The sequence below is a fragment of the Scophthalmus maximus genome, chromosome 2 (genome assembly GCF_022379125.1).
Source record: "Scophthalmus maximus strain ysfricsl-2021 chromosome 2, ASM2237912v1, whole genome shotgun sequence".
Lineage (NCBI taxonomy): Eukaryota > Metazoa > Chordata > Actinopteri > Pleuronectiformes > Scophthalmidae > Scophthalmus > Scophthalmus maximus.
Genome location: NC_061516.1, coordinates 18,358,025 through 18,430,113, shown reverse-complemented (window position 1 = coordinate 18,430,113; position 72,089 = coordinate 18,358,025). Strand labels below are relative to the sequence as shown.

Below are 72,089 nucleotides of genomic sequence, written 5' to 3'. Positions count from 1 at the left end.
GAAGGGAGAAAAGGGAGAAAATGAAAGGAGGGGAAAAAGGGAATTTGAGGACATTTGAGTGAAAGAGATTTGCGCTGTCTTTGATTTACAAGAAATCATTTAAAAGAAATTCTGTAGGACGTAACATCCATGCTTTCCAGTGGTGAAAATTAGATAAGAAACTCTGATAAGCTTTGCCTCATGCAAAATACTGTACCCCTATTATCTAAGTCTTGACAGTGATATTTGCTAACATAGGCTAGATAGTACAGGATAGTATAGCTCACAGAAATAAACCGTCCAAACCTGCAATAGCTCATTTTGGTTTTGCCACCGGGGGGAGCAGAGAGAAACTGTGAACACAACACTGTGAATGTAGAAGTGAGGGAAATGGTGAAAGGGTGAAATGAGGAACCAACGGTGGCGACAAGGGGGTAAAAGAGAAGACGAGCAGAAAGAGATTGAGTTAAACAGAAAGAAGGGGAAGGAAAAGAGAAGGGACATTACAAAAAAGGAAAAAAGAGAGAACGTGTGTAAAATCACTCATGACCAGCAATGCAGGGGAGGGAACAGTGTGGCGTGGTAAATGAATTGTTCTGCAGGAAGCATTTTCATTTGTGTGCACACACAGCACAAAGCAACAAGAGAGAGAGTGTGTGTGTGTGTGTGTGTGTGGGTTGCAAATATATTGGGATGTAGGGGTGACCTCATATTTCATAAGCCACCACTCCTCACTAATCATGCACAAAATAATATGCATTGTTTTCTTAGAGAAGCTGCATGAGCAGGAGTTCTATATCATTGAATTTTTTTATTTTTTTTAAATTAACAACAAACATTAAAAAAAACCTATATATATTGCTGGTGAAGGGAGCAATTATATTTCCCTTAAAAAATGTATTAATCCTAATTCACACGTCATCGGCAGTGAGGCAGGTGGACGCACCATGACTTTTTACAGCCATTATTTTGTACTGAATTATAACTAAAACATTCATGTGGCATTCATGGTCCCCAGAGGATGAAACCTGCCTAAAGTAGGCCACCACCCCGAGGTTGACATTTGGCCTTTTTGTGAAATGTCTGGAAAATACTCCACAAAATATTTCGGCGTAAGATTTAACATAGAAAAACTAAAAAGAAATACCTTTTTCCCCGCAGTGCCACCAGCAGGTGCAAGTTTTCACCTATTTTTGTGAAATATGTCATTATCTTTATGTTGTATTGCCATTCAGTTTTGCACACATGCCTGGTTCCCACATCCTGAGCCAAATAACTTTGTGATGACCTGACACGATGATTACTGACATTTGCGGTTTTACATCAAATTTCTCAGAAGCATTGCGATGAATTGCCAATTATTTGATACAAAATATTAAAACAAACGCCTCAAAGTTTATCTTGTGACAACTGTCTTGTACACACAAACACACACTTGGCAGCTCTGCCAGGAGGCTTCGAGTCGCTCCATCCTCCAGTATTGCTTTATTTGTTTTGTCATGAAAGCAAATTTTAGAAAATTGACACTTGCCGTAACGAGCATCTGTTTTCGCCATCTGTGGGCTATGCAAATTGCGCCAATGAATATTCAGACAGGACTCAGTTTGGAGATTAGAGATTTAGAGGCACTTGCTTACAGTTGGTGGAGAGAATCATGTGGACCAGCGGGACGATGGGGGGGAGGAAGTACATCTTTGTACCCCTGCTCTCCCATCTCCCCATCCTTTCTTTTCAGTTTAAGCGGGCATATGCTAAATGAAAGCTCTACTAATTTGGAACAATTTATAAGCTGACAGACAGACATCTGCTGTATTCATCCATTCACAGGGACATCTGATCTACCTGTCCTGCGTGCTGAAAACTGTTATCCTGTTTCCTCCCGCGCTGGTCGTCTGCCGCTCCTCTTCCTCTCCCCACCATCTCTTATTCATCTCTTACCTCTCTGACTGTCCTCTCCTTGTCTCCTTCACTGACTTTCCTCTTTGATATTGCTCTCGGTTGCCTCCCGTCCGCATTTCCTCCTTTACCTCTGCACTGTTTCACTTGTTTGTTTTAAAATAAATTCTTTCGTTTCCACTGTTTTTATCTCCTCTAATTCTCTCTCTGTCTCTCTTCCTCTGACCGTCCCACTTCATTTAGATTTCTGCACCTCTCTTCTTCTCTTCATTTTCTCCCTAAAGCCGGGACATTCCATGAATAATTCAAAGGTATTGGAGGATGATAATGGGAAATTAGAGGTGTGTTTGTTTGTGTGTGTGTGTGCGTGTGTGCGTGTGTGTGTGTGTGTGCCAACTGTAAGAGGCTCTCTATCCGTATAAATTATGTCAATAAAGTGACACTTCTGTTTAAAGTTGCGGAATGAAGACGAGTGACAGCCGATTTAGTCATCTCAGGATGATGGCCTAATGATTGCCGTTCTGTTGTTATGTCAACATTATCGCAGACTGCCATTAGGGCTATCACTCAGAGTCGGTTTCTGGGGGATTTCAGGAAGACAAAAGCCTTTACGGTGTTCTGGTGGCAGTACGGATACGGCTATACCGCGAAGGACAGTTCATTCTGTTGAAATTGTGGATAAAGCATAACCTTGATATACATATATTTCATACATATATATAAAGTTACAAACACATTCAATGTTCTTTCATAATTAAAATGCCAGATCCGGTTTTGACTACATTTTGGTTCTTTTTGACACTCTAAAATCTAAACGCTCCAATCATTTGAGTTAAACTCCTCCTGTGGTTGACAGTGCTTACTTACGGCAGATGCTGTTTGCACCCAGGTGTCCGTAGTCATCTATGCTATTTGCACCTTCAGCCGTTATGCTTTATTTACACCCTGGTTTTAGGCTTCAATGAGTCACATGGGAGAAGTCCGGGCAGTGAGGCTTTCTAGCATGTGGTCAGAAAGTACTGGATGGGGGCAGACATTTAGAACCTGTAGGGCACGTAGTGAACGGGCATTGCAACAGGTTGGACCAGCCTGTACTGCAGGTTTTTTTTTTTAAATGAAAACACGCCCGGTGAAAGCAAGAAAACAACGCGCCCAGGGAACTGTTGGGCCTTCCATACAGCTGCCGTTGGACTATATTCACCAGCGTGTGACTAGATACTCCATCTTTTTAACAGTGTACATCAACCTTACTTGACCTCTGGTAAGTTCCGAGGCTTCTTCTCTTCTTTTCTTTTTTTTTACCCTGCAGCATTTAATCTTTTAAAAGGAAAATCAAGATCGCTGTCAAACTTTACAACTTCTAGAACTTGATTAATGAATCTCTGTATCTGGGTTGGACATTGACTGTATATACCGTATATGCGCATCTTCTTGGCTCCATTGTCGTTGAAGCTCACATGTTGTCCGTCTTCCCTCTTATTCGCGTAAATGGAGACTTTGTCTTTCTCCGCTGCTCCTTTTGTGCTGTTGTTTGGTTGCGCTCAGTACCTGGAATATGCAGCGATCTGAAACAGAGGGAGTGAAACGTTTTGTGTAATCGTGTGCACAAGTCCCATCACCCGGCAACCCTGTCCCAAAACTGACAAGGGGAATCTTTTTCTGTCAGATTCTCAATTAAAGACAAGACTCTTTTAATGACTGCTCTCAAGTGCTGCTGTTCAAAATGTTACTTTTAATTGTGCATCCAGGTCGCGTCTCGCTGCTGCTCCGGTGTTATCCCTGTCCCCAGAGGTGACAGGAGACAGTACCTCTATCTGTTTCTACTCTCTAAACGGAAGATAAGTTTCCTCCGTTGGCTGCTTTTGAGTGCTGCTGCTGCTGCAGGCGAGCTCCTTCGTGCTCCTTCAGGGCTTCATTTAACAAATCAGCAAATCCATCCAGCTGGAGGTGAATGGCAGCGCCATCAGCTGTCAGCTGCAAACTGGCCTCGGTCCTACTGAATCCCTCTCTCCTTGTGTGGCTTACGATGCAGGGGAGGTGAGGATGAACAGTGAAGAGGAAGAGGAGAGGACCAGTATTTTTTGCCAGACAGAAATGAGGACTGTTATAAAAAAAAAGGGACACTTTTCAGAGGTTGGACCCTTAAATCACCTTGAACACCTGCTAATCACTTCCTGTCCATATGTTTATAGTTGTACAGTTCATTTTACATCACTTCACACTATCTAACAGATACTCACACACATGTACATGACACATATACTAGAGAGCCTCTGATACATTTCTAAAATGAAAGAAATAAAAAACGACATGACACAAATAATGTGCTACATGGCACACGAAGGTCCAAAGGTACTTCATTAATTACATGAGATCCCACCATAACACCATCAAGTGCCAAAAAGCAGCTCATGACACCATGTACCTGTGATGTCCTCTGCCTTGAACCCTTGATACATGTGCCACCTTTCTCACACACTTTAAAGCAAAGAAACTTTTCAACAGGTTACCAAACACTGCACAGAAAATCACATCAGGGTGTACAAAAGACATAAAAATGTGACGTTTTCTGCAGCATTGCATCATGTCAAGGTGTTAAAATGTAACTGGAGCAGAGCTAAAGGAAACACTGTCCCATGCTCATCAGTATGCACCGCTATATTTATAGGCTATATTTTCCGGGGGTTTGCTCAGATGCAAAGAGAAGCTGAACTGAGACACAGAAACAACATAGACACATGCAGACTGATGTTTTCTCATTATTCTCGGAGAACAGCCCAATGCATGACTCTGCTAACATCACTGCAGGCGAGGACCACTGACATGTTGAACACTCTGGACCACTGACAGTGGAGATGCAGTTCATGATTGCGTCTAACTATGATGCGAGGAATCTCGACTCACACGTCGGATTACACAACTAATAAGCCTCTCTGATCTGGAATTGGGGGTGAGTCTAACTGAGAGCTTGTCCACTGCGCGCCCACCTAAAGCTATATTCACGCCCAAATGCATAATGTGTTTAATCGTCTATTTTAGTCTAAATGAGACCACAGTTTATAAAATGAACATCATGCTGTATTGGAGAATACTTGAAACTTGCATTTAGGACCATAAACTCCTTAACTGACTTTATAAATCATGTGAGAAGTCATTTTCTCATAGACTTCTATAGACACGGACTTCTTTTTACAACCAGTGGAGTCGCCCTCTGCTGGTGATTCCAGAGAATACAGGCTTCAGGCACTTCCATATTGGCTTCATTTTTCCAGACCTGGTGACTACGTCCATTGTATATACAATCTTTGATTCAGAGATGTTACACTCAGCTGAAATAACGTTACTTTTCTGTGTGAAGAGATACTTCTTATGTACTTTTTGCATACTCAACGCTGTACCCCCCCAAAAATGGACATCTGCACCTGCACTAGAGAAATGTCATGACGTAACGATTTCTGACAAGCTGTCGTCTTAAACGACTTGATCCTCCTGCTAACCCCTAAAAGGTCAAACAAAGACTCAAAGGCAGTCGCAAGATGACGACATCACACTGAAGTAGGTGACACAGACACACCTGTCAGGATAAAAGGCTCTGGCTTCGGGATAGACACACACACACACACACACACACACACACGCACACACACAGCCTCATAGGCTGAGCCCTCAGGTGATGGAAAGAGAGCATTTTCATTCCTAAGCCATTCTGGCGTACAAACACATGCTCACTCACACACATTGTCTCGTTCCCTGTTTCACACTCCTCTCCTCTCAGCTCCACTCGGTGTCCTCCGGGGAAAAGGAGTTCATATACAGCGCACATAAAGACCCCCTGGATGAGCCTCTCAGGCCTCCATATCTACCTCTGCTGTGGACAGGGCTGACAGAGCGCCGGCAGTCACCGCAGGCCTGCGAGCTGCACTCATAAAGAAACCTGGCAGCGCTGCCTCATCACCGCCAAAGTCACAAAGCTGCACATGTAGCTGGCATTTAAAGTCCCTTCTCTTTTACCATGTAACACTGCGCCGATGTCATCGACACCCAAGATGAACTACAGAAACAGATTTAAGTGCAAATACTATTCTTATCATTTAATGTCAAAAACAAAACAAACATTAGGTTAATTGTGATGAGCAAATATATGAAACTATGTGAGCAATCACTTCATTTTAAAGGTGTCAATGGTTATTTCCAATTCCCCCCTTTTATTTTGTATTGTAACAGTGACCCAGTTTATCCACCAAAAGTTCATTTATCAATAATCAATGGAAAAGAAATTGAAAAGTCTACCGTGAGGTTGTTGTTTTTCATGCTGGTGCAGAAATTATATCTCACCCTTTTTTCCCAGTATAGGGAGAAGCACAGCCGGCTGCATGTGTCCCGTCCCTTATTGAATACTACTAAAGTACAATGAAAAAATGAAGTAATATGAGGAGCTCTCATAGTGTCATTCAGGCAAGAGAAAGAGAACAGAGCTGGGGGGGGGGGGGGGGTGAACACACACCAACATAACATTCCTTCTCTGGTTCTACAATCATTGAAATTCAGATTTACAGCCATCACCCTTCAGCGTTCATGTACCGAAGCTTTCAAAGTGCATCACTACTGACCCCCGAGCTCACCGAGGGGACGGGCGACGAGAGACCGCCAAGAAGTGAATCCAGTCGTATTTTCTTCTCTATTCAACAGTCATGATTTAAACATAAAATCACCACATGAGGATATTTCTGTACCAAAGAAGAAATGAATATTCATGCATCCTTGATCCGACTGTCAGAGCGGAGCTCCTCAAAATGTGTCAGTAATTAATCTATTAAGCTAAAACATGATTTTACTGAACAGTACAATGCGTCTCTCCTCGTCTCTTTTTTCCCCAAACTGAAGCAGCAGCAAGGGGTCCTTCCTTCTATTATTCAGAAGAATATTATTCATCATTTTAAATCTTTAACGCCTCCAGATGAATATAGATGAGGGGACCCCTATTAAACTGCAGTCAAATGCTGCCGGTCCTGATAGGGACGCAGTACACTGCAAACATGTTAACAATTCATTGAAAGCAGTGTAAAATGCCTGCTGAGACTGGCCTATTTGTTGAGGTTACCTCTACAAATTAAAAGTGATGAAAAGTCATGAAGCATCATTGTGTCACTTTGTATTTGCAGTTATGCTATTTTACATTAATACAAGTTTCCCTTTGGTGTCTAATGATGATCCTCGAAGCAAAACAAACCCCGAAGAAGACTCTTGCAATTGAAAAATTCCGTTAAATTTCTCTGTAAAATGTTTTTCGACACATACTGCATGTGTCATAGGTCCCACTTCATATTTTTGTATTATGTAAACACCATTAGCACAGGGCGTCCACACCTTAAACATCCTATTCCAGGACGTTTCGGGCCAAATTCCCTCAAAGGAAAACAAACAGCGTCGGGAAGTCTGAAAGTTGAACTAGCTCAAAACATGTTACAGTGTTGTGTATCTTTCCCCCCTCTTGCTCTCTCCTCCCCCACACCTTCATATTTATATTTACCGTGAGACTCCGGCAGCTCCATTACTACAGGTCAAGGCACGATGCAGGGAAACAGAGATTAACTCTGGGCAATTAGAGATGAGAAATTCCCCGGCGATGTTTATTATCCTGCCCCCAGTCTTGTTCTGGGGCTTAGCTAGTGAAATATGGATGTACATTCAATATTTAACATAAGGACATCAAAGGGAGCCATAGCTTTGGTGTCGGGGAAAGGGAAGAAATATGAGGCAACTTTATCTAGTGGTATGAGTAGACATTTCTCATGGGGTCGCTAAAAATCAGCAATTTCCGAGACACTTACTATCGCTATGCTAGTTTTTCTTAGGGCTTCGAGTTCAGTAAAATTGTAAATATTCCCAAAAGATTACACCCATGTTACCTCCCGGGCGCCGTAGTCAACGCCATGTCAGGTCCATTTTGCAGAAGATTGGTGCGACATCCTGAAATGGGATAAAACACTCCGTCACTGTTCACTGTCTCTGCTCTGTCTTTGTCCTTCTCTTGTCCTCAGCAGTTTCGTCTGTCTCATATAAAAAAGTTCTGATGAAAAGTTCAAGTCGTCGTGACAATTTAACAGTGAGCGCTCAGGGGCACACCAGGCTCTCTCTTGTACAAAGGCCCGTTTTTTTTTTACTGTCTATATGTGCACTTTTATGTCCGTCTTTGCGAGGTTTTATGCCTCCGCTTTTTTTTAAAAAAAGACATCATGTTATGGCTAATTATTTCCTTCTTGTTTGAAGAAATTGAAAGGTACTTATTTGTTTCATTTATTTAAAGCTCACCTCGGTTTAAATGTGCTTTACTGTCTCCCTGAAACTGAAATAGTGCAGCCGACGTGTGAGCAGCCGCGTTCACGGCAGACCGTGGTACTTTGACACGTCCTAGCTGAGGAAGCGCAGGCGTGACTGATGGCATTAAGGACGATTAGTTCAATTAAGCTTTGTCACTGAACCAGAATGGCACCGCTAACATTATTAGCAGCACCTGTATTTGCAGTATGTCCTCTGTAGGGAAACGAGGAAGCCAGTGCCCACACTGTCCCCTGTCTAACTCTCTGAACATGCGTTTGCATCCAATGGTGCTGAAGAATAAACTTGAACTTGGCATTAAGTCCTTTTGAATCTTTGTTTTGTGAAAAAGAAAGTATAAAATAGTTAATATCTCGTAAGGATTTTCAAAAAATTGCAGCACAGCTATTGTATGCATTTTCTGGTTGACTCGAGCTGATAAGGCCCCCCCCCTCGTCTTTTTGTTCATGGCTGATTCTGTTCTATTTGCAACAATTTGACATCGAAGTATTATTGGAATAATTCATGAATGTTTCAGAACACCCCACAGAGAACTTGCATACTTTACATACTGTTTAAGATACATAAATCTCAGCTGAGCTGCGCCTGTTTGTAGCGTGTTTCTTCCCCGCCACTCTAATCCCTTTTTAGCCCTGTGAACTTCTTACCAACTGACACGGACGATGTTGTGGCCCCAACATGTCGGCAACATGCAGCGGCACACTATCCGCCCACGGCCACGGGAGCTCACGCCGTCGTCTGTGGCAGGTACCCCGCGCTGGTCGCCCCCAGTAGATGGAATTACCCAGACAGCCATGGAATCCTCCGAACAGGAGAAGAGGCGAGTTGTATTGCTGTTTGCATCAACACCCGATGCCGCCGCCGCCGCCGCCGCCGCCGCCGCCGCATTACCACGCCACAGATCAACTTAATCTCATGTCACAGCAGCAGTGGAGTTGTTGCTTCCTGGAAGCTTATTCTGACAGAGGATTTTCTTTTTTGTTTTAAAAGAGGGAAAAAAGGAAAAGTATCTTTTTCAAGTAGACCTTATCCAAGGGTAGAGTGAATTTCCTCCCAAAACAAAAAAGCACGTTGCTCCACGGCATGCTGGGTAAATCTGCATGGCGTGTCTTTGTGGGCACCTGTCTCCGTCCCTTTCTCTTTCATTCAGTGAAGATATAGACTTTTTCCCCTGAATTTGCATTTAGATTCCTACATCCCAGGAGCCCAAATCTGAGTCAGGGCCGTTGCCTTTGTGGGGGCACCGCCTGCCTGGACAGTGAATAATATAATCGCTGCTGGGTAACGGTGCTGCATTTGTTCACTGCCCTGTCCTTCTTTGCTGGATAGTGCTTTTCCATAAAGTCCTCATTTATTTTCATCCAGTATCTCACTGCATTGTTCCATCAGCTCCAAAACTCCTTCGCTTCATTTTTTCCTATACCGTTGTTTTCATTTCCGCTTCAACATCCAATCATTACACGTCAACCCCCTCATATTATTCCCTCTCCTCTGCCCCCTCTTTCCTTCCTCGACCAGATTCTCTCAGTCTTTTCAAACCACCCTTGGGTTTGTTCTCTTTACTTTCCACCCCAGTTTCTTTTCTTAAATTCATTTTCAATTCGACAATAGCTCCTCTACCCTCTCATCATCATCCCCATTAGCAAAGATTCCACCTCCTTCCGTACTTGCTCTCCACCTTTGCTTTCACCTTGCTGTTCAGCTTTCCCACAGAACACTTTCGCCCAAGTGTCCTTTCCCTCCCGTGATTTCCGCTCGCTTTTCACCAAACCCCGGGACATTGAAAGGCAGCAATTTATCACGGCTGCGGAGCTAAACCACGTGGCCCACAAAGGATCGAGGCAGCCATAAATCTGAAATGCGTGGGGGGGCATGTTTCAGTCTGTGCAGGAAAGGGTAAGGAAACATGCAGCACCGTGTATTTCATGACAGGACTGCAGATGGCAAACAGAGTCTGGCACAAACCCAGAGCTAATTAGGGAAGTGATTTTCACAAAAGCATGAGCAGAAAATGTGATCTTCATCTGCTGCTCAGCATTAATGGTAAATAAACATGAAGCCTAAAACATAAATATATTGTATCGTATGCCATATTTTACGAGTAGGGGTGCTATGGAGCAAACCGGGCACTAAGTTTGTTTGTATTGCACAGACAAGCACTGATATGCCTTTGTGTGTCAGTTTTGTGCTATTCTGCTGATCAATGGTTGGTGGTGGTATCTATGTGCCAGCAAAGATAGAGAAGAAAAAGACTGTTAGCGGGTAAACAAGGATGTTAACAATGCAGAATTTAGAATATTCAAAAAATTGCCGTGGCAAATGTTTTTGGGGGAAATGAACTGAGGTCTTTTAAACTTTACTCAGGCTGCAGAGAGATCATATTCAGAATTGACTCATGGAGGGATATTAGTCGCTGGCATGTGCCCTCCGTACCACGGTTGACCACAGTGCACAGACTGTGGTCAGTTGTGTAAGGACAACTTTGAACATCAGGGCAATGGGGATCATCCTTCATCCCATGACCCGGTGTCACACACAGACATTTTGCCGATGTGTCCTTGAGGGTAACTTCTGAGTCCCTGCTAGTCCCAGAGTCGCTGACTGTGACCTCTGGCCTCCGCTGAAGACATGAATCAGAGAGAGGCGAGGCGGCTCTGAGCGGCTCTGAGAACACAGACCCAGAACTTTTGTTCAACGGGGGCTCTACTGCTGCTAAAGGCTTCTGAAGCCCATATTCATCTACACAAGCCAATTTTTTTTTTGTCATGCTGAACCTGATTTAACTAACAGGATCTTCATCTTTTAACAGAACCGATTGTTTCTAATCTTTTTATTTCAATCAGCATGTTATAAATAGCACTTATGCAAATGAAACCAAACGATTGGACATTTAGTCTTCAGTGAAAGGATTCAGCAGCAGCTGACAGAAAAGTTGTACTAAGCATAAATGGAGGAAAGGCTACAAGTGAATTCAGGCTTTTTTTTGCAATCTTATGCGGCTGAACCTCTTATTAGGGACGGGGACCGGTATTGAACAGGGCTCAATGATTAAAGACTGTAGTATCGATAAGCTCGGACGTTATCAGCTCTGCTCTCTGGACTGAAGAAATTAAGAAAACAGATTTCCAATTCATCAGTGTACGTTATCTTGCACATTGGATCTCCTCACCTCTGTTCCTATGAGGTATTTTTCTCTGTTCCCAGTCCCGATCTTTCTCTCTGAGCCTGTGTGCAAAGGGCGGGGGCAGGCCTCACTACACACACACACACACACACACACACACACACACACACACACACACACCACAGAAGCACACACACACTGCTCTTAGTGACAATGCATGGACAGAAATAAATGTTCAAATGTGGTTCCACTTCACTGGAGCTGATGCTGACCATAAGTGGGACAAGTCTTTTCCATGTCAGGCCATCACACACAGGCAGAACATTATCTGAGTTCTTGCTCAGACATTCACAGTTTCAGTGTGAGATCACCTAGAGCAGGGGTGTATTTGTGGATCAGGGGACAGCGCTTCTACTACTACTAATACTATCAGTGCTTAGATACTTAACAGTGGGATTTTATGAGATCTAGTATGTGCAAACTAATAAATAATTAACCTGATTAGGGAGTCGTTAAAGAAACAGATCAGTAAGTATTGTGTCAGTAGTAGGAGTATTACCATTACAGATTTAACGATACCCATCCAGACTTTTCATTTGCAAACACTAAATAAGTGACACATCACTGAACAGCATGCAATCAGTTTGTCCATTTCTTTAAAATTATTTTGCACCACATCTCAAACTGCACTTGTGAACACGGCGTCTGCTCCATTACTGTACTTTTTATGGACCTGTTTCCATCACGATAGCAAAATGACGTGAAGGGCGGGGCACGACAGAAGACTCCAAACTTTGACGTGGCTAATGTGGTCAGACATTTTCTCGCCGTGTTAGTACTTAAACACAAGTGAAAGCTCTCACATTTCGCAGAGAGAACAGAAATGAGAGTCAGCAGCTGAAAGCCAACCACTGAATTAAAAATGATAATCGTGTTAGAGCGGAGACAGGCGTGTGAGGGGAGTGCTGATGATCATGAAACCTTGTGGTTGGTGAGGATACCGCCTCGCACAGCCATCTGTGTCCCTGTCAGTCCTTCAGAAAAGTCACACCCAGTATGTTCTTATTCAGTCGAGGAAGTGCCAACAATATGGGTGCCATGATTGTTGTGTGTTGGCCTCCTCTACCTTTTATCTAACTAGCCAGTTTGTTGCTGTACTGTTGTGCTTTCTTTTGTACATTATTCACACACTGCTCCCTCTTACAAACACCTGCACGTGTGCGTATAATCATATCTGAGGTACAGTGTGTGTTTTGTGCAAATCTGCCACTATCACTACTTCATCCCACTAAACTATTAAACTATTAGTTCTGTTTTAGTGAGCTCACACCTGAACGCTATGGTGCCGAGAGCTTACAGTGCACACAATTTAGCAGTGAGGGGCCTTCCTAATGAGTTTGCAGAGGAAACGAGCCAATCGCCTGCCAGACACTGCTCGGTGTTCCTCGATATAAAGATGGTGACCTGTTCTTATGCACATAAATCGTTCCTATTGTTGACATCAATAATAAAATAAAGCCACCCACATTGTTGGTATCATTCTTTGTAAGGATTAAGGATTTTTTTGAGCAGAAGGGGGTCTACCAATCAAATACAAACATTAACAATGATTGATAGTGAATCAATAAAAAAAAAATTAAAAGTGTATTTATTTGACAATGACCTGACCTGTGGTTTTGTGAGTGTAGGCCCACCTACTACAAATCATAGAGGCAAATTTACATCACAACTCACCCTTTTCCAAACTGTGCTACTATGCTGCAGGAATTTAGATTAATTTTGTATGCATTTCCAGGGATCTATTACGTTACATATCTAAACCTCCATCAGTAACAAAGCAGAATTGCAATTTACTTGGAGTCATGTTTCTGGTCAACTGTCAAATGAAGGTCCGTTATTCACTCTCGTTCAATCTCACTCTTTTGCTGCTTTTGGTCTCCACCGACTCCCGGGTGAAATATCTCGCTCTTTAGCTGCTAAATGCTCTACACCAACTATAATTGCTAATTTGACCGGCTGTTTTGTACTCGGCATTGGGATTTAGACATTTTTTCTTTGGAAACAGCTGCATGCCACAGCTGGAAGTGAATGTGAGAGTGAACGAGAGAAAAACCAAATCAGAAAGGTTGCAGGCCAGAAAAACCAAATCAATGAGCTGAAAAAGCTCCAACTATATGCACCTCCCCGAGGGGAGGGATGCAGAGTTGCTTGATAATTCTCTGTGGGCTTATTGCTGCGAGCAAACCCCTTTCACAGAAAAGTAATGATGTGATCCAATGTTTATATATAGTTCTGTGCTGATTAGAGTCACATTTAGACGATTAAAGCAACTCACGTTTGGTAGAATTTGCCGTCATGGTTTCCGGAAAACCAGGGCTGTGGCTCAGGAGGTAGAGTGCGTCATGTTTCATTGTTTTGATCCCCTTTGTCCATAGGCCAAGACATTACACCCCAAGTTGCTCCCAATGGGCAGGCCGGTGCCTTGAATGGCAGCTCCAGTGCCTTGCTAGTTAAACATTTCCAGAATTCTTAGGTTCCTTTGTTGATTGAGTTTCCCAGCCAAATTTAAAAAAGTGCAACTGACACAAGAAACACACGTACAGACTTAATCATAAGCATCAGGCTGCTGTCATAACAGCCGTCCAGCGCTGAATAATGGATGGGAACAAGTTGAGACAATTACTTAACAGCTTGTCAATTCAATTAGCCCACTGTTCTAATGGCTTAATCACAGTTGTATCTCCATCTCTACCCCTCTTCATTCACTCCCCCCACCCTCCGCGTGTGCACCTCTCCCCCTACCATTCTTTTCTATCTGCAGACGATGACAGGGTGAGACGGAAGGAGGAAGAAAATGAGCAGCGCCCGAGAGAAGCAGTAAAGGAAAGAGAGGGAAGGCAGAAAAAAAAAGGAACCCAGGAAGCAGTACAGAAGGACTATAGGAGGAAGAAGGAGAGAAATCCACAGAGAGAAAGGAGGGAAGTAATTGGGTTGAGGAGAAAGGAAGAGTGGGAGATGAGGGATTATTAGGCGGCAGAGATGAGGATGGAAAGAATGCGTAAAAGACAAATGAACACAGGAGAAGAGAGGAGAAGAGACGGAGGGAGGCAAGAGGGAGATGGATGACGAGGTAAAGGAGGGAGAATATGGATCAGGAAAAAGAAATAATGGAAGTGGTATAAGATGATGTTTTAAAAGAAACTAACGCAGAAAGTTTTAGGGACTGAAAGAATGGAGGAGATAGTGAAAGAAGGACTCGAAGTCATTAACAAAAGAAAAGAGATTTATTTTTTTTTAAAGAGTGAGAACAGAGAGAATGGACAAGTTTGATGGATGAGAATCGACTGGGAATTATCAAAAGAAGCAAAGTAATTTATTGGTGGCATTAGGATAGATAGAAATAATGAAGGTAGAGCCGTTTGAGGAATGATGGGAGGGAGAGAGGAAAGAAAAGTGTGTGAAATGGAGGAAGGCAGACAGACAGACAGCGATGGGAGGACGACTGTAACACCTGGCAAGTCAGATCTGCCTGGATGAGCCACTAAAGGGACACGACTCCCTCTCTTCCTTTCTCTACCCCGAAACACACTGGTATCCTCACAGCACACACACCTCGAGGCACGTGGACACATTCAGACGTGTCATGAACACATGCGTGTTCTACCAATGTTCGCCCAAAGTTCATTTGCAACTGGGGCATTGTGGTCCGTGTTTTACCAAAGTAAGTACTTAACGGTGCTTGCAGGAATGTTCTGGTTGAAAATGAATGTGAATATTTCATTCTGCCAACTAATAAGATTAATACCATTTGGTTCTGCTACACAAGGGCCACAGAAAATGAATTCTTCCGGTTTACAATTCTTCCAATTAAGAGCTGAGATCGAGACCGACCTTTTCAAAAGGCTTGCTGCAGATATGATTGCGGACACTTTTGCTTTTGTTTTTCATCGCAATTTATGCCCCAGTGTCACGTCCAATACCTGGAAATCAGCTGCGGTTCCCCCTTTGTTAAAGCATGGAGACCGTTCTGACCTGGATAAGACGTGTCATGCAAGGCCAAACTATCAGGCCACGGCGCCATGACAGCGGTTTGTAAATGATGTCGTCAACTCCTCAGATAGTATACACCACCGTTCAGCTAAAGCATTAGACGCAGGCTCACGCACTCACCATCGCATGTTAGTCATTAGGAGTGTCCTTCCCTATCTCAGAGGAGAACACTACACATGTTGATATTTATTTATATATTCATCTACAGACTTGGTTAGGTACCCTCCCTTCCTATATATCTCCAGCCATTTTTATTTTATTCTCATACTAGAAACTTTGGAGATCAGACAATCAAATTCTTTTAAATGTCCCCAGGGTTCCCTCAGGGCTTGGGAAACTGCGTCTTCCTTTTATACACCTCGGGCATGGAATGGATTGCAAAATAAACGCACTTTAGAAGCACTCCTCTTGTTAAATATGTTTAAAAGACTCCTACCATCTGCCCTGAAGGAAACATTTTGCTGTTTCATGTGACTAACCAGTTGTCCCTACATGAATATCTTCATATGAGATGGACTGGATTACAGTGGTCAATGATGGGTATGCACATTTCTCATGTTTTACTCTTAGTTCATACGTCACTTTTGTGTTTTATCGTTCTTGTGCTGATGTTTTTTTAGCTCAGTGTGGAGCCTGCCTGTAAGAAGACATTTAGTTTTCTCAATGCGACCTTCCCAAGTAAATAGAAATACATCTAGTCATTATCCTGATAAGAAGTACGACTCACGCAGCATTGCAATCTCTTTCAACGTGTATTTTGTTGTGTAAAACGAACAGAATATACGTGTACATTAAACATGGATGTTAAATATTTTAGGGGTTTCCAGTACAGTATATACAAGCATAGACATGGATAGAAACATGGATTCATCCACAATGCTCCCACACACACGCACACAGGCACCCACACACACGCACACACGCACACACACACACACACACACACACACGCTACACTACACTAGTATAGTCACAGCTACAGCTGCTATCCCAAGCTCCTCTCCACCAGCAGCCCCAGCAGGGTTTGACAACAGCAGACTGGAACACGGAAACATGCAGTTGCCTGGTGATTCAAATACCACCGAGAGCTCACACACACACACACACACACACACACACACACACACACATACACACACACACACACACACACACTTCATCTTCATCTCATACTGTCTTTGCTTCAAGTATTTTTTTCTTTTTTCTCCAGCTCCAGCCGTTTCTCCTTCTCATTTTTCTCCACGGTTACATCTTTAGTCCTTCCTGACAGTCAGTCCCATCCTCTCCTTTCTCCTTTTCCACTATTGTTTCTTCCGTCCTGTTCGTCTTGCCTCAACTACCTCATCCACACTCACCTCTACAATGCCTTTGTTTTACCCCACATCTACCTATGTTGAGGTGCTGGCAGTTGATCAGAAGACTGAACGTCATGCTTGACAGCATTTTCTATGTGAGGATTGATTCTCAGATTTATCAATACTCAATACTAATAATACTTAATGTTTCCATTCGTCGTTGCTTCTTCAAGTCCCAAAAACCTGATTAGAGGTTTTCAATAATAATGTTTGTCCCAAAGTTCCTGTAGGTCAATTTACTGCACAACCACAAACAAGATGCAATTGAGCTGACTAATGTCCCGCCATAATCATCATTAAATATAACTAGTTATCCTAATGAGGTCATTAATCAAGGTAAAACATGCATTCATTAGCAACTGGCTATGGCAGTATGTGTGCGTTCACTTTGCATAAATCCTGTTCGTATGATCTTCACACACTAAAGCACCATTATAGTGAAAAATAATACATTTTTTGATTCTTTAAATGAGCAAATTTAGGGGCTAAATAGTCCAATCAGTTTAAAACACCTGAAAACAAACAAGATGCATCTAATCACAATTTGGAGTTTCACAGAAAAGGGTCCTGGTGCAATTAACATTTATTAAATAACCTGGTATGTATAGAGACTGTTTTTTAAAATATATATAATTTTTGGAATGTGTTTGTTGCAGTCGGTTCAGCTGTGTGTAATTATGATGCCAAAACTTTGGGTGATCATTTATTTTCTTGTTTATATGCTGCCCAGCGAGCACACTAATCAGCACAAAAATTATATTTCATTAGACTTTTTTATATGGGGCTTGATGCTCCGTAAATAAAGAACAGTATATTCTATATTTATTTATATTATAGGCAGCATTGCTACAGAATCACATCTTCATTCAGCTTGAGCTTCATTCAGATGAATCCCACTATTGATCCGAAGCCACTGAGGTCACCTTCACATGCAGTCTGCCTTCATAGATCAGCTCCTGATCACGTGCACAATCGTGTTTGAATTAAATGAAAGGCGCAGGTTTGCTCTGCTGTGCTTTCATAGACGCAAAATCTGCCCCTTAATGCTTCACACACACACACACACACACACACACAAAAGCTACAACTACGACTCCAGTGTAGGTGGTCAAGATGTTGCACCACCACGTTAGGTTACTTTAAAGTTTTCTTTTAAATGGTCTCACATTAGCTTTTTTTTGCAATTCAGGTATCCAGCTTGTTCCTAAGATTTAGATTTGGTGTCTCTTCACAGGCTGCGTTGAGTCTCTTGCATCACCCGCTCCACAAAGTCTGACCAAATCATCCTGACGTACAAACTACTTCACCATACACGCACAAAACTACGATGTACAACTCTCGAAGTGTCGTCAAGGTGAAGATGTGTTTATTTCCTCTCAAGGTCAACAATAAACTTTCACGCTCAAATCTAAAAATAGAATCAAGATGCACCACATATGAGGTTAATATACTAAGATTACTGCCAACTCGCTCGAAAATAGATAAAGCACGAATATTGTTATTTGAAAAGCACAGTGCTGAACTCCCTGAGTAACTCTGGATATGATTCCCTCGACCACCGAGGATCAAGTTCCTCCCTGGCGTCAATAAATATCTGAAAATCACACGCGTCCTATGAGCCCCAGTCTCTGATGCAGGACCACATGGTTGCTCTAATAAGCAATAACACATTAATGCCTCGCTGTTGAGCCACTGTCTGGATGCTTTCTACAGGCTGCCATTTAGCTGGCTGCCTCTAATATACCTGTCCACATGAAGCTAATGCCTGGCTGCGTTCCTGCCTCTGACCTGCCTCAGGTGACTCAGAGCGCATCCAGCGCTCCCTCCCTCCGGTGATTTTCCTTATTAGCATCTGTTGGTCGCCACGCAGTCAAAAGCGATGCTGGCACTGCACACGTGATGCCTCCGCAACAGCTGCACCATTAAAGTGGAAAGCAGAAGTCGTCGGACCCTCGTGGGGATCGGCGTGCCCTCTGTGTGACACCTACTTCTCTGGAGTGGATCTTTACAGATCTCCCGTGCAGCCACAGCTGGCACCGTGATGGAGGTCATCTGGAGAACTGGAGATGGCTAACGGTTGAATAGGGGGGCTGGTTTTATTTAAACCCCTTACAGTTAATTGCAATTCATTTAAACGAACTCGATATAATACAAGCTGATGTGAGTATTATCTGCAACAGGCTCACTGAGGGATCATTTTAAATAATTCTCTTGTCCAATGAAGTGGTTTATTTCTTTAATTTTATACTTTGGTTTGATCAGTTCATCACAAGAGCATCTCTTCGCCATGAAATAGTCAAACCGATATGTAAATTTCATCATCGAGCCACATGAACATCCCCCCTTTATGTAAGTGGATAATCTGCATTATCCCACATTATGATCTGCAGCAGATTTACCGCCCCTGAACTTTCCTCCCCCTCCACCTCATCCTCTCCTCTTTAGTTTTCGCTTTTCCTCTTTATCCATCTCAGGAGCACTCACTTAACATATTACAGCATCTGCAGCCAACGCTAGAGGGATAGAAGGCGAGAGACGAGCTTCACAACGCAGCCGATGCTTAAGCTGCTCCACGCAGACCACTCGTAAAGTCAACTGCACTCAGATCAGCCAGATTAGTGGAAAGGAAAAGCCCTCGGCGTCCGTTCTTCAGTGTCAGTATCTCGGCATTAGCATCACCTTTGGTAGGGTGTCTCAGCCCTCTGCTTGGCTTTGCACTGCAATAAAGTCAGTGGGAGAAAGGATGGCCGTGCGCTGCAGGCAAAATCTCGACACGTTCGTCACTATATACAATATACAATAGTTATTTTACCATGCCTGCTTTTGATAACAGAGGCTAATAAAAGAGGACTGTTTGTCATGTGTGTTGTGCAGCTCCGGCTCATCATTACCTGAAAAAATTCAACTTTTGACATATGAGGAGTCATTGCTCAATGGCGATTTTCACCTAAGTGTTAAGAATTTATTAGCGGCAGCAATATTATAAAAATTACATGGTGAAGTACAATTAACAGTTTCCATACAAATAGCATTTGAGGTCCAACTGAGCAAGTTAACAACTATTACAGTCGCAGAATGCTTGCTCAGTGTGAGATTAGTTGGGTTTTCCCTGTAATATGGTAATATTGACCTCACTTTGTAAAGTGCCTTGAGACAATGTATGTTGTGATTTGGCGCTCACAAACATTGGTTTTCTTTAAAAAAAAAAAGGTGCCATTTATCTTCTTGCCAAACAAAATCGGTGGGACTTTAACCTTTGCTGAGCTCCCTCTTCTTTTGCTTTTGATTTGCAGTTGTTTAAAAGAGATGTCGCTGCCTGAGAGGCTCGATTCAGGGCAGGATAGTAAAAGCAGTTTTTGAACAAAAAAGGATATAAATAATACATTTGGCTTGCTCACCGGGCTGATTCTGGATTGCTATTGTTAGGCGGTGCGATCAGGAGAATTGTCACTGGCTGTGCAATTTTGTGTGGAACTGCTGCGCAGATTGGACTAAATTCCAAGCACCTATTTGTGTTTGTTAAATTTCCCTTGAGTCTCCTGCCACACGTATCAGTCCTCTCTGCTCATCTTGAAGTTCAGTGGCGTTACATGATGTCACAACATCTTTGCACTGACAGGAATGAGAAGTGTAAGTTGGACCCAGGGATGGAAAAGAGTCGCGGAAAAGTGTCCTCAAGTGAAAGAGCTGGTGCTTAAAAGAAATTTTATTCAAGTAGACAGAAGATTGAGTGGAAAGTGTACTCGGCTAAAAGTAGTGTGTTGAAATATATTCCGAGTGAACCTGGCTGCCTTCAATTTTTTATGGGGGCAAGTTGAGGGGTAAAAAATGTTATATGATGATGATAATGTTGTATGATAGAACCATTAAAGAACATCAAGGGTCTGCAAGATGAAGTGCAGGGAAATACCAACGCATATAAACCTTTACCCAGTTACAACGGCACCAAAACCAGCCAATAAATTCCAGTCAGGGCACTTTGCAGCCTGTCGGCGGATCTGACAATTACAAATATGCAACCAGCTTCAGAAAAAATAAGAAGTAGCCCTAAATTGGGACAAAACTCTAAACTAACCACACAAAAACACAAATAAGACAAAAAACTAAAACAGAATCAGGATTTCTGCAGGTTTCAACAAAATGTAATGTAATTTAAAACATTAATTTCACATCTGAAAAGGCAGGTTATGGTTAGTATTAGGTTCAGGTTAAGAAATAGGTGTCAGTATCGGCTGCAGACAAATATACAAAAGCATGCAGGCATCAGGCGCCACCGATGTGCTCGTCTCTGCTTTATCTACATAAATCTTGTTTGGTCTGTCAGCTGTTTAACACCTCGTAATGATTCGGGAAAAATACACACTTCAACCGGTGATAGTCACAACTTCACACACACAGACACTGACGAATTCAAAGAAAGGCTCAAGAACCAAGAATTGCCTTTTATAGCAAAAACGCATGAGACAGACAGACAGACGGATTTGTGTGAGGAGGAAATATTGTAGATATATTTGAACCGGATCTATTGTATTGCATATAGGGATAAACTTAGATTGGCATGGGATAATATTGAGGTAGGATTAAATGGACATAAGGATGGAAGAGTCAGGGATAGATGGGTTTTTGGAATAGACACGGAAGTGGTGCAGGAGATTGAAGGCTTCCTGAGGCATATTGCCTTTCCTACACACTGTACATCCAAGAGCTGCTTTATTAGAAAGAGAAGATAACACCGTTAAGGGCAAGTGGTAGGCCTGGTTATGGAAAACTGGACATCACTCATGTAGATTTACTCATATGTCGGGGCGGCAGAAGGGCTTTTATACTGCAGGGGGGAGCAGGCAGAACATCCCCATGAAGCGTTAAGCTCTGGTGTTCGAGGCCCTTACTCTGACGGATCAGACCTGTGCTCACGTTGAAGTTGGGAGAGCCCGGGAGTTGCACGGTTTCACCTTGAGTCTTCACAGCAACAAGGAGGCACTGCGATATTTTTCAGCATTTCAACAGGACGCACGGTGTGCAGGACTGACGCAATGAGACTTCCTTTCGCAGGGGGTTTCGTTAACATGGACCTCTATTAGTGGTCAAAGCAACGCTTTTCAGATCAGATCTCCTGCAGAGGAATGAACAGCAGAAGTGACGATATATCGTAAGAGAAGATGTATGAGTATGGACATTCAAAACATGCAAATCATTTTTTTTTTTTATCAAATATTGACTTACTACCGACTTTACTTAGCGGAAACGTGTCGAAGCTGGAGCCTCATCTGGATGAATGGAGGTTAAAAACATCGAGTCATTGTGTCCTTTGGTGGAATTAGTCTTTCATCCCTATCCCTCCGTGAAACAAAGGCCAGATATAAAAAACAAAGCAGCAGACAGAGGTTCATTACGGCACAGAGAACCAATTGGCCACACTATCGTTTTTCCAATAGAGCCAGCTAACCACTGCTTTGGGTGATTATGGATTTATCTATCTTTGCTTCCTCTTCACCTCTTCACACATCACCGACTCTTGCTAAATGTTTCCCTCCGGGGATGTGGCGAGGGAAGGTGATAAATCGTGCTCGTGTACGCGAGGCTTTTAACTGATCCCTGTGAATATCAGGCCAATGAGAGTCGCTGGAGCATTTCCATTGGATTCCCCTCATTATGTCTATGTCAATATTATTGCTTATTATATAATATTAGATTTCTTTTATGTAGCGTCTTCTAAACTAAGTAGTTCCATGGATATTAAATAACCTGTTTTCAACTGAGATGTGGCAAAAAGGGAAAATGCAAATGCAAAAATCAATTACAGAAATAAAAGCTGGTGCCAAAACCTAGACAACTACAATGGTGCTCACTAGAGCGCATACCTCCGCCGAGGCCAGACAATCCTACACGTGATTGTCTAGTTCCTATTATTGGAATATTAAAGAGGAAAATTAAGTGGTCGGGTAACCTTGTCATGAAACACAGTCCTAAACAGTGAACGTGAAAACGAATATACATTTAACTCTTAACTACGTATCCGCTCGAGAGAAATGAACTGAACACAGTGTTATATGGCCACACAAAATGTGTCAACTGGAAAGGCTGCGGTGTTTCCGCATCTTTTAGCCCTTCGCCTTGGTTTTCTCATCAGACTAATTTGCAGCTGTAACAGACCAAAAAAAATCGCTGATAAACGGACCGTATGCTCCCTGCAGATATTCTTCTCAGTAGTAGTTGGAAAGCAAAACAGAGCAGCGCGCAGAGTGACTATTGGAATAAGATTTGTAAGGTAGCCAGAAAAATACCACTCCAACAGAATTCTCTGCTAAACACGTAGTTCTTGTCAAGTGGCAAAAACAAATACAATCAATGCAGGTTAAAAAAGCATTTTCTTTTATCCATTATTGAATTTGAATATATTCTAAGTGTTAGGATTAGACAATCCACGATTATACTTGTTTTTTATTTTCTATAAAGGTTTTTATTTTCAAAAAGAATTAAATGTGAGTCATGAAACAGTTCAAGAAGAGAGGAGAGAAGAAAGTGTCTTCTTCGTCTCGGATGACTTTTTAATATTTTAAAAAGTACAATAACCTCTTATGTTACCATTTTGAAACCAAAGGTAATTAAGGGGAATAACTTTCACTCCAGCTCAAAAGAAAAACTCATTTAGTGAAGGCTGCTCTCGAGCTTATGTAATAATAAAAACCTTATTTTGGAATTCAAACTCTTTAATTTTCTCTTTGCATTTCACCTGCAGCAAAGAAAGACAAAAAACGACCTCCTTCTCCTCGTGTATTGCCGTTGCCTCCATTATGAAAATGATACCACCTCCTCCACCCCCTTCTCTCCCCGTCCCCACCACTTTTTTCCCCCCTTGCTCCTGGCTGCCACGACGGCCCGCTCATAATTCTTCCTGCTATATGGCTGCCGTCAGGTGATGAAATGGATTCCTTGACCAGAGCAGGGCCTGGCAGTTGTTTTAGTGTTTGGGTTTTAGCAGAGCGATAAAGCCTCGCTGGCTAACCCCGGCTGACAGAGAGCTATATCTAATAGGCTTGTCCCTCTTGTGCCAAATCGCCTGCTGCATTTCAATTAAGGGGTTTTCAGGAGTGAAAGAGGCAATGTCAGACCGAGTGCTCGCGGGTTACGGGTAACACCGAATGTTCAACGGATAGCCACAAATTTAGCGACAGACATTAATGTTCCCGAGAAAAGGAATATTAACTCAATATGAACTTAATTCAGTTACGTGATGTCTGGACAGTTATTTTTATGTGAGGACAGTGTCCTCCAACTGATGCCATGGTGCATTTTGACGTATGTGGACGTTTTAGAGAGCGCACCTGACAAGTCTGTCGAGTTTGTGTGTTTACATGGATTTCCAGATATTCTGTAAAGTAATTGTGCTGATTCACCACCCTCACCTTTACAAGCTCATTAACCAATGCGTTTAAAGCCCACCATGGTCTGAGGGGGAAAGGTTTTTGTGGCGTACCGCCTGTCACCACTAGAGGTGCTATTTCAGGAAACGGTTGACATTGGTTGTTTGTCACACCCTTCACCAGAAAAATCTTTTTTCACTTTCTGTGCACCACTTTCAGATGTCTTCTTCGTGACATTGAGCAGTACTGACTAACAGTGGTCATCGAGCTCGCAGTTTTGTTTCCAGTTGTTTAAGGGAGAAAAAATATTTTAAATTTGCACTGTGATTTTTGCATATTTGCATCAACAGCTCTCTCTCTCTCTCTCTCTCTCTCTCTCTCTCCCTCCGTCTCTATCCGTCTCTTTCCTCTTCTTTCTGCCTCACTTAACCTTCTTTTTCTCTCTTCTTCTGATCCAGAAAAGCTTTATCCTCTGTACCTTCTGTTCTATTGTGCAGTGACGGCGCCCTCATCAAAGTGAAGCAAAGGGCGAGGAAAGGGTTCAGCATCCAGCACAAAGAACAGACGCTGCAACAATATGTGTGTGCGTGTGTGTGTGTGTGTGTGTGTGTGTGCGTGTGTGTGTGTGCGTGTGTGTGTGTCTGTGTGTGCGTGCATGTGTATATGTGTGTGTGTGTGTGTGTATGTGTGTGTGTGTGTGTGTGTCTGTGTGTGTGTGTATGCGCACGCGCGTGTATGTGTGTGTGTGTATGTGTGTGTGTGTGTGTGTGTGTGTATCTGTGTGTGTGTGTGTGTGTGTGTGTGAGCGTGTGTATGTGTGTGCGTGCGTGCATGTTTCAGTCACACCAACTAAAAACTGAGACTCACTTTAGTTTTCTTCACGCAGCCAGTCTCATTTAAAACTGTAATAAGCTGTAGGTGTTGATTCAAAGTTATCAAGCACCTTACATGGATGAAAAACATGCAACGCAGTCAATGAAATGCAATTATTATTTCGGTATATAGTAATTGCGGTGGCTTTTGCAAAGACACAAGCTTGGGAGATGACTGGACGCCACAATGAATTTCAAGGAGCATCGTGTATTTGAGCAGTTTGTTGTAGATGTCAAATAGACGTCAAAACAATGTCAACTACAAAGGCTCTTTACAAAAAAAAGCTCTAATTAAAACATTCATCTGACAGAGAAATGGGTGTAAGCTAATGTGCACACATTACTGAGTACAACAGAGCTACTCCGCTCATTATCTAAGAGCAACGTGTCAGATCTCCTGCAGAACCATCTTAGAGATACTTTCATCGTCCTCAGCGAGGACTCAGCCACCGGCTCCTCTGTCTGTCGGAAGACTTGAATCAGTGCGATAAAAGCCTCCGGGCGGAAATCTCTTATAGACGAGGGATAAAAGGCAGGAGAATGTCCACAGCTGAAAAGTACAGTGGAGAGTAAGTCGAATACAGGAGGGACAATTAATGCAGAAAGTAGTTAAAAATACACACACATACTGAACTAACATGGGACAACGAATCGTTTCCTAAGACGATACAATGACCTTGTTGGTATGACAGTGGTTTAAACCATGCTGTTGTTTGAACTACAAAGTTACCGTATTTCAGTTTCCATATAAATATACACGGTATATTTGGAACTTACATCCTTGATGATGAATTGTATTCATCAAGCACCGAGCTTCTAACCACAGTTCAACAGTTGTCGGTTCGAAATTACAGAAGTGAACCTGTGTTGCTGAATAATGGTCTGAACTATGTGAGTTTCTATCATAGTTACCAGGATAACTATAGTTTTGGGGCACACTTGCATCACAACTGCAAGTTGCTGATGTATAGTTGGCAACTATGCTTTTGGGAAACGGACCCCCGCTCGCTTATCAGAAGCTGCGAGCGGGAGATCAAAGTAGCAACAGCAAAGCGTAGAGAGGAAGCTTTGAGAGCGAGACAGAGCAGCAGAGTGCAATGTGACGGACGGGGGGTAATGGAGGAGAGGCAAAAGAGCAAGTGGGAAGATTGAGAGAGAAAAGACAGAAAGAGAAAGAGTCAGGGGCAAAACGAGACAGAAATGAAATGTTCGAATCCAAAACTGAGAGGAAGGCATACAGTCAAAGATTTAAGAGCGAGAGTCTGTGGATCTCGGTTTGATGGATAGAATAATTCCCTCGAGTAGAGAAAAAGACACAGATAAAAAAATACAAATGACAAGGGCTGACAAAATGTTCAGAGTGCAGAGGGAGGAAAATAGCACAAAAAGCATGGAGATGTAGACTGTGACAAGAACTTTGAAGACGGCTTGAAACAGTCGGCATAATGAAGGATCTAATGTGCAGGAAAAACCTTGAGACTTCAGTGCTTTCAACTGCAGGCCCGAGCTGCATACTGCTGCAAGGGACAGGTGCACTTAAAACGTCTGTTTTGAAGACCAAGATATTCAAAATATTCTTTTTTTCTCGCAACATATAACTCTCTGATTTTATTGTCTCGGCGAATTAACCAAAGTCCAGCCTTTTTAAAGCCACTAGCCTGCTGGCGATCCATGAGCCCGGTGTGTGAAAAACACTGGCTGGATTTAACCACATGGGGGCCAGGAGCATTAATATATTTATAATATAATAATAAGGTCTTTAGGCACCCACAGACCTGACACCCCAACTATTCCACACATTTAAAGTAGAGTAGACACGGCAGACTGAGCTGCAGATTACGGTCCCATCCGGGGGCGAACAGACGATAAAGCAGGGCATGCATTTGGGGGCAATATTCAACTGGAGGCTTCACAAAGTGGCGTTTCACAAGCCAACGGGAGATGTCATGGTGGGACGCCACTGCACCTCGACAAAAAAAAATAAAAAATTGGCATGTGATGTAATTACTACAATCCAAGTGATGTGCAATGAACTGTCCACTATTGGTAAAAGTAAATGTGTGTTGTGTCAATCGCTGTTTATGGATTAACATCCAGCCTCTTCCGACTAAGAGACCACAGTTTATAATTAAAATGTTGAGTTTGTGCATAGTCGCCAGCAGGAACCCAGATTGGTCGGTTTACCATGTTGATTTCACTCTCTCGTCAATCAGATCTACTGAGAAAAAGAGGGAACCATTTACAGTACTGGACGTACTGGATGTTTAGATAATTAAGGCCTTCAAACAAAACCAGAACATACAACAGCTTTGTCCAGTCGCCACTTGAGGCCACCAAAGTGCATGATTTCCCAGCCCAGCATCAGTCCATCACAGATTAATGGAAAGACTTATCATGAAGGACAGTCATTCCTACAGTATTATACCGTATATACACATCATACATGACATTATCATTCTCTTCTCACAGTATTTGCTACCTCTGTTGGATCAAAACTTTAGCCTCCCTCCGTCCCCTCCGGTCACTGAGCGTATAGAGGAAAAGAAAGAGCCTCCTCTCTTGATGCCAGCCAAGCAGAAGATAAAGAAGCAGGGCAGTTAAGCTTTTGTCGACACAGAGACACAAAACTCTAAGAGATAAAATAGAATGGAGCAAACATAAAGCCTAGACTGTGGCTATAATGTGGCGTTCCTGAGAGACCCTGGGCCATGAAACCCACAGACGGAAATTAAATATGAAGGAAGCTGGAAAGAGGAACCTGGGCACTCCAGAGGTTCACAGAGGTAATGAGGAAGAAAGCTACACTTCCTGTGCTTGTATTTCCATTCTATGAACATCAGCTCACAGTGCCGCCTGAAATTCAACACCAGAGAGCGTGAATGAATCGCTGTCCGTCCACGAGACAGGAACTCCACAAAGCTCACTTCCTTCAGAAGTTACTATGGCCTCCCGAGGGGATCGGGCAGTGGAGCTCACCGCCACTCTTCAGTCACCTGTTGGACCTAAACTCAGGTAACACGTTGCACTTGGATCTATTACACAGGGTACTGTCGAATATGAACTCCCACAGGACTAGTACTGAGAGAAACTTAATTATGAAACACAGTTTAAAACTGCGGGGCTGTAAGGCGTATGGCTTTCATCACTTCTAAGTGTCGCTGGCACTTCGATCCGAGTGGCAACCCACCGTGACGTCACCCATCGGAGTGAGTTTAGCATTTAGGCCAGCGCCATTAACTTCAATAATAACACACACACACACACACACACACACACACACACTAGCCACACTGTACACTGTAGCCACTGACATTACTGATGGCTGTTGGAATGGGATCAGTTGGGGGTCAAGGGGAATCATGGTGTGAGCTGATGATGGAAGATAACATACTTACTTTCCTTTCCCAGATGAAATCACGAAGATTACATAACAAAAACAATATAACATTTCTTCCTGTTGCTCTGTAAAAGTTCAACTTCAAATGACATTCGATAAAAGGCAGAATATCTTAAAGTTCTACACAGAGACGTTTTTTTCATGGATGTTCTGAAATGTCGGACGGATTTGCTGAATTGACTCGATTGCAGCGGTCCCACACTTTGGCTGATACCTTATTCACCTCCTTGTATGAAGCACTATCTTGCATACGAGACACTTACGGACAGTATCTGGTGCATGAGCAAACCTGCTGAAACCCCTTTCTCCAGCAGGACTCATCGGTGTGTGAGTGTGAGTGTACGACCACCCGATCTGATCACTACAGCATGCGCTTTGATAAGCTCCCGACTTAACCCGGCTGTTTTATCTGTTATACCTGCAGGTCCCCTGCTGCTCGATGTATTGACGTCTTTTTGCGGGGGGGGGGGGGGTCAAAAAAACAGATACCTGCTGGAATGGGGTTTAAGAACCAGGCCAATCTAATCCAGCCAATGCTGAAAATACAGAAATTATTACGGAGGAGGCAAAGTCAAGTCAATATCTGTCAGAATTGTCCTTGATGGATAGTTTCATGAAAGCGATTGAATTCCAGCTGTGCAAATGATTCCCATAAACCTGTAAAATACTGGTGGGGGGCTGGGTTTTTTCATAGCATGGAAGGAAGTTTGTGGTCTGTCTTTGAAGAACGTGCAGACAGTAAACCTGCTGCTGTCATTTGGTGTTGCCTATATTTGCCGACCTCTTGTAATTAAAAAATACTCCAGACATTTTTGCTTTAATCATTTAATTGACTCCTGGTGTTTTGTTGCTGCCTAAATTTGAAACATTTTGCAATATGGACGTATTGCACATTTAATTATAATAATACGATAATAATAAGCCAATTTCCAGCCTATTCTCATGAAAGTATAAATTCTGTGATCTTTCCTTATCATAGCTCACAGCCGAAAACCAAAATAAACCTCAACTTCTCTCAAAATATCTGTCACCTTTATAGTGTACGTGAGGCCTGCATTTCTGTGTATTTTTGTGTGATCACAGATGAATCATTTATCAATCCAATTTTCATTAATTTGATTTGAATAAATTAGAGGGTGCACCAGGTGTCTTAGCAGATTACTTTAGAGCCTTTATGGCGATTACATTTGTTGCATGAAAACAAAGACAGGTTGTGAGCAAATGTCATCACACAGATCAGGCTGCGTGAGCTTTACTCTCATTTTTTTTTATTAAGGAAGCTCAACTGAAGGATGTTGTTCTCTTGACAATCCCATTTCTTATGAAAGTTCGAGAATCCCTGTCAAAAAGCCACAAGATATCCATTGTCAAGATTTTCACCCCTCAGTGATCAAAAGTAGTTGTGAGATTTTCCGGCTGGTAGATTTCATTTGCCGCGGCCTGTCAGATAGATCCGCCCGGCATAACTTTGTGCAAATATCCACTGGTTATCTCATCTGCCGGTGACGAGCAGCCAGCGGCCGGGCGCTTCCTGCTTTTTCATCTACAGGTTTTACATTGTAGGCACCTGACAAGTTAAGCAGGCAGGATTTCAATGTCTTGCAAACAGGGGCATTGAGATGATGTGTCAAGGGATTCAAGCTGTGACATTTCATGCACTTTTCTGTCTATCCTACAGAAAAAGTGTTTGCATATAAAACAAAAAAAAACTTATATGCAATAATTGCATGTTACAACCAAATCTGGCATCGGTTTATATCTCCACACCAAATCTGGTTAGAGTGATTTCTCTCATAGATTCCACCCTAAAACTAAATATATTCAGACAAATTTGTGTTCCGTTTTCAGAGGACAGTTCAGTTCAACCTATAAAAACATATCGATAAATTAGGGGGATTGAAGAATGACGATTCATTTCTATTTTTCTGCCCAATGCAGATCATGAACATATCTCGTTTCCTCTTCTTGAACACGTCTTTCTTGCATTAGTCAGGTTTTAAATCCTTTCTTTTCAATGAAGTTTATCCCCTCTTTGAAAAATTGTGCTTTTAAAAAAAATTGACTATAGTTGGCTAGATTGTCTGTTGCAGATAAATCAGCTATTCTTTTATTTAATGATGTTAACAGAAAATACTTTTGAGGTGTCAAGAATTAAACTGCATGTCATGCTGCAGTTTAAAGTGTAATACAAAGGATTGAAGAGGGATTTGTTGGCCAAAATACATTTCTGTTCTGCTGCTACGTTCTGAACCATCCAGACCCGTCAGGTCGTCTGGGACGGGTCGCCTCTCTGTCCCCAGAGTCAAAACTTAACATGGAGAAGCAGCGCTCAGTTTTTATGCTCCACACAACCGGAACCAGCTCCCAGAGACCTGCAGGTCAACAGCAACTCTCAGTTCTTTTAAAATCAAGACTGAAGGCTTTCCTGTTTGCCACGGCCTTTTATGAAATCAAATATTTACTCACTTCTTACACTTCTTCTTGCCTTGACCTCTGTAAAGGAGAGCTGGAGATGATTAGGATGAATTCTGCTCAAACAACAGACAGTGGCAGCCATTAATCAAAACTTGACAGTCATATATATATATATATATATATATATATATGCTTGTCCCACTTGGTCTGCCTATCTTTCTCTCTGCCTCCATCTGTGTTGTCAGTGACTGTTTACACGCTTGTAAAAGACAGACATGCCATGATAAACTTTTAAAATAATTTTTGCTGTAAGAAAAAACAATCCATCTGCTGTGAAAATCCACCTCAGTGGTGTTGTGTTGTGTGACTGAAGGACTGTGAATATGAGAGACACATAGACTCTCCCTTCTGGGTAACCGTGGCACACCACACATCGTTAGAAAAATATTAAATTGTTGGCAGTTTGTTTTGGTTTTTTTCAGCTCAAATTCCCCTATATTATTTTTCCATTATTTGTATCCCACTGAGAGGAAAAAGCAGTGGAATATCAAATAGAGAATGACATTTTTATTTGTGCAGGCCAGGCGGTAAATCCTTGCTGCGTTGCCTCTTTCACGGTTTAAGGTAAAACAGGACAGAATATCAGAAAGCAGATCCCCTGATTTGTGAGTGAATACTGCCTCCTTGTGGTGAAATCACTTAGTTCAACTTATTGCAGTGCGTGTTACTGGAGTCTGCACTTGTGTGTCAGCTCATCCCAACTACAGGAAAGCATCAGATCTGTCAAACTGCGGCCAATGCTTTTTATTTCCGCTCATCATTTTGCATTTAAGTTAATGAACGGTATCTAACGTAACTTTTTTTTTGGAAAGAGCACTTCACTTTTCCTAGAAATCTGTTCTTAAATCTAAACAGTTTCAGTGTACTTAGTACTATAAATAGGTAAAAGCTTTTGAGCACATTTCTTCAGCTGAGTTTGAACAGCTACGACCTCTGAGCCTAAAACCTTTAGAGATCAGAGAGAATGTTTAGCAAAAGGTGTCCAGCAGTGATGCCAACAGTAAATCTGGGCATTTACCACATTAAGAGCTCAGTAATTTAAATTCTTTGTTGATCTGACAACAAAAAAAGAAATCTGCTAGAAGAAGTTAGATTTATAAGTTGAGCTAAACAAACAGGAAAGATAAAGGTGAGGTCTCTGTACACAATTTGTGCTTTATTGACAAAAAAAAAAAAAAGTGATTGTTCAATTTCTACTGTTGATTGATCCGTCACCTCGACACAGGACAACTCTCACCCTGGTCTTCTAGTTAGTGTGACTGAATGGCAAAAGTGCAAATGGCATCATCTATCTACCCACCGTGAAGTTTGAATACAGACAAGACGGGTGGAAACAACTGGCAGAAGGCAACAGGAGATTGAGAACAAATATTTAACTGAAGGCAAGAAAATGCAACAGGATGTGACAAAAAAAAATCTGTGTTTTTTTTGGCCACAGAGCAGAGCGTGCAAATAACACTGATGAACAAACAACAGTCCACCAGCTTTGTACCATGACAGGAAGTAATTAAAGTTAAAACGTATTATTTTTTTGAGCAGGAGGAAACACAATTGTCACTTTTTTTTTGCCACGCTGAAGATAACAAATGGTCGATAGAGACTTCACCGAAGTCATAAAACAAAGAGGGCCAGCCCCAGGATTTCTGCATAGCAAATCTGGGCAGTAGAAGAAGAAGAAGAGCTGCCGTACAAGGCAAGTCAAATATAAATCGATGACCAGGGAAAGAAATGCGTGTCTCTGTACATTATCAGTACATCATAACCTGAACAGTACACAGCATCTGTCCTCATTCCAATTGCTTAAGCACACAAACGTACCCCTCCCCTGAAGAGTAGTCACGTAGCGATTTTACGTCCCTTATATTATGTAAAATTGAAACAAAAAGGCTATAATAAATCTAAGCTAAGGTTTAACAGAAAATATAAGTGATTGAAAAAAACAAAAAATATTCAACATTATATATAATTAAATTAAATTTCCCAATGTTTCCTCTACTTAAATTACTGTAGACCTACAGCAAACAGAAACCTCTTCAATATCATGGATGAACAGTTTTCGGAATGACTGCATATATATAAATATAAATCTGTATATATATGTGCATCTGCTTCTCAAAGATTTCTACTTGGTTTGCGTACTTACACCTTTACGATATAAACGTATGCATGACACAACAGGTGCTTTGAAAACATATGCTTTGTTTGTCAATTCATATCTTGGCTTATAACTGCTGAGAGAGAAATCTATTACTAATCTTGGGGAAAATAATTAAATTATGACCTGAAGGTTACATTAGCATGTAATTCTTCCAACTCTTACTTATATCAAGAAAGTATGCCAGAAGAAAATATCGGTGAAGAGGGACCATAAGGCGCAAACAGAAAAAAAATAAAGATTTATATGAGACCCCTAATAAACCAAAACATTAAATCCCAAGTTATTAATTTTGAAAAGCAAACAAGAAATAACATTAAAATATAACAAATAGGAAATAACAGATGAAGAGTAGAAAAAAACTCTTAATGCAGACAACAACAACAACAAAAAATCCTGCCCATAATTCTATCCCACAGATGACAGCCCGTCTCTCCACCTGGCCGCGGAGAGCGAGTGAAAGCATCAAGCTCAACGACGAAGCGCCCGGCCAGGAAGGACGGCCCGCTGAATCTGAGCAGGTCAGGACATTGGTACGAACGCCGATCAGAAGATGTAGTCCCGGGTCATCTTGAGGGATGGCATGGCCTCGTTGACGTTCTGGTCCAGGCGGTGATACTCCACGTTGTTCCGGGAACACAGACCGTCCTTCCAGCGCCGACTCTGAGCCAGGAGGAAGATCTGGAATAAAAATTGCTTGGTTAACAGGCTGGCATAAAAGTTAAAAGACTCTGATAAAAAAATGAACTAATTGGAATCCTTACTTCAGCCTTAAAAAAACATTTTACATGGGCTCAAAAAATCATACATTATCAAACCTTTCTCTTAAGATTCAACCAAGAAAGATCTTGTGTTTCTAGAGAGATTTAAAAAAAAAAGAAAAAAAAAGGCTACATGTTCTTCACCACAATATTGATCTATGATTATATATTCTACAGTTCACATGAAGAATAGATCAAACCCCCCTGGGGTTTTGTTGAAAATACAGTGCTGAGGTTGCTTTTGTTTCCCCTTTTTGTGTGTGTGTGTGTGTGCGCGTGCGTGGTGGTTGAAATAGTAGAGAGAAACCTGCGGTAAATGGTTCAGAGTATAAAACCCTAACCCTAGGTTTTATACCCTACTACTTTATACTTTTATACTCAAGTTTGCAACAAAAGGAAATTGGAAACATAAGACCAATCTTTCAGGAACTCAATTCTGTTGCACTGAAAGTTTAATCAATGTGTGATGTTTCAATTTTATCTATTGATTGTTTTTTCAATTAGCCATTTGTTAAGTAGAACAGTTGGACAAGAGTCCCAAGGTGAAATCTGGGCTCTGAATGACAAAATTCCCAATTTCTCCAAAACTATAGTCCGAGGCGATTGAAATTATAACATGTAATGAAGAAACGCAGCAAAACCTCAGAATTGCGAAGCTGTTGTCAAAATTGCTGGTGTTTAAATGTGATACACATGTTCAACACTCGTCTTTTGTAAAGGAATGTTAACTTTGCAATATGTAGAAATAGATTCTTTAAAAGAATAAAATGAGGATAACAATCGAATGCTACAGTACTATCACAAAATACCGCTGAGGTAATATGAGCCTCAAGTCAGACATATGCTGACATCATCATTTCTGCTCTGTATAACCTGAGGGGCTGCCCAGCTGTCACAATGCCAACGCTCACCTTCCTCTTGTTGTGATAGGTGATGTAGATGATGGCCACCAAGAAAGCCAGGATGACCAGATGAAAGAAGAAGTGCGAGTCCTCGTCCTCCGTGTTGTAGCTGTCCGCTCCCTTGTAGCGGGTCACCTCCACCCTGCCCTGCTGCTGGTGCGTGTTCAGGGTCTGGTCTTTATCATCGTCGCTGACATTGTTGTATTCGTTGTCGTTGTGGTCAATATTGTTGTCAATGTTGTCGATGTCCCCGTAGGTGCCGTCGTCGTCCTCGTCGTCCTCATCGTTTTTGTCGTCCTCATCTGGGTAACCGTCCAGATCAATGTGAGGCGCTGGTCCCCTCCCAGTGGTGTCCAGCAGGTCTGGTTCGGTGTCCTGCACCGTGGACGGGTTCGGTTCACTGGAGGGTTTGGAGTCAGAGGAAGGTGGTTGGGGCATTTCTGTTACAGGTTTGATTGGTTCAGGGGCTTTGACAGAGATGGGGACGACTTCTTGGGTCGTGGCTGGAATGGCTTCAGAAACTGCAGGTTCATCTGTCGCATCGACGTTGTCCGGGACAACTTCTTTCGCTTTTTTGTCCTCATCGCTCACAGGCTCTTGCTGAGGTTTATTTACAGAGGTCCCAATGACTGACGTTTGATGCGTGTCCCCGTCCGTTTGAGACACTTTTGCTTCAACAGCTGTTGTGTCTTTAGGAGGCGCTATTTTCGTTGGTGCGGCCTCATTACTAACGGGTATTACGGGGTTCTTGAGAACTGTTGTAGCTGCTGAACTCTGCTCAGGTGGAGAAGGCTCGGTGTCATTTCCCTTCTCGTTCAAAGTGGTCAGATCTTGAGATACATTTCCATTCTGAGTCACTTCTTTTGGCTCTGTCAGGTAAGAGAGGAGTAACAACAAATGAAATCTTAGGTTGCTGACAAAATACTACTTAAATCACCTGAACATATCAGCTTGGCAGGATTGCAGGCTGGCTGAAATTTTTTCAGTCAAGGAGCGGTACTTTCCTAAGCCCTTTCAACACTTACCGGCTAATAATGCACTTTGCACTCTTTAAACAGATACCCACAAGCACACCATATCATCACACCTGCACCTATGGCTGCAAAAATTAGCCTAAAAAAGCCCTTGGGCAAGACAATTAACCTTCCAGGTGCTGCCACAGAAGAGATGCCAAGTGGACATTTGTACCCAACAGCAGCTTGTTACAAGTACAAATGTCCACTTGGCATCTCACCACCATATAATTTGTTGTAATCCACTGCATTGACAACATTTAATAACATTGACAGATCTTTAAGCAGGGAGTCCACAAGTTCATAAATGCTGCAATGTTTACAGTTCCTTAAAACATTTAAATGAAGCCAAATCAGTACCTGGTTGTGTAAGTTGAACTTATTTGCATGCATCTGGCCAGCCTTCCCGAATCAATGACACCATTTAACCAACGTGTGTGTGTGTGTGTGTGTGTGTGTGTGTGTCAACATTATTACATCCTGTGGGACGAGGAGGCGTTGCTTAGGACAGGGGGATAACAGTAGGGACTTGACGCACAGGGCAAGACGAACACACGAGAACAAAGGGACTATTCATACATATGGGCCACGGGCAGCATAAATAATCTTCAGTGAAAAGGGGATCTTTGTGGCACTCACAGTCATGGGTTTGTTGCATTGAAAACAGCATGCAGGAACTTCGAGTTCCTGAGACTGGGCAGTTGCGTCACACTTTCGCAATATAATATATCAATTTAAAAAAAACATGTTTAAAATATTTTCTTAAATAACAAATCTCACTAACATGCGATGGGAAGTCTTTGCCTTCACCCTAACCTTGCACTTTGTTGGCTCTTGGGTCAGTTTTATCTATGTCTCTGTGTATTTTTTGTGCGTCTTTATCACAAAAATACATCTATAAAATATGTATAAGATGTTTGAGGGAAAGACAAGGAGAGTGATTTCACATTGTGAAGGAGAACTGAGCCGGGGACTGAAGCGTCCCATGGAAACACGATGCTGCCACCTGAGAGGTTGTGATAACAGGCCGTGACATGATGACATTCATCCATTCATTCATTCATTCATCAGAGGGGAATCAGAGAACACAGGCGAAGATATCGACCCTGCTTGACACTATCTCGACACAAGACTTGGCCAACACGCAACAGCGCAAAGTCCAGTGAACGACTTCACATGCCTTTACTGTGAGGATCCACTCTCTTGGTGGTAAACAACTGACGGGGTTTACTTTAATGGGTGGGGGGGGGGGGGGTACTGTCCTGACAGCCTATCATTAACCGCTCAGATATATGACGAACATCTGGACCAATCACCGTCCGAGTGTCCCTCAGGGGAACAGTGGTTCCAACAGGTCCGCGCTTGTTCTGATGCGCGATAAGAAACTGAGGTCTTCCTCTTTGATGCCGTTTGACATATTGTGGGGTTATGAGCTTATGAGCTATGAGTTTAACTTTACAGTCGTGTTTATTAAAATGCCGGTACGAAAAGAACACAAAATGCCGTATTAGCGACTGTGACGTTGACGATAAGAGTGTTGTCCACATTACATCAGCTGACGTTTTCAAAACAAGATGGAGTCGTGACATTTATAACGACTACAAGCAATGGTGTTGTTAACCCCGTGCTGTGATTCGTTCTTCGTAATTACTTAGGAGTTGGAAAACTGCTGTTCGACGACTGCCCGGGCCGCCAGTCAGCGTCCGTCTCACTTGGCACGCTGGTGGCTAGCATGACGTGCTAGCCAGCGAGCTACACTAACGCTAGCTACCAGGCTACTGGCTACTCGCTCGCTGACCACCAGTCCTTTTCGATGACTTAGAACAAACCCCGGTCGTCACATCAGATATTTCACACGCGTAAAACGTACCTGTCGAGTTAACTGGCGCTGACAGGCAGCCACCGGCCAACAGCTGGAGGAAAATAATAAGAGAAAGAGCACAAATGTTTCTCCTGCTTCGCCCCGTCGTCCTGCACGTCGCCATCTTGATGCGCGAGTATCTGGAGGGGCGTGGTGTAGCTTGACAAACCACGCCCCCCCCCCCCCCCCCCCCCACACACACACAGAGACACGCACACACCCTGTGTGTGTTGTCAGATTTGACCAGGATTTCACTGAAGAACGAAACTAACCCAACCGCACCCTACAACATGGCAGGTCGTCGTGAAAGTAGCCCAATTGTTAATTTTCATAAAAGAAGAATAGCGATGTAAGTTAGACCTTAATTAGTAAGTCTCACTGTTGTGAAAATTGTTTGGAAAATTAAGCACGCCGAATTTAATCAGTCATTATATAAATAACACAAAAAATAAATAAAACACAAAACCTCAGAACTTTTTCAGACAGATTGACTGTTCGGTGAAGAGTGTTAAAAGAGGGAAGGAAAGCCCATCGTTATTAATTTTAGCACGTTACCATACACCAATATCTTTTGTGGTCTGCTCCATACAACTGGGACACGAAAATATATTTCACAGAAGCTGGTATCTGAATTTTGGAAGGATGGTGATTCAAAGAGTAGTATGAACACCCATCACGGATATATAGCATATTAAAATGAATTCAATTGAACTGTCTTTTACAGCATTGGTCCCCAAGACAGAGGAAAAATGCATAATTTTCTGTTCAGGCTTCTGAAACATGTCATCAGTTTAATAAAAAAAGCTAATTAAAACTCATCTTCATAAGCAATTCTCATTTTGTTATTTAACATGATTATAGGTCTGCATAACTTTTCCTCAAATCCAATCAACTAATGCAAAAATGGGATATTTTTACTGTGTGTGTGTGTGTGTGTGTGTGTGTGTGTGCGTACAAATACCATAAGACACTGGTTCAGTTTGTTGTTATTTAATATTTGAGGGAATGACAATACTGTCAAGTACACCAAGCATGGTTCCCATAACCAGTTGTGGAAGACTACCATTTCCTGTCAACTGCTTTTATCCTTTTTCTTCTCCTTAGCCAGAGAGTTTCAACCGTGTGGATGATAGGTTTTCTATTCATTGGCTCAACCACAAGGACTTGACAGGTTTTTGCCTTCGTAAGACTTCATGGTTGGATAAACTATGCAAGACTGTCAATAAAATTATATTCCTTTATACTATATGTAACAAAAGACATGATTGACACAAAATGCACTGACACACAAGACAAGTGACACGATAAACACAGGACATACACATTGGGGTGTAGTGTCTCTTTGAGCTACTGACAGCCACTTGCATCAGGGACAACTAACTCCTCCCATTGTATAATGTGTCCAGACAAACACTAGAGCTCTCCAGTGCAATAGGGATAAAAGTAACATTTCACCACTAAACCTTTTGAGTAGGGGAGTGCTTACTGGCGCTATGTAACAGCACCATCTGGTGGTGTAACTACTCAACTGTATGTGAACCGTGTCGGACCCTAAATGCATTGGGGTTGACGCAGTTTTGATCTTCCCTAGTATCTGCATTGGAAAGCAGAAAGACAAACAAATGAAAGCATTGTGTATGAATGTAGTGAAATTACATAAGTGAGTCCAACATCAAGGTTGCTTTTACCTTGCAAGCCACACAATTCAAGATAAAACTTTGTGTTTAAACGGTTGTAGTTTTGTTCTGAACTGAGTTCTTTATGTTCAAAATATACTGTTCCCTTAAAGTGGTCCTTTAAAAACGGTAGATCGTCGCAAGAACGATTTAACCTTTACGCTGTCTTGCTTCAAGCTGCAACAAGTCTAGGGGAAATCAGGGATTTTGTGAGGGCTAACTAATCAATAAGGGATTTGGGATTTTTTTTTTTTGGGGGGGGGGGGGGGGGGGGGGGGTGCGTGTGTGCTGGGAGGACTGGAAGAGCATCCGTTTCATCCTCCTATGCCTGGAACTCGAGGCCGAGACCAAGCTTGTGGCCACCAGCGTTGATGTTCTTGCCGTCGAGGAGAGCAGAGAGAGTCAGCTTGATGCCTGCAGAAACAGACACATAATGATAAGTCATGTGCACACAAGGAAATTGTGTGTAAATGTATACATTTTTTAAAAAAAAACAACATCCCAAGTTACATATAAACTGCACTCACCTGGCTTCAGAGTCTGAGTGTAGCCCAGGCCCACAAGGCTGGAGTTATTCACCTTGGCCTGTGTGGGAACCACAGATTTTTTTTAATAAAATCATACAGAGAAAACTAATATCACTATTAGTTACATTAATCAGATCAGGGTAATGTATTGCCTAAAGTTAAACCGTGATTCATTTTGAATTCTGAAAAACTGATACTCTAATTTAAAAGTGCCACCACTAAAAGAGTTTTACTTCAGAATGGCATGTTCACCATGTCATTATTAACATGTTAACTTTGGTTATAAGAAGTATATGAAATAACACTAAAAAACAAAACAGCCATTCACACTACTTGGCTCTGATACAAGTGGGATTTAAGGACTAATGTGATAGACAGGACTTAATTAGCCAGGGCCTTTCTGTAGCAGACAGACTCCTCCCATTCTGGCTGAGGTGAGACTGATCTCAGACTCAACTGACATGGACTTGTGTCCATCATTCCAAGTTGGTCATCCAGGGAGGATATGTGGCAAAGACAATGACACAGATTTAAATAGGGCAACATGACCAGTCCTAGTGCAACTGAGTTTATGTAGATGACTTTCATTTGCTTCTGCAGAGCATGACACCAAACTGCCAGTTTCAGGGTCAGATTTTAGAATCAGACTACACCACTGCTGAAATTACAACTTGAGGTCACGAACACTACTCACAGAGAAGGCTGCATCGGGATCAATCTGATACTTGGCAGCGATGCCAAAGCGGGTATTGCTGTTTCCGGCGGTCCAGGCCAGGTTGACGGCTGTCTCCAGCTGGTCGTTCACCTTCTGGTAGATGGAGCCACCAAACTCAGTGCCGTCATTTCTGAGGAAAGACAGCAGATTATTAGAATATCTGCAAATGTTACCGCCACACTAATGACATGTCCCTGAAGGTGACATTTTTCTTAATACAGAGTATATCTGACATTATTGGTATGTTGCATGTCTGTTACGGTCCTCCGCAGTTGGGTGCAGTGACAACGATTTAAACTTCATGTGACTTGACTTCAACAATACAGCTGAGGACTGCAACAGACAGGCTAAGCCAAGGACACAGCAGGAACCAAGACTACTCCCTCTCCCTCTCTCTGGCATTATCTCACTCTGCCTTTTCACTCTGGCCAACCATTCACTCCATCTCACTTGCAATACAGCAAATCCAATCACCTGGGTGTAAAAATAACTGCCAGGCACTAGGCATTATGTAAACAGCAGACAGCCAAGCAGGCAACAAGTTAGTCGGCCAGACAATGACAGGAGTAGAATGGCGCCTTGCGTTCTCACACCTCTGCCTACCAGTCAAGTTGCTGGAAATATGATCACATTCTCCTGTTCCAATTCTGAGTTATGTCATTGATTAATGGACGGCAGTGTTTTCTTAGAACATTATTATGTCAGTTTAGTTGACCTTTTAGATGAAATAAAAATGTTATCACATCATCATTCATGCTATTAAGACATTAATTATTGTGTAATGGCTAGAAACATGACCTTTCTTGATGTATTGCCTTCACACATAAATAGATAAATGTGAGGTCACACTGCCCTTGAACTTTGACCTCGAACTGCACCAAATCCACAGCACTCTGGTTACAGTATATGAAACTGTTCATTAAATAACACTACACAAAAGAACAGGAGAAGGTGTATTGATTAAACAGTACATTGGAAATACACCGTGTGTTCTAATAGAAAGATGCAGGTGAGCATGTTATTAATGTCAATCTGCTGCTTCATGTTGTCTTACACATTCGTGTGGAGCTGGAACTCATCAGTCTTGTATCCAACTGCAAAGTTGCTCTGGGTGATCCTGTTCCTGCCGGCTTCGAAGGTCATCTGGTAGCCGGCCAACCAACCTTCGTAGCCCACCACCGCTGCGCCGTGGATGGCTGTACCATTGATGTCGTAGTGGACGTCACAGCCGAGGTTAATGTGGTCGCAGTTGTAGCCCGTCTTGATTTTGCCGCCTTTCTTTCTGAAAGGATGTAACAGAGAGAGAAGAGATTTTAAACGTCTAGTACTAGTGATCTTTGCAATAAGCCCTTTATTCATTTATTTCCCCAACTGGCACTGTGTGACTAACACCATCTACGTCACCTGTGGCCGCTGATACAAAAACCTCCTGTATATAGGGTCAATTGTTTACTAGTTAAAATCTATGTATCCTTTGTGCTGGCTAAATAGTGAACAGCATCTTTTCTTTTTTATGTCAGTTACATGGACACCATCACAGAGAAAATGACCCAGGGAAGGTAAAATGGACAAAGAGCCCCAACATTTTTTTTCAAATAAACTGTTGACTTAACTGTGAGAAGACATTCAAAAATAAATAAATCTGTATCAATTATAACAAGAAATATGTCACCAATCTTCATTCCACTTAACTGCTAATTTTTCCTACTGAAACAAACTACATTTGCAGCCTCCCATTCAGCTGTCCTTACCCGGTGTTTGGCGAGAAAGAGGAATCAAATGTCAACTTCAGCCCCTTAGCCAACTGTGGAAAAAGTAAGAAACATTTTACAACAAGGCAAATTGCTATACACACACTACCTGAGTAAAAGTCCTAGTGAATACAGAAAAAAGGATTTACATATATATATATTGCATGCAACTCGATGTTACTAAACTATTTAGACAAAAAAAAACCTGTACGCCTCGTAGATGAATTGTCATTACAATTCACAAACACAACAGCAACAGTAACCCAGATAAAATGTTATAAATTTTCCTGGCCCTACACAGTGTCACCGACCTGGTCTTCAAGGGTGATCTCAGTCCCCAGGGTGTTGTCGGTGTTCCACTTCTCTGTGAAGGTCAGTCCGTGCTCTGCCCACTTGTACTTGGTCTCCAGGGATCCAGCAACCTTGCTGGTCTCCGTGTTGGCAGAGCCTGTGCTGGTGAACTCCTGCAGATCATAGAATAGGCGCCAGGTTCATAGAGACAGGTGAATTATCCAGGTACATTAATATGTTGAAATCATCTAATGTTTATGTCTTTTACCCAAATATTTTTTGCATTACTTTTTAACATTTTTTGTGTTTAAACAGATGTAGACCATTCAACTTTTAACAAATAATGTGTTTGCATTAAACCTCAAATACCAAGTTAAAAAATCTAGATTTATTCATGCTGGCAATGTTTACGAGATCAGACCTGCCTGTTCACTATCAGCCGAGAGCTTCTTAAGCTATGATAGGACGGCTGCAGTCTGGGGTTGCAGCTCGGATAATCTGATAATGATTGGCGACGACTTACCAGTCCATTCTCAGACTTTGTTTTCAAGTCCAGCTTGATGAGCCCGAAGCCTGTGAAAGACAGTATTTAATAATAGATCAAAATATCGATAACACAAATATTACCAATCCAATCAGAAAGCCACTGTGAAACATGTCATTATCAGAGTACAGAAGGCTTTTGTACCTACTAAAGTGCCACTTCGAAATCATCAGTCATCAATGTGCAAAATATTCTATGAATGCACATCTGAAGAAGCCCTTCATACATTTAACATCTTGTTAACTCAAGTCAATAAGTGTAAAATATCCACTTATCAGCCTCTAGAGTACATTTAAAGTTACTCACTATACATGTTAACTGATTTTATAAAGATTCAGTGAAAGCATTAGTGCTGTCATTTATAAAAAATAACAGATCCTGGCTTGTGCCTAAAGCTTTATTCATGACAAAATTGTCACCAGCTGCACAACCACTCAAGTGCTCTCAGTTTGGTGGCTTTTATGTGAAGGTGATGGACTCCAAATGTTCCGTATGACCACCTCCGAAGCCTGCAGTAAAACCCACAGTCACTGCCAAGGCCTTCGTGGTACATACAGTATGACCATCAGGCTGCTCACACAGCCGTGTGTGTATACACAAAACACACCCAAGGCCTTGTACTTTTACTGCAGGTTCTGAGCTCCACCTCAACATGTGTTCAGCTAGTGGTGAGGAGGATAGAGATAGTAGAGTAACTGGTTTCAATTGCTTTCATTTGGCTTTCTGGTGAACAGATGCTGGATTTTAACGCTCTCTGAGAGAAGTTTCCCGCTGAATTTTGCAAGAAATCTACTTGAGACTAACAGGCAATACAGAGTCCCATGTCTTATTTTTAAATTGTCCTGGTATAGAGAAGCATTTGTGGTATTACATCAGGCAGCTGGTAGAGGCTGTGAAAAACTGTTGAATTATGATTTATGTTGCTCTGGACGAGCTTTGACAAGGCTTGAATAAAGCAAATGTGTACATCCAACATGATGCATTTTATTTGCTAAAAGGCTAATTTATGCTCAAAGTTAGATACATATATGAAGACTGACGGATTTGTGCACAGTACCACCGGAAATCATGGAATGCAGTGTAGCCAATAGCTCAAGCGAGACGACTCGACACGAGGAAGAAATTTCACTTTGACTTTGCGAGTTGGTAGTAAACTACAAACATTGCCACCACTGCCGTTTATAACGCCTTCAATTTTGCCTTTTTCTTAAAACTATGTGCTACCCTCTTGACTAGAGGATGTATTGCTAAGCAAACCATGCCAAAATAAAGGACTCATGGAATTAAGTGGGCAGTGACATTGTTTGAAATGGACATCTCTCTTTCCATGCATAGAGGCAACATAAAAAAGCCTTAAGAATCCAAAATCTAAAAAAAACTGATGAATTGTGTCTGTGAAACTGAAAGGGTTTCATAATCCTTTTTCTATATAGTCTATGACTAAGATTTGTGCTTTCAGAAGATTGATTGTTCTGTGCCAGAGATGTCTGTCAGCTCCTCACTGGAGAGGTTTGACATCTCAGAATCGCCTTCATGATAAAATGGTTATCGTACGCTGCTCATCATGATAGTAACGTTACTTCCAGTCAAACCCTTGATAAAAAATAAGTGAGTATAATTGTCTGCATGGTGCTTACCATATCCCTTGGTAAAGACATCCCTGGCAGACTTTCCAAGGTCAACGTAGGTGGGAGGTACAGCCATTATCTGTAAAGCAAAAAAAGAATAAATGAGGATCACGGTTGTGACTCATAAGTCAAAACAAGGCCGTGTCACAGTTTTACTAAAGTCAGGGTTCTTAGTGACACAGTAGAGGGAAAGATGCACTGTGAGACAGGAACAGACCAATCAGATGTGAAGTTCTAGGGCAAATAGCAGTGCCGTTGAAAGGGTAAGGCAATGGCAACTTATAGTGCTTAAGGTGCTGATTACTGATAGTAGAGGTACAAAATAATCTAATGATGTTATTGGCTTACATGAGCTACACACAAGAACCCAGTGACACAAACACACAAGCGTGCACATTCCTTCAAACCTGCGTTCCTGCTCATACAGAGGCCCGTGTGTGATGCAAGTGTCAAATTTGGCATCAGCTGTTCATTTCCAGTCTTAGGATCTTAAGACATTAGAATACAAAGTCAATGCAATCAATTGATTTCTTCCCCTACGTCCACTATGGTTGATTAGTTTAGATTTGAGAGAAAGCAGCGGCCATTTTTTACACTGTGATAATGTTCCTTAGTCAATTGTGACATTTCAAAGTGGAAGAAGTCAAGTTGAGAAAAGGACAATGAGGGTCACACAGCCTGAAGCACAAAGCAGGCCCTTTGGATTGGCAGCCCTCGTGTACAGTATGTGTGCGCCTCTTTGTCTTTCATTTTTCCTGAACAGCCTGTTGTGCAAGAAACGTGCACTTCATCACTAGAATCGATGCGGGTTCCATTTTCAATTGCACAATCAAGAGTTATCAAGGCGCAGTGGTTACGCAGGCTCATTGATAACATACATGTGCATTGAAAGAAGATAGAACAGGAATTTGAGCCGTTTTCAACCACAGGGTGAACAATTTCTCAATTATTACTTCTTGACCCCCAAAAAACTAAAACTATTCCACAGTACTGCAATACAGGTTTCTGCATGACTCAATATGGTTCAGTACTATAACAAGAACAATGACAGAACAATGAAGCAATTAGTCTCAAAATAAAAGTCAAGCACAAAAACATACAATTGTACAAAAAAAACTAACATGGGAAGTATGTTGAAATAACTAAGGAGCAGATTCCTAGCAATGGGTAGTTCTACTTCAATGACTAATCGCCAATATTACTCCCCATCACTACATTCCGCTTCTGACTCTTTTCTTCAAGCGCACTCAATCAAGTTCATTAGCACTTCATGCTCTTTACGTTTGCATTTTTTTTAACACAATATCAGCTGTGGCCCACGCCCAACACATATTTGTCAATGCCTGGCATGTTCACACCCCAGCTCCACTCTGCCTGGACCGCTCAGGTTCTCCCTGACCTCTGACCCCGGTCATCGTGGGTGCACTATGGTCCTGGGGAGTCACTCATGGACAAAGGACGTTGACCAAATGTCACGTACCAGCTGTGCCTTTTAGCACACACACTAACACACACTAACACACACACACACACACACACACACACACACTTCACATGTGAATAAAGGCAGAGGAGTCCATATCCAAAAGGGCATAGGGCAAAAGACAACCATGTATATTTCTACAAATGAAATGTATTAATTATTATTATTATTATTATTATATGATGGCCTGGCAGGTCTCATCATTGGACGTCCTGGAGTAAAAGCTTCACTCCACATGCACCAATGACTGTGAACGAGAGCATCAATCAATACGACGAGGACCATGCATGAAGTGTTACTCTCCACGTTAGCGTCGAAGTCAGGGGGTTATCACTGCCCTTCAGCACCGCCCAAAGTCGGAGCACAGTTCGGGCAAGGGATTGCGATTTGAGCTAGACCTGTCAATCAATCAAAGTCTCGTCTCAAACACAGCAGCGGTGGCATCGATCGAGACGACGAGGGCGTGGAGGCAGGTGGAGGCAGCATCTCCCTGACCCTCGCATGTTAGCATGTTAGCGCGTTAGCATTAGCCGGCTACCAAGGTGGACAGGGGGCAAGCGACCGGCGCTCTGACGAGATGACAGCCAGAGAGCAAGAAGCGCGACCAGAGGGTCCAACCGACCACTGGCTAAGCTCCTTGTCCTCTCGCCACGCTGAATAATTGCCGGCCGACAATGTCGAATGACATTAGCAGACATTAGCCACCGCGCTAGCTGCAGCGGGTCGGCGGAAGGGGCAGGCCTTAGCATCTCTGCTGCACGAGCTGCGTCCCGCTCCGGTTAGAAACAGAAAACAAATTAAACAACGGGCAGCTCCGGTGGTCCGGCCGCGGGACAGAGCTGGGCGATGAGGATTCAGCCGTATATCTCAGAGTAAGGTGTCCGACGTACCTCTGCGTGTCCCTGTCCCGGCCGAGAAGCAAGGAGGTTGTCAGCCGCACAAAGGGAGGCGAGAAGGAGAGGAGGAGGTGGTGCGCGGCGTCACGTACGTTTCGAGCACAGACTGTCATCGACCAAAGATACAACATCCAATTAGAACAGCGAGATGGTTCACACCCCTTGTCCCCTGTGGTCGCCTCCTTATTGTTTTCAGTGTGGTCTCACTCTTTAACAAGTGTGATAGCAGTATATCAGTAGACAGCCACATATTTAATCAAACAACTTATACTTTTAAATTTCCTTTTTCATACTTTATGCCACGAAATTTTAGGGGGAAAATATTGTTTAAATCCTTTTTTCATTCACAAAATATATAGTAAGGTTATGAGAAATGAAATATGTTTTAATGAAATAATATAGAAGGGATTGATTATGTTAGAGGTTGAAACACCTACAGACTGCTGTTATTTTTGCAGGGTTATATTTACATTCAGTGTGACTTTTTTCACATCTGGCCAATTTGATTCTGATGCAACTTTGCTTATGACGAAGCTTCAGAAAGTATGAAGTCTGAATAGAGGTGGGTTATAGCTCAGAAAAGCACTGCAAGACATGAAGCAATACTTTCTTCCTTCAGCTACAATAATGAAAACAGTTATCTTATTTTCCATCCCTTCGTCCTCTGCCACGAGTTACTTACGGAAATGACAACACGTGAACACTCTCGCTTTGCAGTACCCTCTCTGGTATTGGCAGCGTATTATCCTGACGCATGCGCAGTTCACACCGGCATCACGCAACATCCTGCAGCTTCACTGAGGTGAAAAGATGGTCACGTTAACACTCTGATTTGAGATCAGTTTTCTGCACCATCACCTCAAATCGCATCCCAACATGTTCACACAAACCGTTCCAGGACAAGGGCAGACCCTCCAACAGCTGTGATGTTACATCACATCTGTGCAGAATACAAGGAGAACATGTTGACCTCTGCTGAGCGACATTACAGAACAGAATAATGAGCTTTTTACTCTACTTTTACTTTACACTACTTTTGCTTGACACTTGTAGTTGCGAGTTACTTTTACTCGTTAAATTATATTTTACATAAAACAGAGGTGAGTTGAGTTTGTGAAGTGGTTACCATTTTAACCTCCACCAGCCACAGCATGAAAATGATGCTCAAATGTCAATGCATTTCTGATATAATCAACTGAGAGTGATCCCTCTGCTGCATGATGACTATACTTTTATTTATTATCTACACTTTATGTAGGTCTGAATACTTCTTCCATCTTCCTGACTTTTGTGACACGAAGGCTTCAACTGCATTTGGTAAATATTTACACGTGGAGAAAATGTTATCACATATTCCTCTTGATGGTATCGGTAACTTAGATGTACAATGAGTTGTCATGGATTGAACTAAACCATATGACATCCGTATTGAATTTTACTACCCCGTTAAATTACGCTGTATAGTGAGATACTAAGCCTGACATCATTACGAACATTTCTAATTTAAAAGGCATGGTGAGGAGTTTTGTCACATCAAATAGTGTCTGAATCCAAGTTCTCTTCTTTTGCCCTTCTTGCTGCGGATGCATATCTGAGACGTGAAGAGTTTGTGCGGTCCGGATAAACTTTGTGTGCAGTATTTCACACAGACACAAGCAGTGTGGGTGCGTTTTGGGATCGTTGCCAATAACCTTCAGGTGCTTTCCTTTGCAAAGAGTGCAGCTTGCAGTAAAAAGCTTGCAGTGATCACACGGAACACCCCTATTTCATGTTTAATCATTTTCTTTTCTTCTTATTTGATACATGCTCATTTCTGATATTTATTTATCTATTTGGCACTTCACAGGACAATAAATGACATCATCATATTTCTTTATAAATCATATCAGTATCAACATAAAATTCCCCTGGCTGTCATAAAAGGACCAATACCAGTGGATCATCAAATTATAATAAGCCACCAACCAAGAACCTGGTGTGTCTGTCAGGGGCTGGTTTTATTTCTCTGTTCTGTCAAACGTTTTGGGTAAAAAAATATATTTTCTATTTACAAAACAAGGAAAAAAACAAGGGAGCCTGCAGCAACTGAGCTTCTTTTGGGATAAAACATGTACTGTATGATAAAGTAACTGGGCTGATGGTAAAAGAAATTGTTATTAGAGCCAGTAGATGTCAGTGTTTGTAACAATCTGAAAGAAGTCACTGTGTCACTAAATTTCGGGTCGGCGTCAGAGAGATCAGTGCAGTATGCAATACTTTTTAACAATTCTTGAATCTATTGTTCAGATGTTTCAGCAACGTTCAATGTGACATTTCAACTTTTCATTCATTTTCATAGATTTGCTTATTAACACGGAAATGTACATCTTTAAAAAAGATGTTTTATGATATTACAATCAAAAACAGCATTTAATAAATGTGTGTAGCAGATTTTGTTTTTTTGTGATAAATTTATGGCAGTAATAATTTCACAATAATATTTTCCTCACAAAAACATAATTTTACCCAGTTGTGTACAACCAGTTTCATTACTGGCTAAAAGTTTTCGTTCAAGTGCTTTATTTTTATAACTTTTTGCTTCATCTAAATGTTTGCACCTAAGGTAATTCATGTGATTGAAGATTTGACTGCAAGCAAAGATTTTGCTCAAAAACATTTGTCAAAGAGCCCAAATTTACCTGATTCTTTATGGGGGAGGATTAACATGCAAAACACTTGGTTTATAAGATTAATCTCCGCTAGGAGAGAAAAGTCAGAATCAAACACATTTTGTCACATGCCAGAAGGACTTTATATATAATCTTTTTTTAAAGAATTTCGAATATTGAATACAGATTAATACATTCCTCACCAAAATATTGACTTATGTGACTTTTACCTGCGACAAGCTGCAGACAGATTTATTTTCTATTCAAGAGCTTTAAAAACTACTACAAAAAAAAAACTTCAGAGTTACTTCAGACTTCTTAAGATGTTCTTAATAGTGCTGCAGTTTTTGACACATTGATGAATTTAATGTTTTCAAGATACACTGAAGGCAGCTATGATGGGAACGCATGGTTATTAACTTTAATTAAAGTCACACTTGCAAACAAAAATGTCTCACAAATAATAGGATCTGTCTCATGATGCACGAGAAGAGATAGTTCGTCCTTTATTCATCCACCAACACCCACAGCTTGCTGTCATTAAAACAAACGCATTTGACTGGTTTCCATTTGTATTCTTGCATCACTGCAATCTCAAGGAACATTTAATCAACAGCTAGTAACATGTTTGTCGCCTGTCGGTCGCCTTCAGAGGCAGCCAGAATTCATTTCTAGATTGTGCTCGACTCATATCTGGATGCTCTGCTTTCATCCCAGAAGCTTCAAAGCCGACGCGCTGCTCACTTCAAACAGCCGTCGCTGAATGCCAATCAAATCGTACTCCAGAAGACAACAAACACCGCAGAAAAAAGTTTATCGAACCGGGCCAAGCATCACCAAAGTAAATAAAATAAATTGTCAACAGATGCCATAATTTCCACCATATGGATAAATAAGGCAGTATGTCATTTTATTTAATTCAGTGGTTCACACAGGGTCCAAACTCCTTCCTCCACTTCCCTCCGCCCCAACCTTGCATCCATCCATCTCAAACCCTCTCTCATGTGTCAATGACTTCACTCCCCGCTGCTGCTGCGGATTTTTCCAGCTCAGAGTGGAAGTCCATAACCCAAGGTCTTGTGAAAACAGGGGTATAAATCACCTCGCGCATGTTCCTGCGTTCAAACAGTCCGAGACCAGTTAACCTTTTTACCTCCGTCTCTGCAGGACCAAATGCAACATTCAGCAAACTTCAAAGTTTTTCTTTTTATGTGAAAAATTTAATGGTTCAAAGTTTCCACTTCTCCAGATTTGGAGGGATTTCTGCCATCAAATGAAACGGGTCCAAATGGATGAATAAAATCCCTCATTCAGTCACTGGGGCCAGTCCAGAAGAATCAGAATGAAACTACTGAAGCAGAGCAATTGGGTTTTCAAGTCATGAACTGATGTTTCATCGTGGGAGAAATATTTCTGTTGGTTGGCAACACAATCTCCAACAATACCATCAAAATGTGAGACTATAGTGATGAATGATATGTCTAAGAATTAATAATTCATGCTGGACTAGCAAATGGCCATTTCTGAATGATTGTTGGTTTATTTTGTTTTTGTATATTCCATAAATCAGTTAGTTGTAGCTGATAACAATGTGTCGATTCCCTCTTTGCTCGGTATAAATAACCAACCACAACTTGTTCTGTGACAAACCCATGATGTCACGTCTAGAAACACAAACAATGTGAACATGTTTCATGAAACAATGAGGATCTGTTTGTGTTCAGCATGTCGTCCTCCTCGTTGTTTTGACATTGGTATGAATGTGGCATTGTTCTCCGATGGAAACCTTAGCGTGAATCAAATATGATATGTGGTTGTTAGTTGGTGTCACGTAATAAATTCCCCTAAAAGAAACCCAATAGACTGTAAAGTTTTATAGATAACATTGAGTTAATGGGGGAAAAAATGGAAAAAGTTGGTTGCGCAGTTATAAAAGTTCAAATTGGAAAACATTTAATATCGTGGTTTTGAAATAACACAACTTAAATATTGTATATATTTGTTTGGCTCTTGTGTAATTGTGATTAGCATCACTGTTTACAAGTGGTTGACATGATAGGAAAACTGCAGAGACACGTCCTTCCTGTCTGAACTTTGGTAAATAGATTGGAGGCATGAGAAAATGTCAAGGCTCAACTGTGGTCAGAGCACTGCAGTGGAGCGGTGACTCACTTTGTGTGTGTGTGTGTGTGTGTGTGTGTCTGTGTGTGTGTGTTTGTGTGTGTGTGTGTGTGTTTGTGTGTGTGTGTGTGTGTGTGTGTGTGTTTGTGTGTGAGTGCGTGTGTCTGTGTGTGTGTGTTTGTGAGTGCGTGTGTGTGTGTGTGTGTGTGTGTGTGTGTGTGTTTGTGAGTGCGTGTGTGTGTGTGTGTGTGTGTGTGTGTGTTTGTGTGTGTGTGTGTGTGTGTGTGTCTGTGTGTGTCTGTGTGTGTGTGTTTGTGTACGCGTGTGTGTGGCATGTTGAACGTAGCAGATGTAGCGATCTTTATCTCTCATTCATGGCGTCCACATGAAGAGTGAACTGGTTAACAGTCATTTTCTCAGTATCTGCCAGGCAGAGATGTGCTGATAATCACTGCCACGTCGCGCATGCAGCCACCTGCTGCCTTGTTCCGTGGAAACTGAAGTGACGCTGTGGCATTGTGTTGCCCAATAGTGTTGCCGACATGCCTCTCAATTCATCGACGGCCTTTTAAAAATGTTGCGTAGTTGCGCCGGGCACGTATTAACCAATAGGAAAGCAAAGCAGTGTAAACCCAGTGCAATTTAATGTTTAGTGGAAAAAAGCTGCACTCAGAGATCAAATTATAGTTGACCTCATCTTCCTCATCTGAAATACCACCAAATGTTGATTTTAGAATTTGTCTATTTTTGTTAAAAATACATATAACCAAATACTGTATATAAATGGTAAATGGACAGTATTTATATAGCACTTTTCTCACCATTTAAACCACTCTAATTTAGGGTGAAGTGTCTTGCCCAAGGACACAATCTCTAAATCCAATCTCTGGACAAGCTTTTTGGCTCTGTATCAAAAATAATCCACGTCCAAAATAACATGAGTATCACATGACCATTCACGTAGACTGGGCATGCACGTGCACGTAAGATAGTTTGGTTCAAATGTCAAAGGAAGGTGGTAGGTAGGCAGACAGACTCGGCAGACATCTGGACTCTTTCAAGGTGAATGTTTCTTTACAGTGCTCTCCATTACACGTCAGGATTAAAGAAAATTATAATTTTAATTATGAAAATGAACTCATGAAAACTCAAACAAATGGCACATGTTCACAGCAACACAGCCTCACCCTGCTCTCCCTTCCTCCGAGAAGCAAATATGCCACTGAATATATAGGGGTATTCAATTAACACCTGCACGCCTTCAGCCCATACCAGTATTTACTGAGGGATGAAACGTACAGTGATTGATAAATCAGGAAGTATAAATTATCATTTAACGCCTTTTCCCAAGCTCATTACATTTCTAAATCACTATCTGAAAGGCACGCGACCTCAACATATTTTACTAAACAGCAATGAACTATCAAACTAATCATTCCGACTAAAATGGAACCCCCCACCAGTTGGTTTAGGCCATGAGGTCAGCGATGACATCGCCAATAAAAAACGGGAAATTCTGGGCCGGCCTCTCTAACGCCATAGACCAGCACGGTGGCTCTGAGCAAGGGAACGAACAATTGTAAGTATGGACAGAGAAACAAACAATTAAACAATTTCCAAAGCGTCAACTTAATGAAGATAACTGAAAGTAACTCATGGCCGTGTGTTTGCTGTGACTTACGTATGCTTCAATGTGAACTGTAACGTGATGTAAACACATTCAAACCCGGGATAGTGAGTCTTACCTTAGCAAATGCTAAATTACAGCAAAATGAACACATGTAGAAAATAATGTAATAATGTGCTAGATGACTTGTAGAAAGTGACGAGTGGTGAGTACAGAGATCTCACCCACTTCGTCACAGTGCACAAGCATTATAAATGACAAAAATGTTAATGAACAGCTGCCGTCACCACTGGCTGTTGCCGTTTGTAATCTTCCAGAAGAGGGTCACGTGACAGGAGCACGACAAATCAGAAAGTACATTGTGACCCAATCAGGAAGCGAACATGTGTGTCCGCTTCATCATTTCCAAAAGTCTCCGCGTCTGTTCGTCGGGACTCAAAGTCTTTGTCCTAGGGGTTGGGAAGTGTGGAGGGCAGGTGAAAACATGGCAAAAGTGGTGCCTTTTTAAAACTAAAAGATAAAATGTGAATGTAGCCTTGCGATTTGAATTGGTCAAAAGGCAAGTCTTTAAAGACGGCACCGTCCACTGCACGCTTCCATCAATGCCAGGGCTCTGGTGCGAGGCCGCCACTGGTGGTTGTTACGGACACTTCGGATAAACGCATTCACCGGCTGACACACAATACTCCAAATCAGTCCGAGGAAAGCCTGTACTTTAGGCCACACCGATCAGGAAAAGTTTATATTGTGATTCCCATCTGCCACTGTTAATCACAACACGCAACCACAGGCTTGGCAGAGAGAGGAGAGCCGTGGCCCCTGCCAGCGCGTTCACCACAAACTATCAAACTGCCACGCCGAGCCCCCTGTGTGTGTGTGTGTGTGTGTGTGTGTGTGTGTGTGTGTGTGTGTGTGTGTGTGTGTGTGTGTGTGTGTGTGTGTGTGTGTGTGTGTACTGAATACAGGATCCTGTAATCGAAAAAAATTCTCCATATTCTTCCCCCTTAGGTGCCTTCGCCAACATCAAAGACGTTAAAGGATGGTGTGGTATCTCCCGTGCGCCTGTTTGTGCCTTCTACTGTACGAAACAGCCCCAAGACGCAGGCGGGAAGCAGCCGAGGAAATTCAATTTCATGACTACCAGGTTTGCTACCTGGCAGGTAGGGCTGTGGTTCATGTGCTTTGGAGGTTTTGCCTGCAAGCTGATTATCGCGCCAAACAAGTCCTTAAAAACTGCAGGATCAGATATGAAAATCTCTGTGCCAAAAGATCCAACTTTTTATAATTCTGTATGGAGCAGGGGAAGGAGGGCAAAGGTACCAAAGAGGCCCTCAGTTTTACTGCTGTTAATTGAGTCAAGTTTTGTTATTTAAAGAAAAAGGCTACATCACTTTCTGAAAGAAAAATTGATAACTGATACAAAAACACAAAGCCTACAGTTGTTCAATCAAATATTCTTTTCTTTGGATTTTCCAGTGAAATTCTGATGAACATGTTTGCTCTTCCCTGTAATTGATGCCGGTCAAAGTTTAGAAAATCGTACGTGAATCAAACACACACTACGTTGGGTGTGAATAATCTAATAATACAGCTCATGACTTGACACTTTACCAATTTGATATCGATACCAAATAATCCAATACATTTTTTTTAATAAGTTCATTTTTTTTGTCTCATTTCTCACCGAATGACCTCGGTTACTCTTTGACACTTTGCCCAAACATTAAAGTTACTGAGTTACTGGAGCGTAGAACCAGAGAGAGAGAAGCTGTGCACCGACTGAAAATCCCTGGCACGGAACACCAGGCCCCGAGCGAGTAACCGTAGTGTGCTTTTTGATCCTGACTTGAATTTCACATCAGAAAAATCACCAAAACTGGCTTTTATCTTCTGCGGTGTACGGCCAGATATTGAAAGGCCTGCGAATGCTTTTATCAGCAGAAGACTTGACAACCTTAATGCTTTTCTTTTTGGGAGAACTCCAGACTAAATGCGAATGGGGCAGAGGCAGATGTTCCAGCGGTTGGCCATTAGCTGCAGATTTAAAGGTGGCGAAACAAACTAATGCCTGAACTGCTTTTGACAAGTGATCCATTCCACTGCAACTGACATTTTAGTTTCAATCAGTTTGTAACTATCTACTCTTTAATATTCACTATTTATTTATTTTATGATTACGGTGTTTCTTTATTTACGGCAAAGCGATTTGGAATTCCTTTCACGCCTACAATCTTGCTCATATGGTCTCAGATGTTTGTCTTGGATGTTGCAATGATTTTACAATATAGCCTTGATATTACTGTTTAGGCCAAATGATATCACTTTAGTCCCAATCATTTCTATTCACAGAAGGCAGCGACCCGGTAGGAAGTCACAGTTTGTTAAACTGAAGTGATGCAAAGACATTTTCCACTGGGGGGTCTGCTCAGCCCTGAGATCTTCCAGCTGTTGTGTAACTCTGTTTGATTTGAAGAAACATGCCTCAATATCTTCAAAAAAAAAAAAAACAACAACAAAAAAGCCTCCGCTCTTGAAATGAGTGTCTCTTTCCACTGTCAGAGATGTGAGGAAATCAGACAGAACTGTTGTCTGGGCGTTAACTGTTTGTTGAGATGCTAACCGTTCAATCTAAATGCCAGGCCCACCCCAGGCCAACGAACAGACGACCACACACACTCGTACAAGAACATGTTCCTCACACACCCACAGCGGCACGGACACGCGTGCACACACAGATACACAGATACAGGTACATACACATGCTGCCGAAGGCACACTCGACATCTACAGTCACACAAACAAAGGCACACACACGGAGTATTGTCACTGCGTGTCGATGTGAATTCCTCTTTCATCACCAGAAAAAGGTCTTCAGGAATTCAATCGCATATCAGTAACTCGATGCAGTGGGAAAACACACCAGGCAACTCTCTTTTAGTTGATTTTCCGAGTTGCTGCCCTGAAGAGACGTTTAGATGACTATTTCATGCTCACGGACGTGTCTGAAAAAAAATAATAACACAGACAGTGATGACACATGCTGTGTGATCCATTATATTCTGGTAACACTGAAGGTGAAAGAGCACAGAAAAAGCTGGAAGCAAAGAACAGTCGCCTTCTTTTTCTTCACTTTTGTGCAGCGAGAACAAACAAACACTCAATAGTAGTAAACTGTTCACACTCACACAGTTACACACTCGGTCACACCCCAAAACTGCCCGGATGTAAAAGTGCCGTTGCTTGACGTCGTCAAAGCCCGGACGAGGGAAAAAGATTTATGTTTTGAGTTGTAGTCAAACTTATTTCATGCAGACCCTTTCGTACATGGTCATGCAATTAAGCGTTGCAGTGTGCATGAAATATATTAATTCAAAAAATGTAATAATAAAGCCAGTGAAATGATTAAAAGGTGATCCAAAATGAAATAGATTAAGATGGTAAATCCTTTAAAAAAAGAAAGAAGAAGGAATACAATAATGAATGACAACTCAGCAATAGACAAATCTAAAGTCAGGCAGAAGAGATACAGTAGGTTTTGAGTTTACTTACAAAGATATCGACACTCTCAGACCTCTCAGCAGACAGTTCCCAGCTCACCCAGAGTTTCTGTGCAGCACTTTGGAACATTCAAAGACGTGTCGGAGGACCGGAGGACCTGTACTGACTCATGTATTGCAAAGCATGTCAGACAAATAGGCTGGTGCAAGACCATTAAGTGCCTCATACACTAGTAAAAGCGTTTCATGAATAGTATGATGGGTACGTTTTTGCATGTCTATGTGGAAAATTGGTTCAGTTTGTCTGTTTGTTTGTTAATTAGCAGGATTATGGACGGATTAGCATGAACATTTCATCAAGGATAGGTCTCCGTAACAGGTGATTTACATTTTGGATCCAAATCAGAATCTGGATCCTTTTTCTAAGAATTCTTCAAGCATTACGAGTGGGATTGCTCAGCCCTGGCGGAGGTCTCCGCTCTCCGCTCTCCGAGTGCTCTTGTCAAAAAAATTGGTTTCATCACATCAACTGTTTCTCAAAAATTCGAACACAGCTCCATCATGTTTTTGACTGTGTATCTATGTCAGTGACTTCTGGGAGCTGTAGTTGTCAAATGAACGGGGCCCTGACCGGAAGACGAACGTCCGAGTAGACATTGTATATTTCTATTATACTTGTACGTACATTTTATAGAATTTTTCACAGTACTCAGCGTAGATTAAAGCAATCTTTGGAGCCAACAATCTATCTGTCTCTATGTTCTTTATGTTTTGACCCAGCAACTAAATCTAATGAAATAATTTAGGAAGTCTGGGGTTTGGGGCCTGTCTAAACTTCTCCGTCGTATTAATCTTTGCTCACAAACATCTTAACTGCATCCAGAGCCAGTCCTCTGCATGGCAAATTAAAAAAAAAAAAAAAAAAACATCATTTAAAACGCATGTTGTTCAAAGACACTTTTCTAACAGCAAAACTACAAAAAGAAAACAAATTAAATAAATGATTAAAAGAGTTTATAAAATGCAAACAGCATTATATAAGGATATACCACTTCTGATGTTTTCCCAGCTCACGCAAAACATTTTTTTGTGTTTTTTCAATCAATATGGTTTCATATATCACGGTAAAATGTTACTTTAATTACATGTTATGACCGATGTAATTCATATGGTCAAAGTCACATCTCCATTCATTCAGGCTCTGTTAGCTGTGATGTAATACATCATTATCTTCCAGCTCACTCACTGAGAGCGGACCACCTCTGCTTCTCCTTCATCCCAGCGACTTTATGTCTGATGATGCAACCTCAAACCTCAGTCACTCTTCAGAGACAAATGCATTTTGTCAATTACAAAACCCCAAATAAAAGGTTTTACACAACAGTCTAAAAAAACCCAGCCCAACAGCAATACAGTACATCGCAGCGACTTTCAAATTAGTGCCATATCAGCCAGATCTGCCGAGAAGCCACACATCAAGAAATGTTTCCGATTGTTTATCTGTGTGTTTGTAACAACCAAGACAAAAGAGCCGACGTGGAGATATGTGTGGTGACTCATTTGTCGCCATCGCAACAAGGGGCTCTGTAATCTTTATCTGGAAAACCAGAACAAATTATGTTGTGCAGCGCTTCCAGTGCACCATCACTATAAATCCTCATCATGACCCCAAACAACAGGGCCTGGGAGAATAATGTTTGCTCCAGAGACTGGTCCATAAGTATAGCATGATATACTGTGAGAAGAGGCCTGTTCACTTGTACTTCTCACACACTTATTGTATGGTGGAGTGAAAGTACAGGTTCCAGGATCAGCCGGGTTTGGGTTTGGTTCCGTTTTCATTACAGGGTTCGTCGGTGGTGAACAAGCGTCCGGCGAGTCAGTGTGCTTGTAAGCTGTCACTGTAAGAAAGCGCAAAAAACAATTTCAGGGAATAGAAAATGTTGGCATGGCTACATGCTCACACTGACAATGCTAACATTCACGCGTATGGCAGGAATGAAGTTTACAGTGTTCATATTGTGTAGTGTGGCAACATTTGCCAATTAGCAAAGCAAAACTGAGGCTATAGAATAATAATAGAATAATAGTTTTACAGATAAAATAAGTCAACTTAAATAATAATTCATCATCCCCTTTTTTTTCCCAATGATATTTTGTCTGAGACTAAATCAGACAGAGAGTCTGGACCAATTCAAGCACCTTGACAGCAGACAGGAATGCTAAAATATGAAACATAAACGCTGAATTTGACAAGTCCGTGCAGCAAACTCCTTTTTACTTGACAAGAAACAAGATGATGAATCTCAAAGTTCTCAATCCTCAGACTCTAGATCTTGTCAAACAGAAGAGTTTTCTGTGTAGACACAGCAGTGAGGGCGACGTGGATGTTTGTGCCAAACTCTGAACTTGCAACTTGGTGCCACAGACCTGCTGCTGACGTAGAAATTAGAGGATCACCACTGGCATTCAGATTGTTCCCCTCATCATTCATGGCAATGCGCCGCTGTTCAGCTGTGAAAGTCTGGACTGAAGTGATGTGCTGACAAAGTGATCGACAAAATCAGTCCACAAACTGATTGGGGCCAATAGCATGGGATTGAAAAATATGAAAATCTGCTTTCATGCTGCAGCCTTTGTTGACCATGAACGATTTTTTTTTAAATTGCAAATGGATTAAAAGCAAAAAACAATATGGAAACCAGTGAGGTTGAAGAGAAAATGATCTGGGTAAGTCAGAACAAAGTTGTATTAATATGTGCCACTGTTGAAGGGAGATTCAGGAGATTAGAGAATCCAAAAGAAATCATTAATTTCTGAAGCTCCAGATCAGTGACAGTGTCAAACAGGAGAGTAAATCTCATGCGGCAGCTGAAGAGCAACAGAAAGATCATTTCATAAAAGATGCTTGTTTCTAGTCTTTCGTTTCCTCTACACGTTTTTTTTTTTTTAAAGTGAAGCTTTTGAAAGAGAAATCCGACAAAGAGATGAAAAGTGAAAGTGAAAAAGGCAAAAGGGAAGAAGTAAACCAAAAAGAGAGAAGGCGAGACACTGTGGAAGAGCGGGGAAGACCAAGCCAGAGAGGGAGAGGCGGAGAGGAGCAGTTCAGCTCCAGTTGGAGAAGCGATCTGTGTTTTCAGTCTCCGAGTCGAACAGAAACCATCAAAGCTTGAGGTTTGGGGACTCAAAAGTCGGTTCGATCGCCAACCATTTCCCACAGCCTTTCAAGGGCTGCCAAACGTTTATTTGTCTTGGTTTAATGTAATTAACCCCCCCCCCCCACCCGGTTCCTGGTGTCACACACACGAAGCGGGTCACAGTGAAAAGATTACAAGGCCCTTACTCCTCGTACATCCAGCCCGGCCCCGTGGCTCGCAGATTTCATATCAGAGGCTTGTGCTTTACTTCAGCTTGACATGTGAATCGCCCTCCAACAGTTCTCGCAAGCGAATCGACACAGTGAAATGACAAACCTTCACAAAGGAATGAGAAACGCTTCTGCAATGTATGTGCTGTGGAGCAAACTCGAGTTAATTATATCCACACACACACACACACACACACACACACACACACACACACACACACACACACACACACACACACACACACACACAGTGATCGTTTATAGAAATTTGACATACATGTATATTTACTGAAGTATTGTGTGTCCTCTCTTACAACTCACCAGACTTTATGGTAACTGTTCAAAACATTTATTGAACCGAAACTGTACTTAACCTTTAGTAAAAAGCAGTATATGGAACAACATCACATTTAGCAATGGGGATCAACATTCATCTTTCGATGTATTTCCTCCTGTTTCTCAGAAAACTATTCAACTCTAACCTGCGTACCATTATGAGTCGTTTGCAATTTGCTCCCCCCATTTAACGACAACAAGCAAATGGTGTGTGGGCTCAACACATCCCTCTCTGAAGAACTCATGTTACGACAAAACCCCTGTAAGTTAGTAAAAAAGAGTTTATTACCAATAAATAAGTTTCCCAATCGCATATTGCACCGTAAACCAGTTCATCATGCAGTGTTGAGTTGTTTGAAACTCTTAAATTTTTGAATATTAAACTATTCATAAAACCCCCGAAACTATGCAGTGAGTTTTAAGTGGGGTTTTAAAAAGGTCCTCGACTCAGATAATAAAACTTCCCCTATTATAATTAATTCAAGTATAAACCAGGTTTTCACAAACCAACTCATCTGCATTTCCAAGCATCCCGGAGCCATAACTCTCCTGGCATCAATATTTTTTCCAGTGACAGAAGTCACAGTAAAGATGATGTGTGAGTGTGTAATACATAAGTGCCCCAGCCATACTAAAATGTCTCATAAATCCTGAGAGTTTTTCTGTTTTCATATGTGGGAGAGAGAGGAAAAAAAATCTGAAAAGAATTGTGAGGATTTGGCAATCAAACCCAGATGAGACCGAAACATTTTTCAAAGTCTGCCTCGATGAAAAATGTGCTTTCTGATTTGGCATAAGTTCGAATGATGAGATGATGAGCGGTTGTCTCTTCAGGCTGCGAGATGCAAGTTATGGTTTGATAATTTTCACAAGCGCATGACAGCACTCACAGAAAACCCAAAAATATATATTTTTTGAGAAAATCATAATAGTCACCTTAAGAAGTATCTTCAGATTAAGAAAAAAATAAACGACCAGTTCATGTCGATTCATCAGCAGCGATATTTTGGTGTTGTCCTCGTCTGTCTCAGACATTTTCAAGAGGGGAGAGTTTTGCCGACAGGGAAGATAAAGTCTTTTTCAGTGTGGTATACTTAAATAGCCACACATGTTGCTCTTCCTCCTCCTTATGATGTGGAGTGCACACCTCACACTCGAGGTCTTCACACAGATTCATTCCCACTCTGTGCCTCAAGAGGTCAGTCTCTCTCCCTGCGCCAGCGCTGACTGACCACCACAAATGATGACCGGCCAGAAAAGAGGCCAATTGTCTGTATGTTTGGAAATGTCATCCGAGAATACTTAACCTCCTCTTCACTAAAGAATACCGTACAATATGAAAGTGCTTATTGATATATTTTTGCCTCCATTCAGGGTCAACTGCTGTTTGAGGACATTTCAGCTGTTCGATTTCTGTCCGAACTGGGGCCTGTACCATCGTCCTTTGACAACTGGCTGATTTTGTGATAAATCCATAACTGTTACAGAGGAGCTGAACTGGCAACTCTTGACCCCCAAAGATTTTTTAGAAATCCTGAAACACTGTTAAAATAGAATTGTTAAAATACAGATTTTGTGGCTTCACATTGTTTGAGGTATTTTCAAAGTGCACAGGTACATTTACTCAAATACTTACTGTACAACTTGGAGGTACTTGAGAATAGGTCGTCTACTTGGACAAGATAAGATTTCTACACGTAACGTTTCTGATCAGTATAAAATATGATACACTGTTCCAAAATAAACAATAAAGAAGTTAAAAAATGCTTCACCTCCACCAGCTGCTTTACCTTTCATAGTTGAAGTGCTTTGAATTTATTTAAGGATAGCCCCTCGGGATGCAGCATCTCATTTTCAAGGGGCCCTATAACACAGGTTCAGAATTTATCTGTATCAAACAAGTATATTTTGGTGATAATACCTTTGGATTTAGATTTAAAATACAGGACTTTTTGTTGTTGTTGCCTCATGCATTGTCACTTTTACTCATGTGGCCAAACAAAGATGTTATCATCTTCCAGGGAAGTTTTTAAATTGCGTTTGATATAAAAACATTTTTTATCAATAGACATTATCAGTAGTAGAAACAGATTTTTGGAATCAACTCAGTGAAATGAAAAAAAGCATTTTGTCTTCTGATGGCCAAGGTGAGAGGAATCTGAGAAGAGCTAGAGACAAACAGGTTTCCACCTGCAGCATCTCAGCAAAGCATCCAAAAGACATCTTTTTTTTAAATCTAAAAATCTGTCGTTCCTTTGCTCTCATGATGCTTAACTTCAACTTCAGGATGTCAGACGACCCACGGGTGCCATCTTCCTTTAATTCAGTGATTTGACAGCATTGGTATCTGTCTGCTGCGGCCTCCTCTATTGCACCAATATTTGGTTAAACTTTTGAGAACAAACTGTATGTAAAGTATGATTAAATTTGATTTACTACACTGAATGGAAATTCTTTGGCAAGTCCCGTTTCATTGCAGTTACGGCAATCTTTACCCAAGGATTTGATTTGTTGTGTTGAGTAAAATAACTTCACAGGCTTGCTTGGGGGGTGAAAAGGCTTAAATGCACTTAAAAAGTCTTTATTATTTAATTTTTTTTTAATGAGCCTTAAATTAAACGAGACCTTGAAAATGAACTCTTCAAACTTTGAGTGGCAAACCAGTGGATGAGTCCTTTATTCAGGTCTGGTTCCGTGGCTGCTGCCACTTTGCTGGTGGTGGAAAAATTTGCCAGGATGTTTTCTTTGCCCGGCACGACCCTCCCTTCATTTGACCTTGGCTTCCGACGAGGCTGTTTGGGCTCCCAGCGATGCTTCTGCAAAGAAATCAAACAACATCACAAAGAGCTTTTGATTACAGTTAAAGTATTCCCCGTCCGCCAGGAGTTTCAGTGATGTCACTCCTCTCCCATTCATTCTTTACAGAGAAATAATGTTGAGGTGTCTCAACAATCACACGTCCTAAAGTCAGAAATGATTTTAAATTTTTCTTTTTCAACATTAAGCATATGTCGATAGTTTCAGAATAATCCCAGGAAAGACCATAGATTCTCGACTAATATCTCCCTCACTAGCATGCATCCCTCCAGCTAATCTTTGCCAGGTTTGCAATATTTTAAAGCCTCACATAAACCCGAGTAGACACAGCAGACACAATGGCAGCTCCTGTTCCTGGTTCTGTTTGACGTAAGCAACATATTTTCCTCATTTAAGACCGAGCTTTCTCCTGGTCGGAAGCAAGAGTCTCGCTCTGATCAGACAGATCGACTCTTTGATTGGTTTCTATGTTCACATAAGCACGTCACAGAGCGCGTTCCTGCCATGGACAAGGCTCATACTTTTATTATCAAAGTCCTGCAGAATCATTTGCATCTTCAAATGTCTGTTTCAAAGGAACGGGGACAAAGTTACGTGGGGTTCTCTTTTGACACTCGTGGATTTTGATATTTTGCAATGCTTCATAATAAGTCTGACTAATGGAGGAGCCTGTTTTTAGTTTTCATGCATGTTATGAGACAGGAGAGGGCTTCAGTCACCATGGGGAAAGATGAATTTATACAAGACACTCATTATATTTGTGCAATGAATGAATAGACACTTGGAACCAATTTTATTGCCATCTGCACCTTTTCCCATATTTTGTTAATTTTATTATTTTGCAACATGGCCCAAAACCTTTTTCATATTCTTATTATTTGTTCGCTGGACTTAATATACAGATACAAATACAAACAAGTAGCTTTGCAGTACAACCCTAGTGTAACACCTAATTTTTCTCCAAAACCCAAACTTTATGGAATAAGAAGAACTGCCTTGTTTTAGGCTTTGTGAAGTTGCATTTTTCGTGGAGGATTCAAGGGGATTGTAAATGTTTTAGAGTGTGTGTGTGTGTGTGTGTGTGTGTGTGTGTGTGTGTGTGTGTGTGTGTGTGTGTGTGTGTGTGTGTGTGTGTGTGTGTGTGTGTGTGTGTGTGTGTGTGTGTGTGTGTGTGTGTGTGTGTGTGTGTGTGTGTGTGTTTTAAGTGTGCACACTTGTACATATGTTTGCTGCCTCCGTGCAGATGTTTGTCTGCACACATGTACGCTACGCACGCACTGTGGGGCCGATACTGAATCCTTCATCTCCAAATGCATGGACTGGCATGGAAACACTCACAAACGTATGTACACACACACTCGCGCACACACACACACACACTCATAGGCTCACACACACACTCCCCAAACCTAAACAATGATCCATCATAGGAATCCACATCCTCCTCTGGGCCACATCAATCCCTTTGCTGCGGAAAAACTGATCCCAGAATCGGCTGCTAACTGTCAACTGCAGGACTCTTCAGCCGCCCACTCACCACTAGAAAGAGACCACTGTGGACGCACACATTTAATAGGTCTGCCATTAGTTTGAGAGCACTCAGATCTCTCTAGATTTGTGACGCTCCTTTTTTCTTTTCTTTTTGAAAAACCCCAAGGCGAGCGAACACAATGGTGGATTTGTCGAGGCTGTAATTGTGATTTTAGTTTTAGTTTTGCTCCTTGTCATTGAAGGTGAATTGTCTAACATGTCGTAGCTGTCGTCGAGGTTTGTGTGCGCGCGCGTGTGTGTGCTTGCATCCATGTAGGTCTCCGTTCTTTCTGCTGAATGAATGGAACATGTAGCAGTCAGAATTGACTGTTGGCAAACTCAAAATTACTCTTTGACTCATTTTCTGTCATATGTAATGTTAGTGTCGGATGTTCTTGTTAAACGCGGTCAAAAGTTTTAAATAACGAGGGACAAGTTTGTAAGAGGAATCCCTGCGAGACAAACGCTCAGGCGTCAGGCTGCTCTGAATGCGAGATTCCGATTCCCCACCACTGTGCCCTTCAGCTTGCTCACTGTAGACTTCCCCACCCGGAGTCGCCGCCCCGCTCTATCAAAGTCATGGATCATCTGAGGACTATGGCTGACTTATTAGCGTCACCATGAGTTCCTCTTTGGGGATTTTATTTTACCATTTTGATTAGACCAATGTGGGGAAGATAAATGTTGACATTGGATTCAGGAAGACTTTCTAAAAATCTGGTTTTCATGGGCTACGAACAGGACAAAAGTGAAGCCTGTTTGTGAGTTTATTAAAAAAAATAAATATGAAAACTGTTGTCACTTCCAATGTGGTAAACAATTAAATGAACAAATAATATGAGAGAAAGAGCGATTGCAGCTAAAAGTCACTGTTATTTTTAACTACCTAGAAATGCAATCTTTATTTTGCCAAGAAGCCAAATATTTATATTTCAGGAGGAAAGTCAAGCAAACATTATGTAACAGCCAAAGAGGACGAGTGTGTCAGGACGATATTGCAAACCATCAAAGTGGTCTTACCATTGAAAGCAGATGACTGTGTTGTGCTTTTTTTTGTTTTGTTTTTACAAAGACCATTAGCCTAGAGAACAAACCAACGAGGCAAAACTGTGCAGAGGCTATACAATATACAGAGAGAAAATATCGAAAATAAAAAGTGAGTGAGTCACATCAAAAAGCAGACGAGAAGCGAGGAGTACGACTTTTATTATCAACGCTCTGCTTCATGCAGTGTGTTGTGTCCTTGGACGCGACGCTCCGGACAGAACCTCCATCAGAGACACAGTCAGGCCGCTTCGGCTGTGGTCAAACACACAGACCACTAATATCAGGTTGGTCCGGCAAAGGAGAACAACGGCTCGGCCACACAAACCGGCCAGCTGCAGCTTCCTGCATCACAATACGCTGGGAGAGGGATTAGCCACTCGACTGGAATAATAACAACAACAACAACACTGATGACAACAGAACAAATAATTATCATAATGGCACTACCAATCTCTATACCGCTCCATCAACAACTGCTCCATGGAAACATTGTATCTTATATAGGAGAGGGTATACGTAGACATACTGTACATACTCCATCAGTGATCACTGATCTTAAATAGTCCCTATAAAACACAGTCAAGCCCTTTGTTTAGGAAGAAAGCTATTGTTAACGTGGTGCACTACGGTAATGACTATCTATACACTATCTGATAGAGATCAGATACGATTAATAAAACAGTCTAACTCAAAAGCAAAAGTCAACCTAGTGGTCGCAGTTGAGAAAAAGTCGGGTGATCAACAAACTCAACGGGGTTCATCCTCTGAGGACCGTGAATGTCTGCACTAAATTTCATAGCAATCCGTTTTTAAAGTCACGTCAGCGGCTAAAAAAAAAAAGTACAGAAGAGATGCAATAAAACCAACAAAAACAAAAAAATAACACAAAAGACTTTCTTAGGTCATGCTGTTACTACTACAACCGGTTTTAACCATATTTTCATGACCCCAGGCACCAGTATTCCTGCATCTCATTATTGTTTCATTGAAGCCCACTAACATCCCTTTTTTTTATAAAGAAGCATTATCTCTATGTAGCTCTATGATTTCCCTTCTTATCATTTTATAGACCTGTTCCTGTTGCTTTCAATTGTATAAAATCACAGAAATTGAACCAATTAAAGAGAAACTATATACATGTTGTGTCCTAAAATAATCTCTAATGCTTTCCTGGTTGAAAGATGTAACCCAGATAATTAAGAGCATGTTTTAGGAAGGTTGTAATTAAAGTTGAGTAAAAGCGAATCTTATGTATATCTGCATGCATCTTGTGTCATTATTATGAATAATGAAATACAACTAATCAAATGAAACACTTCAGTTAGAGGACAGTTTTTTAGGATTTTTCAAGAATGATGTTCAGTTCTTGAGGATTTTTTTGTGTACGTGTCAGTGTACACATGAAGCCGATTCGCAGTTGGTTGCTTAGTTGCAAAATATTTCATATTGGTCAGTCTGTACTAAAACGGAGCCCCAGAGTTGTCAAACTCAAATGGGCCGAGCAGCTTTTCCCAAAGTGTCAGTTTTAGAGGCGCGAAAGCTCTGGAGTAATGTGGATGCTGGACATAAACGCAGCAAAATTAATACATTTTAAAACGTATTAATGTCAAAACTAAAATGAAATAATGTGGATGTAGCCTAGGACTTAACATAACTTTATGAGCTATGAAACCCATGTAGTGGGTGCATATTTCTACATGCACCATACCGCACCGAAATGGCAGTGGTGGAAACTGATATCACCAAACGGGTGAAAATGCACGGAGAGGGAAATGAGTTTGTTTCCATTGAGCCAGGCTACAGCTCATCAGTGTGTGAGCGTGTTTAGTGTTGGCTGATTCAGATCTAATAGATCGGGCTTTAAATAGCAGCCATGCTTCCTTGACTCAGGGAGATAACGCTCTCTTTAGCATTTTCTTTCTCTGAAAAAAAAAAGTGTGTGTTCGAGACGTCCTGTGGTAAGAGACGGGGGGTGTGTGTGTGTGTGTGTGTGCGTGTGTGTGCGTGTGTGTGCGTGTGTGTGTGTGTGTGTGTGTGTGTGTGTGTGTGTGTGTGTGTGTGTGTGTGTGTGTGTGTGTGTGTGTGTGTGTGTGTGTGTGTGTGTGTGTGTGTGTGTGTGTGTGTGTGTGTGTGTGTGTGTGTGTGTGTGAGAGAGACGTGAGGAGTGAATGGCTTGGCTCCACATCAAAGGCCCCTGCGAGTCTCTGCATTAACGAGGCCCTTTGTTTCCTGCCTCCCAGATTACAACACTTCTCTCCCTGTGCGCTCTCTCTCTCGGTGTGTGTGTGTGTGTGCGCGTTGGTGTGTGCGTGTGTGCGTGTGTTTGCGTGTGCGCGTGTGTGTGTGCAAGCGCATGAATATGAATATGTATCTGTGTGAGGAGGGCACGGTCACCTCTGTGGACTAAAGGCCAAGGTCTGATCCTCCTACTACTCCTCCTCCTCCTCTTCTAATGCAACCAAAACCAAGCTGATCCAAGGTCAGTGTGATGGTTCTCGGGGGAAAGGGACCCAGAAGCCGTGAAAGGGAGCTGTTGAGCGGTGAGGAGGATCAGGTCAGGTGATTCCACCGCATGGCGAGAAAGTCAGAGTTACAGGAAATTAAAGGATGAATGATCAGAGTGAAACTCAAAATCATGACAGTCAGTTTTTCAGTCAACTTAACGACTGAGGTTAACACTTTAATTTTGAATCCCTTCCCATATAACCGCCTGTATTATGTTCTGTTATATTATGTTATGTTGTGTATGAATCTCATCAGCCATCTCCTAATTCTTAAGTTGTGCAGTGTATACGACATGTTACACTAAAGCTGCGTTCAGACATGGCCTGGAGTTCTGACATTTTCCAGAAAGGCTGAATATCCGAACATTAGCTGGAACTTTTCCTGCCATCCAAAACGTAAAAAATGTCCATGTGAGCTTATGTAAGAATACAGCAGGAAAAATTGCTGTTTTCCTGCTGTTGTGAACATGAAATAAAAACTGAAGAAAGCGTGATAACACATTTGTAAATGAGTAGTGATTAGCATCTGATAGAAAAGTTGTATTTGGGAAAATCATTGTGCCGGAGACCAAAAAGGGATAAGGGAAGCAACGGTGTCAGGAGGTAGTGTATTATGTATCAGGGAGTTTTTATTTTATGTTTTCTGGATTACACAGAGTCATGTTGGAAAGAATGTACAAATATCATCTTATGGGCCCTAAAACTGAGGGAGAAAAAGGGAATTGTACGACCTAAAAGACAATCTCCTCTCCTGGCAACCGTTATTTCATTTGGACCGTATAGGAACATCATGCCGTGAATATTTACAGGATAACCACTGGTTCACATGTGAGGAGAGTCTAACATAGTTTGTTAATGAGTCGGGGGAAGAACACGTGAAACAGTAAACAACGTGTTAAGAAAATTAACAGCAACCTCTCGTGGAATAGATTTCAATCGATATAATCTTCAATCTTCCAGACCTGTCTGCACACCTGATGCTCCCATCTGAGAATCCCCTCACCTCAATTAACAGTGTGTGCGTGTGCGTGTGCGTGTGCGTGTGCGTGTGTTACGACAGAATGTGACGCAGAGGCTCTTTTTGCTGCCATTTCCAGTCTCTATCAGACCTGTTTTTCATAAGCTGGGGCATGATTTGTTAATGCGCGTCTTTAAAAAGTTCATGAACTGAAGCAGGCCTGAGCGAAGATGGAGCTGTTCCAACCACAGCTCACTTGTTCTTTCATCTGAGCACAGGGAGAGGAGAGCAGGCTGCGTGCAGCCATTTGAGGGCTTTTGTTCCGCGCAGAGACGCAGACGGTTCAACAGAAAAAAGGAAGAAGTAGAAGAGATGTCGTAATTTCGTCTTTCACAGTGACAGAGAACACAAAGTGTAAACATAAGAGTTTGGATCTGTGGTAGCGTTTTTATTTTTTTCAATTTCTGCTTTAGATTTGCCAAATTTTTGATGAGCATGCAGTGGTATTTCTCTGTCAAATGTATTTTGAAACGTATCCTTCAATTTTATTTTTGTTTGTGGTCTAAATTAGTCACATTATGCAATCAAACTATTTAATTCATGTATCATATAGCTGTGATATGTTTGATACAGTTACTGAACTTACAGCTGGACATGTGTTAAGTTGCTCGGGATGAGATGTACATTAATCACATTTCAGATCTTCTGCCAGACACCGAGTCATGAATAAAGTGTTGCAACTTCGTCCACTGGTACACACATCGCTGAAGACCAGCGATGCGTTTTTCAAAGCTCTTTTCCTCCACTGTTTATGTTTGTTGATTTCACCCCCAAAGCCCTGCGCAGATCTGTGGTTTCAACTCATAAATGTTTGATAAGGAGCTAACGAAGAGGTAAAGGGACTGCATTCTGCTAAATCCAAAGAGAGACGCATTCAAATCAGCAAACACTCAGCAATCGAAAAACTTGAACAAGTCTCATTATCCGGCACAAGATATTCTCGACCTCTTTTAGTTTTTTATATATGTTTGAGCTTATTTTGCTGAGCCAGTATTTTCGCTTTTCATCACATCCGCACAGTAATATATATTCATCCATCCATCCATTATCTGAGACCGGACTTGTATTGTTGGCCACCAAGTTGTTTCAAAGGTAAAGGTAAGTGGCTTGCCCAAAGTCATCTTTGACAATAGCTCCCAAAGGAATGGACCACACTTCTTTTCTCCCTCCTTCACTTTCAAACTGATCGTTGCACACGTATGGCCGCGTCAGGCAAACAAAATTGTACCCGGAGCACACCGCCAAGACGGCCAGCTAGCTCGTACGTTCTGCGCCTGCGTGATGGGGAAATATCTCTCCATACCAGCAGGGGGCGGTCGTTTGTGTACGTCATTCAGAAAGGGAAACCGAAAAAATCGTTTCTCTGTAATGACGTACGTAATGTCGGCCTCTCTTGGTTCTTGCTGATCCTCCACGTATTTGTTCCAAACAGCCATGCCGAGGCAGATTGTCAACCTCTCTAGTCTTGTGGGCGTGTATCACAAATAGTTGAGGATTAAAATATACTGCACGATGGCAGATGAATTCAAGGTCTCAAACTCAACCCCAATTGAAAGCCGGTGAGAAGTACTAGTGTTTCTCACTCGCAGACTGGTGATCACCTCGGTCCACTTATTGTATCCCAAAACAATCAAATGAGTCAGAATCTTGAATCTCTCTGAAGCCACGTTGTTGTTGAATATTCTGTGTTTCAGATGGTTGTCAGAGTAGTTCACTGTTCCATTGCGGAACCTTATACACAGCATAAAACTGCTGCAAAGATTTGTTGAGATTCCACATTGCTGGTCTGATGCTGCCTTGGAGGACATGGTTTTGATTGTAGGAAAACTACCAATAAAAAGCACACAAGTGGTTCCAGTTAAGAGCTGTTTGCTTGGATGTGGCTTAACCCCAATGAAAGGACATGATTTAATTACTCTGCAGCTTTAATGCGCCTGATGTTTCTTTAGAAAGCACAGTATATAATCTTTCTCCTTCTTTTTTTTTTAAAGCCGACTGTGATTCATCTTGTAGAAGAAGAAAAAAAACCTGTTAAAGGAAGAGCATTTCCCCCACTAATGATTGGGCAATGGAAAAGGACTCATTAAAATTATCTTCAAGTATTAAAAGAGTTCTGTACACACTGGCGGCGGAGCTGAAGTTTGCACTATGTAGCATTATACATTGGCGCCGTTAATCTTGCTTTAAAAACACATTTAGGTTCACGCACAAGATAACGGCGGTATTATCCTGTTTCTGATTTTATTTTCTACCACCACTGTTTGTAGTTTACTTCAGAGGTTTCCAACCTTTTTGGCTTGTGACCCCTTAAATTGAAGCAAACACCTTCCTGGGGCTCAATGGATGTGGAGGCCAGCTCTGTTAAAGTTTGTGAAAATGTCGGGACTTAAAGAAGCACACTCTTTGATGTGCTTCTTCAAGTCCCGTGCATGGTGACTTGGTTTGTTGATGGCTGTAAACAAAAACACTGCTTTTTACAGTGGAATTATCATGACGTCCTGCCTCCTGCAGGCTCTACCCAGA

The 72,089-nt window shown here is 41.8% G+C and overlaps 2 protein-coding genes across 2 annotated transcripts; both read right to left on the bottom strand.

Annotated features, from left to right (window-relative positions):
* Positions 1–31,986: 31,986 nt before the first annotated feature.
* Positions 31,987–37,709, bottom strand: c2h5orf15 (chromosome 2 C5orf15 homolog). The gene is made up of 3 exons (XM_035625084.2): positions 37,553–37,709; positions 34,679–35,538; positions 31,987–33,687 (listed from the first exon to the last, which is right to left on the bottom strand). The coding sequence occupies exons 1-3, from the start codon at positions 37,665–37,667 to the stop codon at positions 33,553–33,555; spliced, it is 1,110 nt and encodes a 369-aa protein (XP_035480977.1). The 5' UTR covers positions 37,668–37,709; the 3' UTR covers positions 31,987–33,552.
* Positions 37,710–39,489: 1,780 nt separating this feature from the next.
* On the bottom strand, positions 39,490–47,191 carry vdac1 (voltage-dependent anion channel 1). Its single transcript, XM_035625085.2, has 9 exons — positions 47,049–47,191; positions 44,685–44,754; positions 43,027–43,076; positions 42,524–42,676; positions 42,213–42,265; positions 41,516–41,743; positions 40,441–40,591; positions 39,747–39,804; positions 39,490–39,633 (listed from the first exon to the last, which is right to left on the bottom strand). The coding sequence occupies exons 2-9, from the start codon at positions 44,749–44,751 to the stop codon at positions 39,542–39,544; spliced, it is 852 nt and encodes a 283-aa protein (XP_035480978.1). The 5' UTR covers positions 44,752–44,754; positions 47,049–47,191; the 3' UTR covers positions 39,490–39,541.
* Positions 47,192–72,089: the final 24,898 nt, after the last annotated feature.

Excerpts from the sequence above, each read along its gene's own strand:
- c2h5orf15 (XM_035625084.2), bottom strand. The coding sequence starts at position 37,667 with ATGGCGACGTGCAGGACGACGGGGCGAAGCAGGAGAAACATTTGTGCT. Across the intron at positions 35,539-37,552 it reads AGCGCCAGTTAACTCGACAG|AGCCAAAAGAAGTGACTCAG; the intron begins GTACGTTTTACG and ends CTTACCTGACAG. Across the intron at positions 33,688-34,678 it reads CCTATCACAACAAGAGGAAG|ATCTTCCTCCTGGCTCAGAG; the intron begins GTGAGCGTTGGC and ends TTTTTATTCCAG.
- vdac1 (XM_035625085.2), bottom strand. The coding sequence starts at position 44,751 with ATGGCTGTACCTCCCACCTACGTTGACCTTGGAAAGTCTGCCAGGGAT. Across the intron at positions 42,266-42,523 it reads AGATCACCCTTGAAGACCAG|TTGGCTAAGGGGCTGAAGTT; the intron begins GTCGGTGACACT and ends CTTTTTCCACAG. Across the intron at positions 40,592-41,515 it reads TTCCAGCTCCACACGAATGT|AAATGACGGCACTGAGTTTG; the intron begins GTAAGACAACAT and ends GTCTTTCCTCAG.